Genomic DNA, 71,731 nt, shown 5'->3' on the forward strand with positions numbered 1-71,731 from the left:
CTACGTAAATGTTTACGTAGCCTATCACGGCCGATTTAAAAGAAAAAAAACACGCGTACGCAAATGGCGGCGCCCATGGGTGCCAACATTTGCGTTCCTTATTTTGACACATCTTAGTCTACGTAAACATTTAGACTCTACGCTATTTGTGTTCCCTTATTCTCGCCGTCTTAGTCTATGTAAATGTTTATGGGCGCTGCCATTTGCGTACGTGCATATTTTTCTTTTTCTTTTAAACATTTATGTAGCCCATCACAGTATTTTTTAAAAATCTTGCTGTGATAGGCTACGTAAATCTTTACGTAGACTATCACTTTTTTTGTTTTTGTTTTTTTTAATGGAAATGGCGGTGGCGGCATTTCCAAGGTAAGTCCCAACCCGGGGGGGCGGGGGGGCAGACTATTTCACCACTGATTTCGGGGCGCCAAATGCGCTGGCATTCGGCCTCCCCGAGATTCGTGGCGAAATATTCTGACATCCCTAGGGGGAACGCAAATAGCGTAGATGCTATGCTGTTTGCGTTCCCCTTATTTTTGCCGTCTTAGTCTACGTAAATGTTTACGTAGACTAAGACATGCCAAAATAAAGAACGCAAATGGCGGCGGCCATGGCCTCCGCCATTTGCGTACACGTGTTTTTGTTTTTGTTTTTAAATCAGCCGTCATAGGCTATGTAAACATTTACGTAGCCTATCATGGCTGACTGCAGGGACGCAAACGGCGGCGGCTATGGCCACCACCATTTGCATCCCTGTTAGCCAGCAGCCGGATGTCCAGCTGCTGGTGGAGCCAGCCGCCAGCTCCGCAGAATCGCTCCGGAGCACAGCCGGCCGGCCAGGATTCCGGGGGGGGGGAGGAACGGAGCGCCTCCCCCTCGGCCAGGATTCCGGGAGGAGGGATGGAACGCCTCCCCCCCCACTATCAACATAATCCGTGGAAAGGTAAGTCACTTCCGTACATCCCTAACGTATGGCTGTGAGAGCTTGACTATAAGGAATGCTGAGCGCTGAAGAATCGATAATTTCGAACTGTGGTGCTGGAGAAGACTCTTACAAGTCCCCTGGACTGCAAGGAGGTCCAATCAGTCAATCCTAAAGGAAATCAACCCTGAGTGCTCATTATGAGTGCTCTGTCCTTCCAGATACTGAAGCTGAAGCTCAAATATTTTGGCCACCTAATGCTCTGAGTAGGGATGGACGAAAGTCCCTTACCTGGTCCCGCAGCTTGCTTTGCGGTGGGAGGAGGCGCTTCAGTTCTCCCCCCGAAGTTCAGGCCGGGGCGGAGGCGTCCCGCCTCGCCTGGCCGAAATTCAGGCTGGGGGGGAGGCGCCCCGCCTCGCCCGGCCGAAATTCAGGCCGGGGAGAAGCGCCCCGTCTCCCTGGCTGCGAAATACAAAGGTAAAGTAAAAAAAAACCACACACACACATGATAGGCTACATAACGATTTACGTATTTTTTTTCGTTGCTGCCCGAAATGTTTCCCGCCTTCTGTGCGCTCCCCCACTGTCTTGTTTTCTCGGACAGGGACAGGGACTGTGATTTCATTAATTTCTGTGTATTTGTGCTTGATGATCCTCGCATTTACTGGTCTGGTTAACCTAACCGCCTCACAATAAAAAAACGGGGCTGCAGCTCCGCTTCCGCAAAATCTGTCGTCAACTTCCTGCTAACTTTCTGAATGTCGTCTGCATTTGCGCTTTCGTCTGCGTCGGGATTTGTGGGTGGAGTTCTGTTGTGTGGTGGTGGTGGTGTGTTAGTGGTGGTGCTTAGTGGATTTCCTGTTGTTTGTTCATTGTTGTGGTTTTGTCTGGTCTGTGTGTGTGTGTAGTTGTGCATTGTGGTGTCTTTGTCCAGTTTGGTCTGTGTGTGTGTAGTTATGTGGTGGTTGTGCGTGGCTTTCTTGGTGCGTGTGTGTTTGTGTGCAGTAGTGGTGTGGCTGCTCCTAAATGGCTGCACCAGTGCGTGGCTTGAGGTGGGACCATGAGGAGACCAAGGCCCTTCTCATCAACATTAAGAGCAGCGAGGCAGTGGCAGTTCTGTTTGGCAGCTCCTCCTGCCACAATGAACTTTATTCGGCCCAGATAAAGAGGAGGATGGAGCGAGCGGGCCACCATCGCACAGTTGGGCAATTGAGGTCAAAATGGAAGGCACTCAGGCAGTCCTTCATCAGAGAGGGGATTGCTGCTGCCGAGCAGAGGGCACCACTGTCCACCCCCCCCGCCTACTACTGGCGCATCCACAGAGTGTGGGTCAAAGCAGGCCGGCCCCCATTTTTGCAGAGGTATATGCCTGGTAAGTTATTAGTTATCCCATCCCATCATCAAGCTCAACTAACTATGAAGACAAGGATGTGTACCGAAAATGAAGCGATCTCTTTGTGGTCTCATGCGGAAACAAACAAATCCTGTCATTTAGCCTGCAATCCTATGCTTGCTGAACTTGGACAGAAAAAGGTCCCAGCATCTTCCGGCCACTTTGGCTGGTTGAAGAAGGGGTGCTGGGAACTGCCTTGCTTTTTCCTGTACAACCACATGCATAGGATTATGTGGGCCTGGCTACAACTCATATTACACACTGACATGCTGTCCATTTCCAGGGAAATGCTGCTGCTGCCGGTCTCTGCAGCGCACACAGGGGGACTGGCACCAGCCCAGCAGCCAGCAACAGGACCAGCCTCTCGGTGTCATCTTCCTTCTTCATGTAGTGATTGCTGAATTTTTGCACCCCACCCACCCCACCTTTCTACCAAGACATTGGCACTCAAGTCAGCTCATGAGCAAGTGTTCATCGGAGAGCTTGGAGATCTGGGTATAGTCCACTCAGCCATGGAAGCTCGCTGGGTGACTTTGGCCCAGTCAGAAAACCCCAGCCTACTTAAGTGTTGCTGTTGTGAGTGTTAAATGGAGAGGAAGAGGCTAATGTGAGCCGCTTTGGGTTCCTTGTGCTAGGAAAAAAGGTGGCATTTATGCAATGCATCAATAGAATAAACAGATACCATGGCATTGCAAATGTAAAAATGGGGTGACTAGAAGTGCAATCCTGTGCAAGTTTACAGAAGTCCAACAGTCCCCATCACACCAAAACTGTCAGTACTGTATAATCTGCCTCCCTAAATATCCCCTCATCATTAGACCTTGTGGTGGGAGGACAGAATCAGTGGTTCTTATGGTAGTGGGGATGGTGATAGACAGATCAATCAATGACTGTGGTTTTGTTCACTCACCACACATATAAATGCATTCATTCTGTTCCTGTGACATCCCACAGCTGCGCATCATGCCTTCCTGGCGGAGGAGGCACTGAGGGCCGTGGAGAGGGAGAGGACAGAGGAGGAGGAGGAAGAGGAAGAGGAGGAAGAGGAAGAGGAGGAGGAGGAAGAGCCAGCAGCAAGAGGAGCAGCATCTGTGGAGGAAGGCCACCCTTCTTCCACAGATGAAGCCCCTCCTCTTGTGATCCTGATGCGTCTGATAAGAGATGTCTGGATGCTCAGGAGGACCTGTAAGCAGTACTACAGAATGGCACCTGACCTGAGCTAACAACTCTGCCTGCAAGATGCATATTACCATTGTGCTTTATTCTTCTCTTTCTACACACAGGTGACGACCTTCAAAGAAGGGTGGAGGCCATCGAGCGGGAACGGCATCCTCCTACTACGAACTGAGGCCTGCAGCCAGCCAGTGCCCAGCCCAACGTTGCAATTGTTTCTGTGTTTTGTTTTGATCTGTTCTGTTTGTATATAAAGTTCTTTCTAAAAAAAAGGTAACAATTCCTTGGTTCAAGTCCACAGATATAATTTTTTAAATCTAGATCATTGTACACAATGATCTCTGTGTTTGCTTACTGTTAACCACAACAAGAATGCTTTCCCAGCCAAACAAGCCCAGTTGCTGTAAGCTTCCCTCATGGGGAGATGGTCAGTCACCATCCCTGATGTTATCAATGAATGCAATAGGGATGTCAGAGAATTTTGCCACGAATCTCAGGGAGGCCGAATGCCAGCGCATACATGTAAACTGGACACATACCAGAGGGATCTTTTCACATAGAACTCTCGGTGCTTAGGAAAACCCAAAAGCTGAGGGAGTCCAGGGAGAGACCACAACAAGGTTTTTGAAAGCAATTCCATGATTTATGAAAGAAGTTTAAATGAATTAAAAGCACACATCAATATCAAGAGAATTAGAACTATACATACATTTGGGGAATCAGAATCATACTAACATTCAGAGGGGTAAAGATACACATATACAGTCGATAGCGAAGTACACTGGGATGCATAGAGAACTGTGTGTGTGTGTGTGTGTGTGTGTGTGTGTGTAGTAGGGATGTACGCTGTTGCATAGTCTGCCACACACAGTTGGGCAGCGCAACTGGACTCTGCATGTGAGGTATTATAAAGCTCCGCCACATATCGCCAGTGCTTTGGGCTCTGCCCAGGCCAGACAGGGACTGCTTGTTTGGACAAAGTTCTGAGGGACACCTCAGTGTGACCACTCACAAATTCTATCATTCTGCCTCATTGTCCCTCAGAACTCTGGCTCACATTAGCAGCAGTATCATCATCCCAGGGCTCCTCCTCGTCACTTGTTGACTGCTCCACTCTGCTGACAGCTGGTGGGGGGGGGAGGTGCTCCTTGGGAATCCATCCCCTGTTGGAGCGTATGAAGGCGAGGGTGGAGACATGCTGTGGCGTGAGTCTGCTTCGGTGGGCAGTGACAATGTTGCCAGTGGTGGAGAGAAGCCTTTCAGAGGCCACACTCGAGGGAGGGCAAGATATATGCCAAATGGCGACTTTGGTCAGATGTGGCCAAACGCCACGTTTTGTATCCCAGTATAGGAGAGGATCACTCTCTGGGCTGCTCTGTGTTCCCAAGAAACTCTCTCTGGAATAAGCTTCCAGTTCATGGATAGCCACATCATAGGCTGATCCTTTCATGGCTGCTTTGGCACATTCCCCCTGCCTGCTCCCACTAACACCGAGCTCCACTGCCATTGAGGAGTACAAGTTGAATTTTTGACAAGATGCCCCTGTGTCTGATTCTGCTTGTTGTGTTGGTGGTGCAGCTGCTGTGGCGTCATCATCGTCGCCCCTCCTGCTGGTGATGGTGCTACTGCTGCAGATATTATCTTCAGGGGAGGTAGTAGTCCTACTAGCCTCATTCTTTCCCAGCTCCTTCTCATCCAGCACATTTCTCTGGCTGCGGCAGCACTCCATGACTTTCTCAGTCAAATATGTTTTTATACTTTGGAAGTCAGGGTTCTGGTTTGGCAGCACCGCCCTTGTTGTGCTATCCTGGAACTGTGGTTCAAGGAATGCAGCAGCAACGTATTTCATGTCCCCCCTCATTGAAGTGATGTGTTTGTTGGTGCCCAGCTCCTGCAGAAGGAATTCAGCAAGCCTAACTGCAGGACTGGGGACTTGACTGCCTACACCACTGGTGCGCTCGCAAAGCTCAGCATGGCGTTTTCTCAGCACCCCCTCTATGATCTTCAGCACAGGTAGTACTTGGCCCAGTGTGGCATAGTCTGCACTCAGTAGCGTTGTGCATTCATCGAAAATGTTAAAAATGTCCACCAGGTCTTGCATCCAGAGCCACTGATGTGGTGTGACAAAAAAATTGGAGTGGTGTTGTTTCTCAGTGATGTAGTCGTTTATAGCTGATCTCTGCTCACAGAGTCTCTGAAGCATATGCAATGTGCTGTTCCAGTGTATGCACACATCCAAAATGAATTTGTGTTCTGGAAGGCCACGGCTACATTGGATGGTGCCAATTGCCTCCATTGCTGAGCAGAACTGCCTGAAGTGGGTGCAAATGGATCGGGCCACCTTAAGTAGCTTGCCTATTTTAGGGGATGCATTGCTCAATCCAGAACGCACCACAAGGTTCAAACAGTGCGCAACACACTGAACGTGGTTTAGCTGTGCGATGCGGGCTGCTTTTAGGTAGTTGGAGGCATTGTCTGTTGCTACACAGCCCACTGTAAGATTTAAGGGGGCCAACCAGGACTGAACAACACCACTGCTGCTGCTGCTGACGTTTTCCGCTGTGTGTGACCCTGAGAGCATTGTGAGGGACAATGTCGCTGTTCTACGACTCAGTCGGCTGCTCGCACTGATGGATACCCATTGCGCAGTGACACACAGATAAGACTTTGTTTGGTTACTTGTCCATGTGTCACTTGTTAAATGTACACTTCCTCCAACTGCACATTTCAAATCCTGTTGGATCACCCATCTGATTGCAGAAGCCAGGGCTGGAATGGCTACGCCACTAATGTAGTGACGAGAGGGGACATTCTCCCACCGAGGGCACATTCTCTTAATGAAGCGCACAAAGTCTTCATCTTCCACCAGGGAGAAGGGAAGCATACGTGTTGCAATGACCACTGTCAGGTCCTGGATCAACCTTCGTGCCTGGATGCTGTCAGAGGGGAATTTCTGTGTCAGCGTGAGGCATTTCTCCATTGACGCCTGCCTCTTAGCGAAGCTGCCTTCTGTGCCCTTCCCACCCAGACCACTTTGCGTGAGGTCTTTGGAAGATGAGGCAAAGGCGGTACTGTTCTTTTTGGATGGTTGTGGCTTCCCGTTGCTATCTTTGGGCACAAGAAGCGGATGATGCACCTCCATGTGTCCCCCCATGGCAGACGTGCCCACTAGTGCACAGCCCCCTTCTTTTCCTAGCTGCACATGGCTTCTACAAATATCGCAAATCACGACATAGCGGTCGTTCTCTGCATATTTGGAGAAGCGCCACACATTGGAGCTCACCCTGCCACCACCATTTCTTCTTTGGGGAATGGGGGGTATCGGTTCCAGATGAGGTGGCATCTGGAGCTGCACGTTTCTGCTCATCTGTGGATGGTGTTGTTGGTGGTGTTCTTGATGGTGCTGACCAGTGCTTAGCAGGGGACGTTTGTTCCTGAGGTTTGGGATTGCTCCCACAGAACCCAGAAGGCTGGAAGTGGAGAACAGAGTCAGACCCAGTCTCAGCAGGGACATCAGTGATATAGAAGAGCTCCTCATCATCTTCGCTGTCCGGATCACTGATGATGCTAAGTCCTCCGGCCTTTTTTTCAAAATCACATGAGCCGCTGCCCACGAGGTGATCATCAGCAGGCAGCTGTGGACCTGGTTCACCTGTCCCACTTCCGCTGTCTGATGCAGGGAGGACGGTTGTGGGCATCTCTGTAAAGATTCAAAATAGATAGAAGCAGAGTTTCATGAGAAATGCAACTTTTACACATGAGTAATAGCCAAGAGAATAAAACTGTGTAGTTGTAGAAATCTATGAAACATAGCTTGGAATTGCGATCAATCAACATGACACAAGGTGCAGTTGTAAGCTACTCCTGCACTAGCTAGCACTGCGAAAACACATTAGGTGCAAAAACAATGTACTATACAGACTTGGAAACTCCACGAGAGTTATCTAAACGTGTCCTCACTGGTGAGATTCTGAAAAGCATGGGGGAGGAGATATCTGGCTCCCTTGCAAGGCCCACTCCTTTCATCAGCTCTATTATACCATTGTGTGGGACTCATCACCTACAGGGCTGGCCCGAAGCATTTTGCTTCCTGAGGCAAAGGGTAAAATGGCACCCCTCCATCCTAAATAGGGCGGTAGCTGAATCTTACTTGAACAGTGACAATGGGAGAGCCTCTTCCACCACACCAGAGGACAACAAGCTGGCTGAGGAGGTACAAGGCAGTCTGAGGAGCACCCACAGTTCTGTGCCCCAACACCTCGCTGCTACCTAATGATAGGGCTGGTCCTGAGCACATACTTGGCAAATCTCACCGCCTTTTTCAGGGGTGCATTTGTGGTCCCCCGCGAGCAGTGCTTGATTAGTCAGGCCCTGTTTTAAAAACCGTCCTCAGAAATGTAATTGCTTAATCCATTCACATTGCAGCTCTAGTTAAAAGAGATCAAGGCCAAACAAGACAGCAAACCATGATGAATGGCTTTGGAAACAAAGCAAGCACAAAACACTGAAGTGTTTTCCCACCAAAATGGTGTATCGTTTGAGAAATTATTGCAGTTCTTTTAAAGAGTTGGGGTTTTCTTTAGTACTGGAGTACCATGTAAAATTTAAATAATATGAAATATGTTCACAGCAATGAATATGAATGAATGTAAAACAGTCGTGTATGTTTTGGCGTGTTGAAGAAGATCCCTTCCCCAAATGGTCCCCTCCAAAGGTTTTGGACTTCAACTCCCATCAGGCCCAGCCGGCATGTCCAATGGTCAATAATGCTGTGAGTTGTAGCCCAAAACATCTGGAAGGCTGCAGGTTGCAGAAGGCTAATGTAGGGACTATTCAAATATTCAAAGATATTTATTTGTATCCAGATATTCACAAGCACCTGTGATGACAGAGTCTTACCAGATTCATCCTTTGGAATGAGGTAGATATCTTGACTTTCATCCCGCCACTGCAGAGTCTCCTTGGGAACATTTTCATCCGCTTTGGGTTTGGAGACACTGCCCTTCCGCTCACCATCAAAGAACTTTCTTCCTCTTCCTCTGGAGTTGTGGCCGGTTGTGCCTGTGTCACTTTCTGTAGCGGAAATTGGTGGTGTGCGCTGCTTACGGGTGCGGGGTGGACTGGGGCTGGGGCCACTGTCGCTGCTGGTCACACCTTGGGCTTCCTCCACTTCCATCTCATTCTTAAAATACCGCTGAAATGCAACCTCAGCGGTGTATGTTCTCGCCAGGCGTCCACGCCTCTTTTGAGTGCTGGATTGACCACGGGTTCCTCTTTTCTCCATGTTCAGGTCTCTGGGCAGAAGGAGACATAAATGCATGTGACAAAGCTGAAATCATGTGAACAGCCTACAATCACAGATATAGTGCAGTGTAGAAGTAGTTACCCACCAATCCAGCCATTCAATGCTAACTAAATAGGGGCATATTGTACAGCAGATTAGGCTGAAATGCCCAGGATGGAGGATGTGGTCCATCCATGTGGCCTGAAAAACACAGGCCTGCAGTACACACAGCATGCTGGAGGATGGAGTCCTTCCCGGGCCAAGGAGACTAACAATGGCCGCTCATGCATTTCCCCCCCCACCCAGTTCCCCCCCTCCCCCCACCCCACTCCACTCAGAAATACATAGGCAGGCCCATGGGTTAATCCTGGAAAGCCCAGGAGGATGGGGGATGGAATCCTTGCCTTGCAGACTAGCAATGGCTGCTGCCTGAAGCATGGTTTCCCCCCCACCCAGGCCAGTCCAGTTCCCTCCCTCCCCCCTCCCCAGAGAGAAATACATAGGCAGGCACATGTGTTAATCCTGGAAAGCCCAGGAGGATGGGGGATGGAATCCTTGCCTTGCAGACTAGCAATGGCTGCTGCCTGGAGCATGGCTTCCCCCAACCCAGGCCAGGGTTAATCCTGGAAAGCCCAGGAGGATGGGGGATGGAATCCTTGCCTTGCAGACTAGCAGTGGCTGCTGGCTGGAGCATGTCTTCCCCCCCACCCAGGCCAGTCCAGTTCCACCCCTCCCCCTGCCCCAGAAAGAAATACATAGGCAGGCACATGGGTTAATCCTGGAAAGCCAAGGAGGATGGGGGATGGAATCCTTGCCTTGCAGACTAGCAATGGCTGCTGGCTGGAGCATGTCTTCCCCCCCACCCAGGCCAGTCCAGTTCCCCCCCTCCCCCCGCCCCAGAAAGAAATACATAGACAGGCACATAGGTTAATCCTGGAAAGCCCAGGAGGATGGGGGATGGAATCCTTGCCTTGCAGACTAGCAGTGGCTGCTGCCTGAAGCATGGTTTCCCCCCCACCCAGGCCAGTCCAGTTCCCCCCCTCCCCCCTCCCCAGAGAGAAATACATAGGCAGGCACATGGATTAATCCTGGAAAGCCCAGGAGGATGGGGGATGGAGTCCTTGCAGGATGCCTTCCCACCCAGTTCCCCCTTCTCCTCCATCTCACCCCAAAATCACTAAGCATAGGGGCACAGTCAGGTAAAGTAAACATACCTTCACTGTAATAAAGGTTGAAATGCAGTGCCGTAGAGCGGGGGGATGCAGAGAAACACACTCCTTGCAGCAGCTGGGATGGACACTCTGCAGCAGTGGCGCCTCTGTTCTAGTCTGGACTCTGGAGTCTGGCCTGGAGCAACTGAGGCTGCTGGACATACACGACCGCCGTCCTATGTGAACTGAAGGCAGGAATCCGTGGGATAAATGGTCGAGGATGAGTTCCCTCCCCTCAATGACCTTATCTTCCTGGTGAGGTGGGGGGGTGGCCTGGAGGGATCTCGCTCACCTGACCTCACCTGACCTGAACCTGACCTCACACAGACAATAAAACAAAAGATGAGGCTACGTGCAGGTCGTGACTCAGCCTCAGGCAGGCTATGTGCACTTCGTGACCCCGTCCCTCCCAGAAAAAGAAAGCCGCGTTGTAGCAGGAAACTGCATATTTATTAAATAGTTTCATAAAATCCCTTTCGCCATCTTTCGTCCAAATTTGCGAAGTTTCCTTCTTAAATAACTTCATAAAATTTTCAGCGAAGAAAAAAAAAAGTACCACGTGAGCTCCGGTTCGGGTAGACGAGGGTGCCCCATCTCGGGGGAGGGTTCGGGGGCCGAATGTGTTTGAGTTCGGGCCCATTTGACTTTTGAGCGGATTTCTCTGACATCCCTAGCTAAGAGAAACCTCCCTGGAAAAGACCCTGATACTGGGCAAGATTGAAGGCAAAAGGAGAAGAGGACAGCAGAGGATGAGATGTCTAGATAGTATCACCGATGAAACGAATATGAACTTGAGGACACTCGGGGAGAGACTGGAGGTCAGGAAGGCCTGGCATGCTATGGTCCATGGGGTCACAAAGAGTCGGAAACGACTTAACGACTGAACAACAATAACTTCCATCTCAAAAACCCAAGGTGTTTGAAACCAGTCAGTCTATTCAAGAAAAGGGATTAAACTCTTGTTCACATTTTGGAGGACAAAGAAGTGAAATAAGATCATAAGAACAAAAGAAGAGCCATGTTGGATCAGACCAAGGGTTCATCTAGTCCAGCATTCTGTTCACATAGCGGCCATCCAGCTGTTGACCAGGAACACACAAACAGGACAGGAGTGCAACAGCACCCTCCTGCCCATGTACCCATCCACTGGTGTACATAGGCTCACTGCCTCTCGTTCCGGAGGTAGCACATAGCCCTCCAGACTGGTAGCCATTGATAGCCTTCCCTCCAGGAATTTCTCTAACCCCCTTTTAAAGCCATCCAACATGGCGGCCATCACTACATCCTGTGGTAGCGAATTCCATAGCTGAACTATGTGCTGTCTGAAGTAGGCCTTCCTTCTATCTATCCCGAGTCTCCCACCAATCATCTTCACAGGATGACCCCGGGTTTTAGTGTTTTGAGAGCGGGAGAGAAATATCTCGCTATCCACATGCTCTAGACCATGGGTCATTTTGTACACCTCTATCATGTCTCCCCTTACTCCCCTTTCTTTCAAAGCTACACAGTCCCAAATGTCGTAAGTTTCCTCATAAGTTCCATTCTTTATGGAAAGGCCTCGAGACACGCAAGATGCTCTGGGGGGGCACTGTGCATCCGGATCAGCGGAGGGCTTGTCACAGACACACTGTTCTCCACCTGCCCCTAATTGGTCCACCATCCAGATATTAGAGGAAGTGGTTTCACCCGCTGGCAGGATAGGGTGTGCTCTTCAGATGGACGGCTCCTGTCACTATCCGTCCAAAGGCCTTGTGCAGCTACTTGGTTCTTTCCTCCAGAATGGGTGTTTGTGGAGGGAAAAACAAGACATACACAGTGCTGGGAAACACAAGAGAGTGACAAGTGGAAGCTGGTGATGTCAAAAACCCTTCTCAAACCCTGTGAATGAGGCCTGGCAATTGCGTACTGAAAGCCTCCTTTGGTGGCAGTTTGGAGACCCTGATTCTCAGTTTGGAGACCTTGCCTCCTCTATCAGTAGAGGAGGCAAGTGCCCCATTTGAACCCATACAATGGATCTTACTTTTTAAATATATATTCTCTTGGGGGGGCAGTATGTTAATTGCTACCTGTAGCTGCCTAGTGTTAAGACCTACTGACAAGGGGTTCTACCCGATCCTGAGTGACTAAATCCACTTCAGCCTTCATTAATGCTGCGCTACGTGGATAGCAGTTGTTTCAGGAGAAAAAGATTCATTTAAATTTAAATACCTAAAGACCTGCCGGTCTTCAGGGCTTTGCTTTGGTAACAACCAAGCAGAGGGCTGAGGGGTGTTTTGGAGCATAACCAGTTGACATCTTCAAATTAACTAGCTCCTTGGAGGACTGAAAGGTCTCCTGGTCTTGAATGTCAACTGAATGGCTTGGAGACATGGAGAGTGCCTAGCAGAAGGCAGAAATTGACAAACAACTCATGTTCGAAGCTTATTCTCCAGTGGTGAAAAAGAACTCACAATCTTACTCTGTTTGGAGGTGGGCAAGAGATCATGATCTCCAGGATGACTGATTCATTTAGCTTTTCTCATTTAAAAATAAGACAAGTTATCTGTCAAGCTAGAATTGTAAAGTGATACAACTAGCTGGAAAACAATGTTTCTAGAATGTCAAGTCAATTATCAATATCAATAATGAGTAAAAATTGAAAACAAAAGAAAAACTAAAATTCAGTATCTAAAAGATCAGAATAAAATTATTTTTCCCAGCCCGCCTCAAACACCACTAGGAGATTCCTTTCCCACAACGATAAAAATTGAGAGTCCAATATCCAATGTAAAGATTTTAATCCCCTCTCATGGAGCCCGAGTCAGGCTTAGTTAGTCACATTCTCTGCATTTTTTTCTCTCTTTGCAAAAATAAAAATCGCATGCAGTGATGTGTTGATACTATGACAATGTCAGAAGACTTAATCAGTAACGTCATCCATTCATTCATATGCGGTTCGTTCTCTTCTCTTCTCAGTGCTGTTGTGAGGAAACACAAGAGCACTTTTCTTTTCAAAATGGTTGAGCGATCATCCAAGCAGCAGTGCTGGATCCAACCTGTAAGCAGGGTGGGGGACCTCTAAATAAAGCCCAAGTGTAACTTTTCCAATAAAAACCCCATAATTTGTGAGTCAAGTGAGGTGATGAAACTTGGGATGTACAAAAATCACCTACATTTTGTGGATGTGATTCTCAGTGGGGGGGAGGTGCTCCGTCCCTCCCCCCAGAATCCTGGCCGGGGGTGAGGCAATCTGGTCCTTCTGCCCTGGAATCCATTTGCATCCCATCAGGCTGCCGTTATAGGCTACATAATAATTTACTTATCCGATCACAGCAGGAAAAAAAAAACAGCGTACGCAAATGGCGGCGGAGTACTGCAAGTCTCTGTTGTACCTACAATGCATGATATGTAACACTAATTCCTGACAGAATGATGGCGTAATTTTTTTAAAAAATTCTATGGTTGAAAGATATCTAGGAGCAATATAATGCCATACAGACAACCACTTCGAGTAGAGTGAGAAAGAGCAAAAGCCCAGTGAGGAAAGGATCCCGTAGCTTAAGGAATAACTCAGCACTTTCAACAATGTTATTGGCCTTCTTACTAGGGATGGCAGAGAATTTCTCCCTGAATCTTCGGGAGGCCGAGCGCCGACGCATTTGGCCCCCCGAAGTTGGTTGGGAAATTCTCCACTGGCCCCCTGCCCCCCCCGGGACGGGACTTACCTTCGGCGAATGTCCCTCTCAGCGGCGGGTCCCGGCAGCAGGTCGGCGGCGGTTCGTCATGGGCGGGGGCGGCAGCCGGTCTCCCAACCGGCGGCCACCACCGCCATTGCAAAAAAAAAAAACTAAAGTAAAAAAAAACAACAACACCCGTGATAGGCTACGTAACGATTTACGTAGCCTATCACTGCTAGATTTCCAAAGTCAGCCGTCATAGGCTATGTAAATCATCACATAGCCTATCACGGGTGACTTTGGGGGAAAAAAAAGGGCGTACGCAAATGGAGGCGCCCATGGGGCGCCGCCATTTGCGTTCCTTATTTTGGCACGTCTAGTCTACATAAAGATTTACATAGACTACGGTGAAAATAAGGGCAAAGTATTTACGTTGCCCTTATTTTCGCTGTAGTCTACGTAAATCTTTACGTAGACTAGACGTGCCATATGTGCTTTTTTTTTTTCAAAGTCACCTTTGACAACTTACAACTTACAAGTGACAACTTACGTAGCCTATCACGGCTGACTTTGGAAATCTAGCCGTGATAGGCTACGTAAATCGTCACGTAGTCTATCACGGGGTCTGTTCTGTTTTGTTTTTTACTTTTTGTTTCACGGCCGGGGAGACGGGGCGCTTCTCCCCGGCCTGAATTTAGGCCGGGCGAGGCAGGAAGCCTCCCCCCCCGGCCTGAATTTTGGCCGGGCAAGGCAGGATGCCTCCCCCCCTTGCCTGAAATTCGAGGGGAGAAGCGAAGCGCCTCCCCCCCACCGCGAAGCCAAGCTGCGAAAAGGTAAGTGACTTTCATACATCCCTACTTCTTACACATGTACTTGACAGGAAACTAGAGTAGCAGGGCATGTTTCAGAGTGATAGACACCCTAAGTCCTTCTCATGATTACATGATCTTTACAGTTGAGACTGGGCCTCAACACTATAATGTAGCATTTGGGGAGGAAGATGCAAGCCAGGAGACCAGCCCCAGAGGCCAAGATGGAGAAGACCTCCACAGCCACCATGGACTTCCCCTTGGTGCTCAGGTAGGTGGGCACAAAGGAGACCCAAACACTACAAAATACTAGCATGCTGAAGGTGATGAACTTGGCTTCGTTGAAGGTGTCAGGCAGTTTTCTGGCTAGGAAAGCCACCATGAAGCTGACGACAGCCAAAAAACCCATGTAACCCAGGACAGAGTAAAACATAGTGACTGAGCCTTCATTACATTCAATGATGATTTCTTCAGCCAGGGAATGGAAGTCCAAGACTGGGAATGGGGGAGAGGTCACCAGCCAGAAAGCACAGATAATTGCTTGGAAGAGGGCACAGGCCAGGACAATGGAGTTTGGTAGTTGTCTCCCCAAGAGTTTTCTGGCTATGTTTCCTGGCTTGGTGGCCATGAAGGCCAGAACCACTGTGACCGTTTTTGCAAGCACAGAAGAAATGGCAATGGAGAAAATGATGCCAAAAGCAGTTTGACGTAGAAGACATGTGACCTTTGTGGGGCGACCGATGAACAGAAAGCAGCTGAAGAAACAGAGCAGGAGAGAAAGAAGGAGGACATAGGTGAGGTCTCGGTTGTTGGCTTTGACGATGGGCGTGTCACGGTGTAGAATGAAGGTGGCCAACACTACAGATGTAATCAGAGAGAGGAAAAGAGCCAGAGAAGCTAAAATGAACCCCAGTGTCTCCTGATAGGAAAGGAAGTGGGTCTTCTTGGGGAAACAGTGGTCTTGGTTGCTGTTTGGATGTTGATCTTCCGGGCATGGGTCACAGTGATCTGCATCTGGAATGAGGAAAAGTATCTCAAACATGGCATAGATGTTCTTTTTGTACAGACAGTGCAGGCCACAAAGAAGGAGATGGAAATGTCAGTTCCCTAGCTTACTGTCCATATAAATGTGCAGCCTCCCTTTTCGTATTTTCTCTTTCCGTTTCAACAACATATTGCATAAGAGCAGAGTCAGGAAGGGTACAAAACACTCCTTTTCACCTGTGTAGGATAGCCCATGCTAGCAGACCCATGTTCCATATTCTGCAAGAAAAAAAACCTGAAGTGTGTAACTAGAAATTGAAAACTGTTAAGGGTAAGAACATCACCACAGACTGTCACGTGCAGTGCCTTCTGAATGGGCAAATAAATAAATAAATGTATATGGCATTTGCTTCAGATGATGCACTTTCTTCAGAGGAGATGTTTTGGTGCAGAGGCTGGAAAATAGCTGACAGGAATCAATATATATTAAACAGCAGTTTCCTTGACATTGGGGTATCATGCTCCAATTGCTCGAACCACTAATCACCTCTCAGCTTCATGTCTAATGCCCAAACAACCGAGATTGGAAACAAGGTGTTGAAAACACTATGCATGGAAAGGTGAGCCAAGGCAAGTATTTCAGGATATTATTATTCTTTATTATTTAAATAGAAGGTGTCTTCAGGAAATTGTGAATAGTTTGCAAAACAGTTAACCACCGAGTTATGCAATCCCCAATAGTTTTTTTGGAGAAACTGTTCATAGGTTAAATGGCCATGTCTTCTCCTTGAGCATGATCTTTCCATGCTAACCCCAGTATGCTCTGCAACTGAACAAGGCTCTCAATGCTTGAGCTACCTGTCTGGTTAGAAATTGTCCCTTCGGGGCAGCGGTCACATCTGTAGCAGCAAACTGGCTTCCCCTCTGGAACTTTTCTCTGGTGCCCTGGAGAGCATCGTTCCACACACCTCGCAGAGGGAGGCACCTAAAAGGGGAGACAGAAATAGTTGGGGTTTTACATGCAAGGGACGTTGCACCGAAATAGGACAGAGTTACTCAACAGAGTTTCCCAATACACAATGGATAGGATCACCAGTTTAGAAAGTCTGAATCTTTTCTGGATTTCTCCAGGTTACTTAGAAAAATCATAATGGAAGCTGATGGAGATATACATGCTCAAACAGATACAAAAACATGAAGCTGCCTCCTATTGCATCAGACCCTTTTTCTGCCTCTCTAGGGATGCTGGAGAAATCTTCCACAGACCCCAGTGAGGGGTCCGCTACACCGCTTGCGTCCCTGCTATTTGACGTGATAGGCGATGTACATCTTATGGTGTGAAAAAACAGACACAAACGGCGTATTTGCGTCCCAGCTCCAACTTCCCCGCTGTTGCTTTGGAGCTGGCCAGCAGCTCCCCAGAATCGACGCAGAGTGAGGCAGCCGGCGAGGATTCTGGCGGGGGAGGAATGGATCGATTACCCCCAGTGCCCCCCCCATAGACAGCAAGGTAAGGGATTCGTACATCCCTATACCTCGCCCACTATTGTCTGCACTGAGTGGAAGTCGCTCTCCAAACTTTAAGACCGGGGCCTTTTTGCTGCCATACCTGGAGATGCCAAGGACTCAAACTGGGAATTTACATGCAAAGATGGTTCTTTCTCACTGGACAAGGACCCCTTTCTGCACTCAATAGGCCTTTGGTCTCATCTAGAAAGTAGGGATGGCAGAGAATTCCGCCATGGATCATGGTGAGGCCGAATGCCAGTGCATTCGGCCCCCCGAACTCCATGGCGGAACAGCCTGCCACCCCTCTGCCCACCCGTGGATCCCCCCTGGGACAAGACTCACCTGGGGCAGATCTTACGGGCAGCGGCAGCTGCGGTGGCGGCTTCGGGGGTGGCAGCTGCTGCGGCTGGTCTTCCAACTAGGGATGTATGAAAATTCCGCCACTGATCTCGGGGAGGCCGAATGCCAGCACATTCGGCCCCCCGAAATCGGTGGCAGAATGGCCCGCCACCCCCCTGGCCCCCTGGGATGAGACGAACCTTGGCCGGATGTTCCTGGTGGCGGCGGTTCCGGCAGCAATTCGGCGGTGGTGGCGGTGGCGGCGGGTCTTCCGACTGGCTGCCACCTCCACAATTTCCAGTTTAAAAAAAAATATATCATAGGCTACGTAAAGATTTACATAGCCTATCCTGGCTAGGTTTTTTTAAAAAATTTGATAGGATACATAAATGTTTACGTAGCCTATCACGGCTGACTTAAAAAAACAACAATGCACGTATGCAAATAGTGGCGGCCACGGCGTTCCTTATTTTGGCACGTCTTAGTTTACGTAAACATTTACGTAGACTATGACGGTGAAAATAAGGGGAACTCAAATAGTGTAGACGCTACGCTATTTGCGTTCCCCTTATTTTCGCCATCTTAGTCTACGTAAATGTTTACATAGACTAAGACGTGCCAAAATAAGGAATGCAAATGGCGGCGCCCGTAGCTGCCACCATTTGCATACGCGCGTTTTGTTTTGTTTTTTAAGTCAGCCGTGATAGGCTATGTAAACATTTACGTAGCCTATCATGGCTGACTGCAGGGACGCAAATGGCAGCAGCTACTGCCACTGCCATTTGCGTCGCTGCGAGCCAGCGGCCGGATGTCCGGCTGCTGGCAGAGCTGGCCGGCGGCTCCGCAGAATCGCTGCAGAGCACAGCCGGCCGGCCAGGATTCTGGTGGGGGGAGGAACGGAGCACCTCCCCCCCCCAGCGAGGATTCCAGGGGCAGGGACAGAACGCCTCCCCCCCAACCATAAACATAATTCACGAAAGGTAAGTACCTTTCGTACATCCCTACTTCCGACAGGCTGCCGCTGCCGCCATTTCCACTCAGGGGGGAAAAAAAAGAAAGAAAGAAAGAAAGAAAGAAAGAGAAAAACGTGATAGCTACCTAAAGATTTATGTAGCCTATCATGACTAGGTTTAAAAGAAAAAAAACATGACGTGATAGGCTATGTAAATCTTTATGTAGCCTATCATGGCTGGGTGGGTTAAAACAAAAACAAAAACCGCGTACTCAAATGTAAATATTTATGTCGGCTAAAATGGGGAATCAAAAAGGGACGCAAATAGCGCACGCTACGTTATTTGCGTTCCCCTTTATTTTTGCCCTCATAGTCTACATAAATATTTACGTAGATTAAGAGGGCAAAAATAAGGAACGCAAATGGCGGCGGCCATAGCCGCCGCCATTTGCATACGCGGTTTTGTTTTGTTTTTTTACTGAGAGCCCTGCGTGGCGAGAAATCCGGCTGCGGACGGCTCTGGCCTGGCCAGGCCTGGCTGGCTGCTCTGCGGAGCTGCCGCAGAGCACAACCGGCCACAGAGGATTCCAGGGGGGAGGAACAGAGCACCTCCCCTGCCACCACCAACATAATCCACGAACAGGTAAGTGACTTTCGTACATCCTTACAAAAGACACCTTCCGTTCTCAAGCCATAGAACTGCAACATTCTTTATGGCCCCCATGACATTCACTTCAAACCCACCTCTGTAGCCCACACGATTGCATCAGCATGAATGGTGAAGTCCTGGTCAGGCAGAGCTTCCGGATCCACCTGTCCAACTTTGGTGTGAGCTAAAGATTCATTTGGGAAGAAAATCACATTCACAATATCGTATCTCTTTCCCTTTTGAAAGAAAGAGACTTCATCTCCAGCACTGTTGTTAAACTGGACATTCCTCAAAGGGGCAAGAATCTGAAATGGAAGAGAGAATTATAAACAAGGTAATGGTGAGTGAGTTCTGGTGTCTTCTGACATTCTGTGACTGCCATCAAGTTAGGAGCCTTCTTCTTTTCTTTACTCCATTGTTTTGATGAACACTGAAGGTGCATTCAGATGGCTTCATTGGGCAATTGCTCAAATATGCTTGCCCAGTGGTTTGCCCATTTTTCTTTGGTGTCTACTTGCTACAAGCCGTGTTCCTATCTTTGTGTGTGTACCAGAAGTAGTAGGGTGGTGCCATCAAGGCACACAACACCTGAGGTGTTCTCATGCTGCCTGGCAAGAATGAACATGGGGTAAGGAGGGGGGAGCAGCTGCCTTTTTTTTGCTCCTGGAGATGAGGGGTGGGGAGAAGAATGCTATGTATTTGGGGTTACAGCTTGCTTGATTCTTCCTCTCAGTAGCCGCAGTTTTAAATACATGATAATCACAGAAGCACCATTGCTCTCCACTGCCTTTTACTCACTTCCTAGTGCTCTTTAAGGGAGCTGATGGGCATGGAAGAATATCTTTGTGGAATGTCTCTATTGGGATCTTTAGACTGGACCAACAGCCCTACTCCTAGGTTCACCCTTTGCTTCCAGGATCAGACCACCGAGAAACCACCAAGGAACCTTTGATAAGATTGCCAACTCTCGCCGAGGACATTACCTGCCATGGCTGAAGATTCAGCAGCCTCTTGCGGCCCCCTCTCAATGCATGTTTGGATCCAGAGGAGGACACAGCATGTAACGTGTGTGCAATGGAATAGACAGCATTGTAGATACTGTAGCTGTAACTGGACATGGGCATTGCAAGGATACGGCTCTGCAGGTCCGGTACTTTCTCCTCCCCAGTGCAGTTCCTCCATCCCCACGGAGAGATTTCTCCTGATTTCAGAAAGTCACAGTTAAATGTGAGTCCCCACCATTTTTGAAGAAAGACATCTCCTTGTGGTCGGTGTGGATTTAAGGCCCAGAGAAAATGTGGGAATAATGGCACATCCTTCCTGTGGACTCTGAAGTGCAAAGCACCATGGAAGTCTTTGCCCTTGTATAAATTTTGTCCTTCCGCAGAAGTTTCCCAATGGGCTGTCAGGATCCAAACCTTCCTAAATGGGATCTTGGTCTTTTCTTCATGAATAGCCAAGAATGCTCTTAATATGAGTACAACGTTGGTGTCCCCATAGACAATAATCACTTGGGGTTCAAACCAAGCACTAGGAATAGATCCAAGATATGCTTGTTGTACAAGGAGAGGGTTTGTTGGGTCGAACATGTCAGTGAAGGCCACACAGATGTCCTTCTGCTTGAGCATTGGTGTCAGTGTCTGGATGAAATTTTCACCTCTCTCCTGAGTCAAGGCAACCAGCCCAATCCAATTCCAATGGAAATGCAGAAGCAGCCGGACAAGGCCCACATATTGAGCAACTTCATTAGTATCAATCCGGAAGTAGGAAGGAAATTCTGTTTTTTCTTCCTGAACAGGGTCAGCCAAACCATAACCAAGCTGAAAGACGATATTCTTGTTAGTCTACTGCAGTGAATTTTGTGCTCCTTTGAAGGCTGACATGTTTTTAATGGCATAATCTTCCATGGACTGCTACAGCCAGCTTCAGATGCATGAAGTGCTATCCAGAAGGAAGACATCCACTTGAAACATAGACATCTAATATGAAATGAAGCTCTCTTTAAGGCCCCCCCCCCCCACTGTGGATATCAACCCAAAAGTCAGGGCTGCCCTGGAGGTAACCTTGGCACAGTTTCTTGCCATTGTTCTGAAGAGGCCCATGTCACTATACTGTACAATAGGACTCTTTGTAAGTGTGTTGGGGATTTAGGGTCCCCCCCCCCAATAGGATAGTTTGGTCAAACAGTTCCATTGTGTGTCAAAATCCATTAGGACACACAAAAGGGAAAATGAGACATAATGGTAGTGGGTCTTAATCAGAAACCTCGTATGTTCCTCTACTCGGAACACTTTTCGTTTTCATCCCAAGATGTGTGGCGGAAACGGAAGCTCTTTTATATGGAAATGTGTCCCAATACATAAAGCACTGACAAATTTAATATTGTTGTGGGTTCAGGTTCCCACAATCACTGGAGGAATTAATGAAATGCATTAAGTGACTGCAGCAAAATCAAGAAGGAGTCTTGTGTCACCTTGTTCAAGAACACACGTACAGAAGAAGAGCCATGCTGCATCACACCAAGGGTCCATCAAGCCCACCATTCCTTTCCCACAGTGGCCAACTAGCTGTCAACTGGGAAGCCTCCAGGAGGATAGAAGTGCAACAGCATCGTCCCATCCATGTTTCCCAGCAACAGGTCTACTTAGGCATACTGCCTCTGGTTCTGGACGTAGCACATAGCCATCAGGACTATGAGCCATTGAGAGCCTTTTCCTCCAGGAATTCATCTAACCCCCTTTTAAAGCCATCCAAGTTGGTGGCCATCACTACATGTTGTGGTAGCGAATTCCATAGTTTCACTAATCGCTCTGCGAAAAGGTCTTCCTTTTCTCTGTCCTGAGTCTCCAACCAATCAGCTTCATGGAATGACCCCAGTTTCTAATATTTTGAGAGAGGCAGAAAAATAGCTCCCTATCCACGTTCTCCACACCATGCATAATTTTGTACACCTCTATCATGTCTCCCCTTACCCTCCTTTTTTTCCAAGCTAAACAATCCCAGCTGTTGTATCCTTCCCTCATGGGGGATAGGGGGAGATGCTCCAGCCCCTTAATCATCTTAGTTGCCCTTTTCTGCACCTTTCCCAGCTCTACAATATCCTTTATTGGCAGTTTTATTCTCAATTCCTTGTCCAAATATGGCAAACATGGAGTTTGCCTTTTTTACAGCAGCCACACACTGGGTTGACATTTTCATTAAGCTGTCCACCACAACCCCAAAACCGTTTCCATGTTCAGTCACCACCAGCTCAGATCCCATCAGGTTATATTTGAAGTTGGGATTTTTTATCCCTGTGTGCATCACTTTGCATTTGCCTACATTGAACCTCATTTGCCATTTGGATGCCCATTCTCCCAGTTTGGAGAGATCCTTTTCGAGCTCCTCGCAATCCCACTTTGTTTTAACTACCCTAAATAATTTGCTGCCATTGGCAAGGATGGACACTGCACTGCACACTACTCATTCCAGACCATTTATGAACATGTCGAAGAGCTTTGATCCCAGTACAGAACCTTGTGGGACCCCACTATTTACATCCCTCCATTGGCAGAATTTACCATTTATTCCTATTCTCTGCTTCCTGTTATTAAACCAGTTACTCATCCATAAGAAGAGCCGTCTTCTTCCATGACCGCTAAGTTTGCTCAGGAGTCTTTGATGAGGGACTTCATCAAAATCTTTTTGGAAGTACATGCAGATGATGTCTAATGGGTCACTCTTGTCTACACATCTATTGAAACTCTCAAAGAACTCTAAAATGTTACTGAGACAGGACTTACCTTTGCAGCAGCCATGCTGATTCTTTTCCAGCAGGGCTTGTCCTATTAGAGTCTCGCTAATTTTATCTTTCATAATGCTTTCAACCAATTTACCCAGAATAAACCTTAAGCTAGCTGGCCTGAGATTTCCTGGATTTCCCCTGGATCCCATTTTAAAAATTGGTGTTACATTGGCCATCATCCATTCCTCTGGTACAAAGGCTGATCTTAGGGACATGTTGCATTCTTTGGCTAGAAAAAGAACCATTTCATATTTCAATGCTTTGAGAACTCTAGGATGGATACCATCTGGGCCCAGTGAATTTATTTGCTTTCAATTTATCAATAAGGTTGAGAACTTCATCTCTGGTCAACACTATTTGTGTCAGTTCCTCAGACTTCATTCTTGAAAACATCCGTTCAGGCACAGGTGTCTGTCCTATATCTTCTGCAGTGAAGACAGATGAAAAGAATTCATGCAGCTTCTCTGCAATCTCCTTATCCTTCTTTAGCAGGAGGTTTGTTTGTGAATCTTTAAGGTCTTGCAAGACTCAATTTTTTTCTCCCCATCCAAAGCATTTGCTGAAGTAACAGACCCAGTGCTGATTGGGACTAGTCAAACAATATCCACCTGAGACTCCTGGCTACAACCGAGGTTATGACGGGGCAGGTTAGCCAAGGTCAGAAGGCCTCCTGCTCTTACCATCCACAATCAAGGCAACACACCCACTGCATGGGGGGAAAGGGCTTCAGAGATTGGCCTCTCCAGCTCAGAGTTCCTGAGGTCTACAGATCCCCCGCATCTCTCCCCAGATGAATCCCCTTACCTGTGGGATCTTGAAGATGCCCATTACAGAAGCAATCTCCCTCGAGGATTTGGAATCGAGACCCCCAATAATGGAGAGCAGTTGATCATGTCTGTGACATTTATAATTAGGAAATATTTGCCCCCATGTGGAGAGCATAGACAGACTGTTCAAGTGGATCCATCTTGCGATGTTGCTGTGGTCATAGATGCGAAAGCCAAGGGTGTGGTTGGGGAGGAGAATTGTGTCCTTGTGGATCTCCTTCATGGCGAACGCCAAGGCCAGGACTTGCTGGTAGTGCTTGAATATCCTGCAGTGATGGGAGTTATGACGGGAGGCGAGTGAAGATACAATATAGTTGGAGGTGGGAGGGAGACATTTGTTGCTGCTATGATTACCCAACTGTGAGTCTGAAATGTTTGCTCATCTACTTCAGCTCACCCAGAAATCAGCCTTCCCCACCCCTGTCTTACATGACGTCTGCGGGGGGTGGAAGGGTGGGCATTTCTAGGTCATTATGAAACTCTTAACATGAAGCCCAACCATTGTTTGCTCTGCCTTCCCTCCTTGCACCAAGCAGCCTCTAGGGGCAGGTCACCTGTTCTCCTGTTTGCAAGGAAGCAGAGATATGATGGCCAACCCTCCCCAGGTCACCCCCACCCTCAGCTCGATTCAGAAGAGAAGGAGACTGCAAAGCCAGCTTCTGGCTCAAGGCCATGAAAATTATTTATTCCTAACTCAGTTACAAGGAGGACACAATCCAGTGACTTCAGTGTTGGTGGAACAAAGTATGAGGTGTCCTCCCAACCTATTGGTTGAATGCACAAATCCCAGTTTCCAAGTTCCCCTTCTCCGCGTTATACACACACACACACACACACACACACACCTTTGATATTTCGCCTTGCAGCAGTAGATGCAACAGCAGAGCTTGGCTCCCCCATTCTCTGGACATTATAGTTCCCAGGGTTTCTGTGTCACTACCATAGCCAGAGAAGGAAAGAGGAATCGTGCTCCGGCTTAGAATGGGAACATACATAGCTCAGAGCCACAGAGCACAGGCTTTGCATCCTTTGCATGCAGGAGGTCTCAGGTTCAATGCCCGGGTTCTCCAGAAAAGGCAGGAAAGCTTCCTGACTGAAACCCTGGAGAGCTGCTGCTGCCAGCCAGTGCTGACAACTCCGGGCTGGATGGACCGAGGGTCTGACTCGGTATACTACAGCTTCCTGGGTTGCCATGCAGCCGGAGAAGAACCCCCAGGTCTCTGCTTCTCATTACAGGTTGATGCCAAATTAGGATCAGCCTGGAAGGAGGCCTCTAACCTGCAAGCAAAGAAGGCAAACATCTGTCCCAGATCCCTCTTGTGGACACTTACAAAGCAGAAGTGCTGATTTTTGGTGGTGCTAAACCACTGAAGTCCTGAGTCTCTTTATAATAATTCATGCCAACCGGCAAATTCCCTCCGACAATGAGGTCTCCGGGGCTGTGATAGGCTTGCAGTTCCTTAGGCCTTGTCAAGAGGCAGGTGGTTCTCAGCATCCTCTGGGTGGCCTGAGGCACCATCCAGAGCAGCAGCAGTGAAATTATCAGCGGCACAGAGACACCTTCACTCCTAGGTCAGCGACCAGACAGAACCTGAAGAAGAGCTGAATATACAGGCCCTGGAAGGGAATTCGAGCGTAGCCAGAAATGATCAGCCCTCAAGTCATCAGACACTGCCCCGCCCCACATGGAAGGGCCCAGGACATATTTATATGAAGCACGTTTTCTCCTGGATGTCTTTGTTCTTGGTTGGGTGGGCAGAAATCCATGGGGGTTCATCAGAAATTACTGTAATTTCCACAATTCCAGAGTGGCAAAATAGCCACAGCCCCAGAGCACTGAGCTCCCTTTGCACAGTGGAGGGAGGAGGGAAAAGTTTCAACTGCTTCTCTGTAGGGCAGACGGGCTCCAAGATTGGACTTGAGTTGTCAAGTTCTGGCCTTGGGCCTGTGTGGAGCTGAGGACCTAAATCCAAGATGGAGTCCGAGCTTGTGCCAAAGTTCATTAGCCCAGATAGGTGACTGGGGAAAGGGAGGAGCTGGGTGTGGCAGAGTCATGCTCAGTGATGCTTGGAGCAACCATAATATGTGAGCTGTGTGTCTAAGCTTAAATGCATGTTTGTTCCTCTTCCAGGCCGGACGGAAGTTTCTGGGTTAGCTGAACAGTCCATCTGCTAGTTTCTTTGACAGTTTATATATGATCGTTCAGATAACATATTGCTCTCTCGGGATTGATCTTTTCCCTCCTTGTTAAAAGATTGTCAGGTTCATTACTAACGTTTTCTTGTGCCTACTTCAGCTGCCTGTTCAAGTTACTGGCCCTCAAGAAACAGCATGCAGCCAATTTGGAGCTCCATTTTCCATTTAAATTCTTGTAGCTATGGGGAAGATAGCCAGTAAAGAGCCATCAAGGGAGTTTGTCAAGCAAAGCATTCAGATATAGAGTACATTAGCGACAGACTCTGAGATGGGCCCCTCAGGGCCAGGGGGAAGAAGAGACCGGAGGGGAGAGCCAGTCTCCTGTCTGAGGAGAAACCGTTTTGAGAGAGAATCTGAAGGAAGATTACGGAAGGCCACTGAAGCGCGCTAATTCACCTGTAGAAGAGGCCTCAGCGCTGAGATACCGAAGGTCTAGTGCTAATCTTCTGCCTCTCCTTAATGGATCTCCCTCAGAGGGAGCAGTGGGAAAATACTGGGGGGTTTCAAGATAAAGACAACGATGTCTGGACTCCCTGTAAAAATTCAGGGACTGAGGCAGGATGAGGACATAAGGGAAGCCTCATCTGGAAGCCCACTTCTCTGTTTTGCTTGGATTTTTTAAAAAGGGAACAGGCCAACCTCACGTTCTTCTGCCCCAAAGTTGAAGAACTGAGATTTTAAAATGGAGAGACGGGGAGCTCTTGGTGGTGCAATGTGCGCAGAATGACCGGTTACAGGTGAAGGCACAGAGCTGTCGGCTCTCTTCACACCCGGCAGTTCGTCCCACTACAAACCACTCCTTTGGATCGCGGACCCTTTCCGGGATTTGGACTGGCCCTGTATACAGGCATCTCTCCTAGCACGTCCCTCTGCTCTGCCCCTCTTCACGGCTGCATGGAAAAATCAGGACAGAAGGCTGATTGGTGGATCCTTTGGATTCCGCAGCAGGAGGGAAGTCGGAAGCCCTTCTCGTGGCCTTGACGGTGGAGGGAGCTCCCCTTCCGGATGCATCTGCTTGGGTCCTCATGGTGCTACCACAGGAGGCTTCCCAGCTGCTGGTTTTCTCCCCCCCACACACTTCCCCTTTATTCTGGCTTCCCAATGACCCTGCAAGGTGGGCCAGGAGAAGAGATAGTGGCTGACTGGCTTCCCCATCCTATGGATGTTTTCACAGGCATGAGTGCAAGTCCACTCAAAGGCTGGGTGCACGTACACGCCAACCCTGCACAGGTGTCTGCCTCACCTTCTTCCCTGCCCTCCGAGATGGTGGCCACTCAGAAGACATGGTTTGACTCCGAGGAGCTCCTTCCCTCCCTGGCACGTGTGCAAAGGAGCAGGGGCAGGGGCATCTTTTTTCCTTGCTTAACTAGTGCCATACTGTTTCCTCGCAGGCCCCAAGAAAGCTATGACTTACTTCTGAGTAGACATAAGAGCAGGCTGTAGGTCTGCAATGCTCAGCACACTTATTTGGAAGTAAGCCCCACTGAAATTAATGGGGTGCTCTGAATCAACAGGGGACCTTGATTCTGAGCTCAGTGGGGCACGGGATCAGATCTGTCTCCCTTCATTGCAGGATGGAATTTGACCCTCTTCTCCCTCCCATCGAGAAATGTGCTCAAGCATTTTCATGGCAGACACATGGTTTGAATCCAGGGAAGCCCGCAACTGTCTGTGAGGGAGCCATCTCAGTAGCAGGATAAAAGCTCTGTGTGAAGAAGCCCGTCTGCTCTCCCTGCCACCCTGTAACATGTGTTCACCTCCTGTGATGTGATATGGGCACAGGAGAACATTTGCTCTCCACGCAGACCCACACGCTGGCAGCAGCACTAACCAACGCTGTCGTATGCCTTCCCCACACTGGCAGCCTCTACTTGTGTTGGACTACAGCTCCCATCAGCCCCTGCACAGTCCGCATTGTCTCTCTGGATGGTTTTACATGTGTGTTGTTAACTTCTCTTCAGGCCAACCCAAGACTGGCAACCCCCCTGCCGGTGCTGGTGAAGGGAGTGGAGCAAAAGACAACGAGCTGGCTCAGAAGCCATCTTCTTCCCAGGCAGAGCATCGAATTCCCATGACACTTTTTGACACGGACTGGCAATGTTTCCCCGGGGTAGGGAAGCGGCTTTTTCCCAGCCCTGCCTGGAGATTGGGGACTGAACTGTGAGGCCTTCTGTGCAACGCGGGGCCTCTCCCATGGAGCTACAGCCCATCTCGGTCAGTGGTTAATTGAGCAGTGCCTGGATGTTGCTTCCATGCTTAAAAATCAGGAAAACAGTATCGGCTTGTGCTCTGTATTCCCATGAGGGAGAGGAAGGCCTTCACCAACCAAATGTCCCTGAGCATTCTCCCTCCCCCTGGGCAGAGGGGCTCTCGTCTCAGCTGTGCACTGGGAAAGAGGAGGGGAGGAATCCAGATGCTATTAAGAGCAGGGCAGCATCTCATTGAACACCTTCCCAACTTTGGTTGAAGGCTCAGGAGGCTGGCAGGGGTTGGAGGTTCTAGTCTCAGCTGCATAAGGGCCTGTTTCCATGAATGATTTCTTCTGAACTGGCTGCGTCTGGAGATCATTAGGGATACATGATGTTGTGGCTGCCATCCCGGAGCTGATCAGGGAAGAAACAGATTTCCGAAAACTGCTTAGGGGTTCATCACACAGAGCTTTTATCTCGCTATTGAGATGGCTCTGTCACGGAAGTTTGCAGGCCCTTTAGATGACGCCATTACCCTCCAGGGTGTATCCCACCATTTCCACCAGCCTATCCCATGTTTTCCCAACATGCAAGAAATGCAGTATGTTTCCAGCCCATGGAACAGGAGCATCATGACCTCCACGTGAAATTCTCCCATAGTGGAAGAAATCACTCTGTCTGCTTTCTGTGGGCATTTGTTTTCGATTGTTGGGGGCACCATCAGGATGACCGAGGCACTGAGGATGGCAGCGGAGTTGCAGGGAAGGAGACCCGAACAGATGTGACAGGTGGGAGGGCAAGAATCGCCTTCCGATTGCGTCTCCTGCCTCTGCATTTCTCAGTCGGAGGGAGAAGAGGGTAAAATGCCTCCCTGCAATGAAGGGAGACACATCTGAATTTTGATGGTCAGCTGGCTGCTGGACACTGTCATGAGACTGGGAGAGGGGATAACTTTTCCTCTTCTTTATGTGAGTTCCCCAGGAAAAGAATATCTGACAGGCTGCCACCAGTCAAGAAAAACTTCCTCACACACCCTAGTCTTTCCATCTGCTTCGGAGCCCTATTGCCAAGGACCCTTTCTTCAGCCCAGACCTGGGAAAGAAGAAAGAAAGGTACTTTGGTCTTTCCTTTCCAAAGCACAGAAACAGTGAACGTTCCATAACCCATCTAAAACTTTTGAAAGACAAATGGTAACTTCGTAACCTTGTGGGGAAGAGCTCCATGAGAAATCCCTTTTAAAACAACACAGCCACATGTCCGAATATAAAAAGCAGTTATTTAGGGGGGAGGGCAGGGAGAGAAAGAATGGAGAGAGAAACAACAGGGAAGGCAACAATCACACAAATACTCAGAATTCCCAATAAAATGAGAAGTCTACCTTATGTAGTAATATTCCCTATTTGAGTACAGCCTCGAGTCTTAGGGCATGTGCTGAGTTTATTGCAGAGAGGATGCCCTGTGAGAGAGCATCTGGCTTCCTGTTAGATGGTATATAGGAAAGCTCTAGAAGCACTGAGGGGGTCTTCTTTATGGGGGATCTCCATTCAGTAAAAGCCAGCCCCTTAGAAGAGACTGATGGCTGGTGTGTGTGTGAGAGGCTCCATTTCTGTTGTTAGTGGCCTCGCCAGCAAATCATGAAATGACCTAGTGTCTGGTAATTCCCTGGACCCATGTTTTAAAAGACGGTAACTTCCATCTCAAAAGCCCAAGATGTTTGAAACCAGTCAGTCTATTCAAGAAAAGGGATTAAAGAGTTGTTCAAATTTGGAGGACAGAGAAGTGAGATAAGACTAGGGATGGTGGAGAATTCCTCCACGGATCTCAGTGAAGATGAATGCCAGTGCATTCGGCCCCCTGAAATCCGTGGCGGAATGAAGCCCCCCGCCCCACCACCTCGCAAAATGGGCCCAGAATGGAGCCCCCAACCCACTACAGGTGCGTGAAATGAAGCACTTACCTACTGCCATCTGTGCCGACTAGCGAATGGTTCACATTTTGGAGGACAAAGACTGAGATAAGATCATAAGAACATAAGAAGAGCCATGCTGGATCAGACCAAGGGTTCATCTAGTCTAGAATTCTGTTCAAATAGTGGCCATCCAGCTGTCGACCAGGAAGCCATCCAACTTAGTGCCATCACTACATCCTGTGCTAGCAAATTCCATAGCTGAACTATGTGCTGTGTGAAGAAGGCCTTCCTTCTATCTGTCCTGAATCTCCCAATAATCAGCTTCCAGGATGACCCCGGGTTCTAGAATTTTGAGAGACAGAGAAAAATGTCTCACCATCCATACTCTCCACACCATGCATAATTTGATAGACCTCCATCATGTCTCTCCTTACCCTTCTTTTTCCCAAGCTAAACAATCCCAGCTACTGGAACCTTCTCTCACAGGGGTGATGCTCCAGCCCCTTGATCATGTTAGCTGCCCTTTTCTGCACTTTTTCCAGCACTACCATATCTTTCTTTAGGTGTGGTGACCAGAACTGTAAACAGTATTCCAAGTGTGGTTTAGCCAAGGCTAGATAAAACTATTCAGGTTGCCTGGCAGGGTGCCAACTGACCAGATGCTCTAGGAGCACTGTGCATCTTTATCAGCGGAGGGTTTGTCACAGGCACACTATTCTTCACCTGCCCCTCATTGCTCCACCATCCACATATTAGACAAAGTGGTTTCAGGGATTCTGCGGAGACGCCAGCCGGCTCCACCAGCGGCCGGACATCTGGCTGCTGGCTAGCAGGGACACAAATGGCAGCGGCTGTAGCTGCCACCGTTTGCGTCCCTGCAGTCAGCTGTGATAGGCTACATAAATGTTTATGTAGCCTATCACTTTTTTGTTTTTTGTTTTTTTTAACTGGAAATGGCAGAAGACCGGCCACTGCCACAGCTGCTGCTGAACCGCCGCCGGAGCCACCGCCAGAGCTACCACCGCCAGAAAGATCCGCCCAAGGTAAGTCCCAGCCCGGGGGGGCAGGGGGGCAGACTGTTCCACCACCGATTTTGGGGGGCCGAATGCACTGGCATTCGGCCTCCCCGAGATCCGTGGCAGAATTCTCTGACATCCCTTGTCCAAAGGCCTTGTGCAGCTACTTGGTTCTTTCCCCCAGAACGGGTGTTCGTGGAGGGAAAAACAAGACAGACGTAGCACTGGGAAACACAAGAGAGTGACAAGTGGAAGATGGCGATGTCTGAAAACCTTCTCAAGACTCAAACCCTGTGAATGAGGCCTGGCAATTGCGTACTGAAAGCCTTCTTGGGTGGCACTTTGGAGACCCTGATTCAATAGAATTGGTTCTCTTCATGGACCTTTCAATATATAGAGATAAGTCCTGTTATTGATCTGTTCATCTGATAATATAAGATGGAGATGTATTTTCAAATCTCCTCAAACCATTTTGATAAAGAACGGACAGGCTGGGTCAGATATGTCAGAACATGATCTGCAGACAACATGGCATTTATCTGACTCGTACTTATCTTGGTACCGTCTACCAAGCGGTGCAATGCAATAGCGGTGCATTATAAGCGGTGGAATGCAATAGCAGGTGGTCTGATGCCAAGGGAAACCAATAATGGTAAAAGGGAACAATCCTGTCTTCTCATTGGTTCTTTGTTCATTAAAATATCTGGTGCTGAATATACAGTTTTAACAAATTGGGATGCAGTTCCCATAACATGAAATAAACCAACAAAGAAACAAAGAAACAAGAAAACATTCCACTCAGTCAAATGCCTTAAATTGTCTTTTAACAATTTGTATATTTAAAAAAAAATTCTAGCAAGTGGTTAATCCATGTAATAAATTGGGCTGCAGCATTTTTATGTGCAGCCACCCCAACTCTGAACAGTGAGACGTTTCAGGGGTTCCAGCACTTAGGCATGGTTCATTTTCCGTAGAAGGAGACCTCTGTGATTGACATGTTATTTCTGCCTAAATTAGGGGTGCACAAAAGCCACTTACCTGGTCTCGCAGCTTGTTTGCGGTGGGGGGGAGGTGCTTTGTTGCTCCCCCCGAAGTTCAGACCGGGGGGGGAGGCTTCCCGCCTCGCCCAGCCGAAATTCAGGCCGGGGGGAAGGCTTCCCGCCTCGCCCGGCCGAAATTCAGGCCGGGGAGGAGGCGCCTCGCCTCACCTGGCCACAAAATAAAAAGTAAAAAAAAAAAAACGACCCCGTGATAGGCTACGTGACGATTAACGTAGCCTATGATGGCTAGGTCTGCAAAGTCAGCCGTGATAGGCTACGTTAATCGTCACGTAGCCTATCACTGGGGCATTTGTTTGTTTGTTTTTACTTTTATTGGAATGGTGGTGGCAGCAGCCGGTCGAAAGACCGGCTGCCGCCTCTGCCCCTGTCGAAGACCTGACGAGCCGCCGCCGGGACCCGCTGCCGGGAGGGACATTGGGGAAAGGTAAGTCCCATCCCGGGGGGGGGGGGTGCAGGGGGCGGGGGGGGTGCAGAGAATTTCTCCCTGAAACTACTTCGGGGGGCCAAACACTTTCCCCAAAGAAATTCTTCCCCATCCCTAGCCTAAATACAGGGTGAGTATAAGGTGATGATCCACAACATTAGCACTCCAACAGGGCCCTGTTCCCCTTCCAATGTCCGGGGGAACCCCTGAGTCCAACAGGATTTACTGCAGAGAGCAAAGTCAACCCTCTACCTCCTTTTCGGATCTACTTACAGCACAGACTGTCCAAGACACACATGAGCTTGGCTGGTTGCTATTCTCACACCAAAGGCAATCAGGATATTCCTCAGGGAGAGAGAAAGAGAACAGTCACCCTCCTCCAGAAGAGTCCAGTGAGGGGAAAGAAAAGATGAGCCACGCCACCTCTGCCCACCAACAATGTCTTGGCCCATCCCATCTCCCATTGAAACACACCAACAGAAGGCTGCAGACTATCATCTGTCCCTTGTCGTGTCATTAAGAGCGCTTGCCTCCAGACATCTACTCTGCCTAAGGAAATCTTAGAACCAAGACTTACACAGTTGGGAGGGAGCTTCTTTTTGCGCTCAGAGTCTTTGGGCAAAAAAGTATCCCCAAAGGTCATTCAGACCAACCCCAACCCCAAAAATAATATTAAACCCTTCCAGAACTTTAAGCTAACAAACAAAACACCATTCCTTCCAGTCAGTATAAAAATATACAGCAATACAGAAGTGAACTAGAAGGTTTTATTTTAAAATAAAAAAAATTGGGATCACAATAAATCCTGTGGGAACAAATAGGAAGCTGAATTGTGAGTGATTGACTGGAAAATGAATTAGCAGGGAGTTTTTTTAAAAAAATATGTATTGTAATCACAGGTTCCTCTCCTTAAAACAAACATGTCTTTCTGGCACCTGCAAATTTCAGGAAGGATGGTGAAATCTTTTAGATTTTATAAAGCTTAGAACAACCCAGCTGCCTGATTTCCATTCCACATTACGGGACCCTGTTTTGTCCCTGACACCTTATCTAACAGGAGCCACAACCGGGCCTGCTATAACAAAGTGGTGCATTGTTATTTTTCCAATGTTCAATAAAAGAGCCCTGATTTTGAAGGAATCTGTTTCTGTTGTCTCCTCTCTCACCCTAACTTTCCATTTTTCCACAACAGCATATTCATACATTTTACATTCCAGCTCTGCAAATATGGGTGTCACTGACATTGACCATAATGTGTTCTTGCTGCTAGTATCACTCCCTCTAAAAGTGAGGTCAGGGGGCAAGTGCCAACAACAACCAAGCCACAATGGGGCTCCTGAGAAACAAAGAAGTATGAGCATTCTGGAAGGAAACAGGTTTGGAGAAGTACTGAAACATGAACACAATTTATTTTATTCATTTTCATTTAGTATCACATTTATATCCCACCATGTTTCCTCTTTGAAGGAACTCAAGTTTCAAATGTCTCAACAGTGGCCAATAAAATGAAATGAAACCTATCCTCCCCAAGACCAATCCAGTGAGCAGAACGGAGAATGGCATGGAGGAGAGAAGAATGTTCTCCTTATAGTGGAAGTGAGATCCGTACAATTTAGAGTATCTCGGAAGTGAGCCTAACCCTCAATCATACTGCAACTCTCTGTTGTACCTATAATTCATGATATGTAACACTAATTCCTGATAATGTGATGGCATGATTTTTTTAAAAAAAATATATGGTTGAAAGATATCTAGGAGCAATATAATGCCATACAACCTTTAAGTCCACTTCCAGTTGAGTGGGAAAGAGCAAAAGCCCAGTGTGGAAAGGATCCTGTAGCTTAAGGAATAACTCAGCACTTTCAACAATGTTATTGGCCTTCTTACACGTGTACTTGACAGGAAACTATAGTAGCAGGGCATGTTTCAAAGTGATAGACACCCTAAATCCTTCTCCTGATTAGATGATCTTTACAGTTGAGACTGGGCCTCAACACTATAATGTAGCATTTGGGGAGGAAGATGCAAGCCAGGAGACCAGCCCCAGAGGCCAAGATGGAGAAGACCTCCACAGCCACCATGGACTTCCCCTTGGTGCTCAGGTAGGTGGGCACAAAGGAGACCCAAACACTGCAAAACACCAGCATGCTGAAGGTGATAAACTTGGCTTCATTGAAGGTGTCAGGCAGTTTTCTGGCTAGGAAAGCCACCATGAAGCTGACAACAGCCAGAAAACCCATGTAACCCAGGACAGTGTAAAACATAGTGACTGAGCCTTCATTACATTCGACGATGATTTCTCCAGCCAGGGAATGGAAGTCCAAGACTGGGAATGGGGGAGAGGTCACCAGCCAGAAAGCACAGATAATTGCTTGGATAAGGGGACAGGCCAGGACAATGCAGTTTGGTAGTTGTCTCCCCAAGAGTTTTCTAGCCATGTTTCCTGGCTTGGTGGCCTTGAAGGCCAGAACCACTGTGACAGTTTTTGCAAGCACAGAAGAAATGGCAATGGAGAAAATGATGCCAAAAGCAGTTTGACGTAGAAGACATGTGACCTTCATGGGGCGACCGATGAACAGAAAGCAGCAGAAGAAACAGAGCAGGAGAGAAAGAAGGAGGACATAGGTGAGGTCTCGGTTGTTGGCTTTGACAATGGGTGTGTCACGGTGTAGAATGAAGGTGGCCAACACTACAGATGTAGTCAGAGAGAGGAAAAGAGCCAGAGAAGCTAAAATGAACCCCAGTGCCTCCTGATAGGAAAGGAAGTGGGTCTTCTTGGGGAAACAATGGTTTTGGTTGCTGTTTGGATGTTGATCTTCTGGGCATGGGACACAGTGATCTGCATCTGGAATGAGCAAAAGTATCTCAACTTGGCATACTTGTTCTTTTTGTACAGACAGTGCAGGCCACAAAGAAGGGGACGGAAATGTCAGTTCCCTAGCTTACTGTCCATATAAGCGTGCAGCCTCCAGTTTCATATTTTCTCTTTACGTTTCAACAACATATTGCATAAGAGCAGAGTCAGGATGGGTACAAAACACTCGTTTTCACCTGTGTAGGATAGCCCATGCTAGCAGACCCATGTTCCATATTCTGCAAGAAGAAAAACCTGAAGTGTGTAACTAGAAATTGAAAACTGTTAAGGGTAAGAACATCACCATAGCCTGTCACATGCAGCGCCTTCCGAATGGGCAAATAAATTCATAAATAAATAAATAAGGCATTTGCTTCAGATGACGCACTTTCTTCAGAGGAGATGTGTTGGTGCAGAGGCTTGGAAATAGCTGACAGGAATCAATATAGATTAAACAGCAGTTTCCTTGACATTGGAGTATCATGCTCCCATTGCTACAACAACTAATCACCGTTCAGCTTCATGTTTAATGCCCAAACAACCGAGATTGGAAACATGGTGTTTAAAACACTATGCATGGAGAGGTGAGCCAAGGCAAGTATTTAAGGATATTATTATTCTTTATTATTTTAACAAAAGGTTTCTTCAGAAAATTGTGAATGGTTTGCAAAACAGTAAACCACCGAGTTATGAATCCCCAATGGTTTTCATGGAGAAACTGTTCATAGGTTAAATGGCTGTGTCTTCTCCTTGCACATGATCTTCCCATGCTAACCCCAGTATGCTCTGCAATTGAACAAGGCTCTGAATGCTTGAGCTACCTGTCCGGTTGGAAATCGTCCCTTCTGGGCAACAATCACATCTGTAGCAGCAAACCGGCTTCCCCTCTGGAACTTTTCTCTGGTGCCCTGGAGAGCACCGTTCCACACACCTCGCAGAGGGAGGCACCTAAAAGGGGAGACAGAATTAATTGAGGTTTTACATGCAAGGGATGTTGCACTGAAATAGGACAGAGTTACTCAACAGAGTTTCCCAATACACAATGGATAGGATCACGAGTTTAGAAAGTCTGAATCTTTTCTGGATTTCTGCAGGTTACTTAGAATCATCGTAATGGAAGCTGATGGAGATATACATGCTCATACAGATGCAAAAACATGAAGCTGCCTCCTACTATATCAGACCCTATCTCTGCCTCTCTAGGGATGCTGGAGAAATCCTCCACAGACCCCAGTGAGGGGTCCTCTACACCACTTGTGTCCCTGCTATTTGACATGATAGGCTATGTTAATCTTACGTAGCCTATTGTGTGAAAAAACAGGGACACAAACGGTGTATTTGCATCCCAGCTCCAAAGTCACTGCTGTGGTTTTGGAGCTGGCCTGCGGCTCCCCAGAATCAATGCAGAGTGGGGCAGCTGACAAGAATTCCGGTGGGGGAGGAACGGATCGCTTCCCCCCACGGCGCTAGGGATGGGGGAGAATTTCTCCCCGAAACTTCAGGGGGCCGAGTGCCAACGTATTAGGCCCCCCGAAGTAGTTTCAGGGAGAAATTCTCCACACACCCCCACCCCCCGCACACCCCCCCCAGGATGGGACTTACCTTTCCCGAATGTCCGTCCCGGCGGCGGGTCCCGGCAGCGGGTCGGCAGGTCTTCAACAGGGGCAGAGGCGGCTGCCGGTCTTTCGACCGGCTGCCGCCGCCGCCATTCCAATAAAAGTAAAAAAAAAAAAAAAACGCCCCCGTGATAGGCTACGTGACGATTAACGTAGCCTATCACGGCTAGATTTGCAAAGTCAGCTTAAAAAAAAAACTTTTTTTAAAAAAGTGACTTAAAAAAAAAAAAGCGCGTACGGCTAATGGCAACCCCCGTAGGGAGCCGCCATTCGCGTTCCTTATTTGGTCGCTGGCTGTAGTCTACGTAAAGATTTACGTAGACTACAGCGACCAAATAAGGAACGCGAATGGCGGCTCCCTATGGGGGCCGCCATTTGCGTACGTGCTTTTTTCTTTTTTTTTTTAAGTCACCTGTGATAGGCTACGTGACGATTAACGTAGCCTATCATGGCTGAATTTGCAGATCTAGCCGTGATAGGCTACGTTAATCATCACGTAGCCTATCACGGGGGCATTTTTTGTTTTTTGTTTTAACTTTTTATTTCGCAGCTGGGTGAGGCGAGGCACCTCCTCCCCGGCCTGAATTTCGGCCGGGCGAGGCGGGAAGCCTCCCCCCCGGCCTGAATTTCGGCCGGGCGAGGAGGGAAGCCTCCCCCCCCAGCCTGAACTTTGGGGGGAGCAGCAAAGCGCCTCCCCCCCACCGCGAAGCAAGCTGCGAGACCACATAAGTGGCTTTCGTGCACCCCTACACGGCGCCCCCCCCCCCGGACAGCAAGGTAAGGGATTTTTACATCCCTATATCTCGCCCACTATTGTCTGCACTGAGTGGAAGTCGCTCTCCAAGCTTTAAGACTGGGGCCTTTTTCCAGCCATACCTGGAGATGCCAAGGACTCAAACTGGGAATTTGCATACAAAGATGGTTCTTTCTCACTGGACAAGGGCCCCTCCCTGGGCTCAATAGGCCTTTGGTCTCATCTAGGAAGACACCTTCCTTTCTCAAGATATATAACTGCAGCATTCTGTATTGCCCCCATGAGTTTCACTTCAAACCCACCTCTGTAGCCCACATGATTGCATCAGCATGAATGGTGAAGTCCTGGTCAGGTGGAGCTTCCGGATCCACCTGTCCAACTTTGGTGTGAGCTAAAGATTCATTTGGGAAGAAAATCACATTCACAATGTCGTATCTCTCCCCCTTTTTAAAGAAAGAGACTTCATCTCCAGCACTGTTGTTAAACCGGACATTCCTCAAAGAGGCAAGAATCTGAAATGGAAGAGAGAATTATAAACAGGGTAATGGTGAGTGAGTTCTGGTGTCTTCTGACATTCTGTGACTGCCATCAAGTTAGAGACTTCTTCTTTTCTTTACTCTATTGTTTTGATGAACACTGAAGGTGCATTCAGATGGCTTCATTGGGCAATTTCTCAAATATGCTTGCCCAGTGGTTTGCCCATTTTTCTTTGGGTCTACTTGCTACAAGCCATGTTCCTATCTTTGTGTGTGTACCAGAAGCAGTAGGGTGGTGCCATCAAGTTGAACAACACCTGAGGTGTCCTCATGCTGCCTGGCAAGAATGAACATGGGGCGGGGGGGTGGAGAAGCTGCCTGTTTTTTGCTCCTGGAGATGAGGGGTGGGATAAGAATAGTATGTATTTGGGATGACAGCTTGCTTGATTCATCCTCCTCAGTAGCCACAGTTTTAAATACATGATTATCACAGAAGCATCATTGGTCTCCACTGCTTTTTATTCACTTCCTAGTGCTCTTTAAGGGAAACGATGGGCATGGAAGAATATCTTTGTGGAATGTCTCTATTGGGACCTTTAGATTGGACAAAAAACCCTTCTCCTAGAATCAACCTTGGCTTCCAGGATCAGACCACCGAGAAACCACCAAGGAACCTATTATAAGATTGTCAACTCTCAACGAGGACGTTACCTGCCATGGCTGAAGATTCAGCAGCCTCTTGCCTCCCCCTCTCAATGCATGTTTGGATACAGAGGAGGACACAGCATGTAACGTGTGTGCAATGGAATAGACAGCATTGTAGATACTGTAGCTGTAACTGGACATGGTCACTGCAAGGATATGGCTCTGCAGGTTCTGTACCTTCTCCTCCCCAGTGCAGTTCCTCCATCCCCAAGGAGAGTTTTCTCCTGATTTCAGAAAGTCACAGTTAAATGTGACTCCACACCATTGTTGGAGAAATACATCTCCTTGTGGTCGGTGTGGATTTAAGGCCCAGAGAAAATGTGTGAATTCTGGCACATCCCTGCTTTGGACTCTGAAGTGCAAAGCACCATGGAAGTCTTTGGCCTTGTATAAATTTTTTCTTTCCGCAGAAGTTTCCCGATGGGCTGTCATGATCCAAACCTTCCTAAATGGGATCCTGGTCTTTTCTTCATGAATAGCCAAGAACACTCTTAATATGAGTACAACGTTGGTGTCCCCAAAGACAATAATCACTTGGGGTTCAAACCAAGCACTAGGAATAGATCCAAGATATGCTTGTTGTAAAAGGAGAGGGCTTGTTGGTTCGAACATGTCAGTGAAGGCCACACAGATGTCCTTCTGCTTGAGCATTGGTGTCAGTGTCTGGATGAAATTTTCACCTCTCTCCTCATTTAAGGCAACCAGACCAATCCAGTTCCAATGGAAATGCAGGAGCAGCTGGACAAGGCCCACATACTGAGCAAGTTCGTTAGTATCAATCCGGTAGAAGGAAGGAAACTCTGTTTTTTCTCCCTGAACAGGGTCAGCCAAACCATAACCGAGCTGAAAGAAGGATTTTCTTGTGAGTATAGTGCAGTGAATTTTGTGCTCCTTTCAAGACTGACACATTTTTAATGGCATAATCTTCCATGGACTGCTACAGCCAGCTTCAGATCCATGAAGTGCTATCCAGAAGGAAGACATCCATTTGAAACATGGACATCTAATATGAAATGAAGCTCTCTTTAAGGTCCCCCCCCCCACTGTGGATATCAACCCAAAAGTCAGGGCTGCCCTGGAGGTAACCTTGGCACAGTTTCTTGCCATTGTCCTGAAGGGGCCCATGTCACTATACTGAAGCAATAGGACTCTTTGTCAGTGTGGTGGGGATTTAGGGTCCCCCCCCCAATAGGATAGTTTGGTCAAACAGTTCCATTGTGTGTCAAAATCCATTAGGACACACAAAATGGAAAACATGACATAATGATAGTGGGTCTTAATCAGAAAGCCCATAAGTTCCTCTACTCGAACACTTTCCGTTTCCATCCCAAGATGTGTGGCTGAAACAGAAGCTCTTTTATATGGAAATGTGTCCCAATACATACAACACTGACAAATGTTATATTATGGTGGGTTCAGGTTCCCACAATCACTGGAGGAATTAATTAAATTCATCAACCGACTGCAGCAAAATCAAGAAGGAGTCTTGTGTCACCTTGTTCAAGAACACACGTACAGAAGAAGCGCCATGCTGCATCACACCAAGGGTCCATCAAGCCCACCATTCCTTTCCCACAGTGGCCAACTAGCTGTCAACCGGGAAGCCTCCAGGAGGACAGAAGTGCAACAGCATCGTCCCGTCCATGTTTCCCAGCAACAGGTCTACTTAGGCATACTGCCTCTGGTTCTGGACGTAGCACATAGCCATCAGGACTATGAGCCATTGAGAGCCTTTTCCTCCAGAAATTCATCTAACCCCCTTTTAAAGCCATCCAAGTTGGTGGCCATCACTACATGTTGTGGTAGCGAATTCCATAGTTTCACTAAACGCTCTGTGAAAAGGTCTTCCTTTTCTCTGTCCTGAGTCTCCAACCAACCAGCTTCATGGGTTGACCCCAGGTTCTAATATTTTGAGAGAGGCTGAAAAATAGCTCCCTATCCACATTCTCCACACCATGCATAATTTTGTACACCCCTATCATGTCTCCCCTTACCCTCCTTTTTTCCAAGCTAAACAATCCCAGCTGTTGTATCCTTCCCTCATGGGCGACAGGGAGAGATGCTCCAGCCCCTTGATCATCTTAATTGCCCTTTTCTGCACTTTTCCCAGCTCTACAATATCCTTTATTGGCAGTTTTATTCTCAGTTCCTTGTCCAAATATGCCAAACATGGAGTTTGCCTTTTTTACAGCGGCCACACACTGGGCTGACACTTTCATCAAGCTGCCCACCACAAGCCCAAAACCGTTCCCATGTTCAGTCACCACTAGCTCACATCCCATCAGGTTATACTTGAAGTTGGGATTTTTTGTCCCAGTGTGCATCCCTTTGCATTTGCCTACATTGAACCTCATTTGCCATTTCAATGCCCATTCTCCCAGTTTGGAGAGATCCTTTTCGAGCTCCTCACAATCCCTCTATGTTTTATCCACCCCAAATAATTTGCTGCCATCAGCAGGGATGGACACTGCACTGCACACTACTAATTCCAGACCATTTATGAACATGTTGAAGAGCTTTGATCCCAGTACAGAACCTTGTGGGACCCCACTATTTACATCCCTCCATTGGCAGTTACGCATCCATAAGAAGAGCCGTCCTCTTCTTCCATGACCACTACATTTGCTCAGGAGACTTTGATGGGGGACTTTGTCAAAAGATTTTTGGAAGGACATGCAGACGATGTCTAATGGGTCACTCTTGTCTACACGTCAATTGAAACTCTCAAAGAACCCGAGAGCCAGTGTGGTGAAGTGGAAAGAGTGTTGGACTGGGAGCTGGGAGATCCGGGTTCTAGTCCCCACTCGGTCATGGAAGCTCACGGGGTGACTTTGGAGCAGTCACACACTCTCAGCCCAACCTACCTCACAGGGTTGTTGTTGTGAGGATAAAATGGAGAGGAGGAGGATAATGTAAGCCACCCTGGGTGCCTTGCAAGAGGAAAAAAGGCAGGATATAAATGCAATAATAAAATAAATAAAAGGTTACTGAGACAGGACTTACATTTGCAGACGCCGTGCTGATTCTTTTCCAGCAGGGCTTGTCCTACTAAAGGCTTGCTAATTTTATCTTGAATAATGCTTTCAACCAATTTACCCAGAATAAACCTTAAGCTAACTGGCCTGAGATTTCCCGGATTGCCCCTGGATCCCGTTTTAAAAATTGGTGTTACATTGGCCATCGTCCAGTCCTCTGGTACAAAGGCTGATCTTAAGGACATGTTGCATACTTTGGCTAGAAAATGAGCAATTTCATATTTCAATTCTTTGAGAACTCTAGCATGGATACCATCTGGGCCCGTTGAATTTATTTTCTTTCAATGTATCAATAAGGTTGAGAACTTCAACTCTGGTCACCACTATTTCTCTCAGTTCCTCAGACTCCATTCTTGAAAACATCTATTCAGGCACAGGTATCTGTCCTATATCTTCTGCAGTGAAGACAGATGAAAAGAATTCATACAGCTTCTCTGCAATCTCCTTGTCCTCCTTTAGCAGGAGGTTTGTTTGTGAATCTTTAAGTTGTTGCAAGACTCCATTTTGTTCTCCCAATCCAAAGCATTTTCTTATGTAACAGACCCAGTGCTGTTTGGGACTAGTCAAACAATAGGCATCTGACACTCCTGGCTACAACCAAGGTTATCACTGGGCAGATTAGCCGAGGTCAGAAGGCCTCCTGCTCTTACCATCCACAATCAAGGCAACACACCCACTGCATGGCGGGAAATGGCTTCAGAGATTGGCCTCTCCATCTTAGAGTTCCTGAGGTCTGCAGATCCCCCACATCTCTCCCCAAATGAATCCCTCACCTGTGGGATCTTGAAGGTGCCCATTAAGGAAGCAATCTCCCTTGAGGATTTGGAATCGAGACCCCCAATAACGGAGAGCAGCTCATCTTGCTTGTCACATTTATAATTAGGAGACATTTGCCCCCGTGTGGACAGCAGAGACAGGCTGTTCAAGTGGATCCATCTTGCGATGTTGCTGTGGTCATAGATGCGAAAGCCAAGCGTGTGGTTGGGGAGGAGAATTGTGTCCTTGTGGATCTCCTTCATGGCGAATGCCAAGGCCAGGACTTGCTGGTAGTGCTTGAATATCCTGCAGTGATGGGAGTTATGATGGGAGGCGAGTGAAGATATAATACAGTATAAGGTGGGAGGGAGACATTTGTTGCTGCTATGATTACCCAACTGTGAGTCTGAAATGTTTGCTCATCTACTTCAGCTCACCCAGAAATCAACCTTCCCCACCCCTGTCTTACATGAAGTCTGCGGGGGCTGGAATGGTGGGCATTTCTAGGTCATTATGAAACTCTTAACATGAACCACAACCATTGTTTCGCTCTGCCTTCCCTCATTGCACCAAGCAGTCTCTAGGGGCAGGTCACCTGTTCTCCCAGTTCACAAGGAAGGGGAGATATGATGGCCAACCTTCCCTAGGTCACCCCCACCCTCAGCTTGATTCAGAGGAGGAGACTGCAAAGCCAGCTTCTGGCTCAAGACCCTGAAAATTATTTATTCCTAACTCAGTTACAAGGAGGACACAATCCAGCGACTTCAGTATTGGTGGAACAAAGTATGAAGTGCCCTCCCAAACTATTGGTTGAATGCACAAATCCCAGCTTCCAAGTGCCCCTTCTCTGCCTTACACACACACACACACACACACACACACACACACACCTTTCCACATATTTCGCCGTGCAGCAGTAGATGCAACAGCAGAGCTTGGCTCCCACAGTCTCTGGAAATTATATTCCCCAGGGTTTCTGTGTCACTACCATCACACCATCCATCTTGCCAGAAAGGGAAAGAGGAATCGTGCTCCAGCTTAGAATGGGACCATACATAGCTCAGTGCGACACAGCACAAGCTTTGCATCCTTTGCATGCGGAAGGTCCCAGGTTCAATGCCCGGGTTCTCCAGAAAAGGCAGGAAAGCTTCCTGACTGAAACCCTGGAGAGCTGCTGCTGCCAGTCAGTGCTGACAATACTGGGCTAGATGGACCAAGGGTCTGACTCGGTATACTGCAGCTTCCTATGTTGCCATGCAGGCGGAGAAGAACCCCCAGGTCTCTGCTTCTCATTTCAGGTTGAAGCCAAATTAGGATCAGCCTGGAAGGAGCCCTCTAACCTGCAAGCTAAGCAGGAAAACATCTGTCCCAGATCCCTCTTGTGGAGACTTACAAAGCAGAAGCGCGGAGTTCTGGTGGTGCTAAACCACGAAAGTCCTGAGTCTCTTCATAATTATTCATGCCAACTGGTAAATTCCCTCCGACAATGAGGTCTCCAGGGCTGTGATAGGCTTGCAGTTCCTTAGGCCTGGTCAAGAGGCAGGTGGTCCTCAGCATCCTCTGGGTGGCCTGAGGCACCATCCAGAGCAGCAGCAGTGAAATCATCAGCGGCACAGAGATACCTTCCCTCCTAGGTCAGCGACCAGGCAGAACTGGAAGAAGAGCTGAATATACAGGCCCCAGCAGGGGAATTCGAGCGTAGCCAGAAATGATCAGCCCTGAAGTCATCAGACACCGCCCCGCCCCACATGGAAGGACATCTTTATATGAAGCATGTTTTCTCCTGGATGTCTTTGTTCTTGGTTGGGTGGGCGGAAATCCATGGGGGTTCATCAGAAATTACTGTCATTTCCACAATTCCAGACTGGCAAAATAGCCACAGCCCCACAGCACTGAGCTCCCTTTGCACAGTGGAGGGAGGAGGGAAAAGTTTCAATTGCTTCTCTGTGGGGCAGACAGGCTCTGAGATTGGACTTGAGTTGTCATGGTCCAGCCTTGGGCCTGTGTGGAGCTGAGGCCCTAAATCCAAGATGGAGTCCGAGCTTGTGCCAAAGTGCATTAGCCCAGATAGGTGACTGGGGAAAGGGAGGAGCTGGGTGTGGCAGAGTCATGCTCAGTGATGCTTGGCGCCACCATAGTATGTGAGCTGTGTGTCTAAGCTTAAATGCATGTTTGTTTCTCTTGCAGGCCGGATGGAAGTTTCCCTGTTAGCTGAACAGTCCATCTGCTAGTTTCTTTTGACAGTGTACATATGATCGTTCAGATAACATATCGATGTCTCGGGACTGATCTTTTCCCTCCCTGTTAAAAGATTGTCAAGTTCATTACTAAAGTTTTCTTTTCTCTACTTCAGCTGCCTGTTCAAATTACTGGCCCACAAGAAACAGCTCCAATTTGGAGCTCCATTTTCCATTTAACTCCATTCAGCTGTGGGGAAAATAGCCAGTAAAGAGCCATCAAGGGAGTTTGTCAAGCAAAGCATACAGATATAGAGTACATTAGCGACAGACTCTGAGGTGGGCCCCCTCAGGGCCAGGGGGAAGGAGAGACCGGAGGAGAGAGACTCTGAGGGAGGATTACTGAAGGCCACTGAAGCGCGCTAGTTCACATACAGAGGAGGCCTCAGTGCTGAGACACCGAAGGCCTAGTGCTACTCTTCCGCCTCTCCTTAATGGATCTCCCTCAGACGGAGCAGTGGGAAAATACTGGGGGGTTGCAAGATAAAGACAATGATGTCTGGCCCCCTTGTAAAAATTCAGGGACTGAGGCAGGATGACAGCACAAGGAAAGCCTAATCTCGGAGCCCCCCTTCTCTGTTTTGCTTGGATCTTTTAAAAAGGGGACCGGCCCCCCTCACGTTCTTCTGCCCCAAGGAGGAGGATTTTCCAGCTTAAAATGGGGAGACGGGGGAGCTCTTGGTGGCGCAATTAGTGCAGAAGGACCTGTCACAGGCAAAGGCACAGAGCTGTCAGCTCTCTTCACACCCGGCAGTTCATCCCACTACAAACCGGTCCTTTGGATCCCAGATCCTTTCCGGAAGTTGGACTGGCCCTGTATACGGGCATCTCTCCTAGCGCGTCCCTCTGCTCTGTCCCTTCTCATGGCTGCACGGAAAAATCAGGACAGAAGGCTGATCGGTGGATCCTTTGGATTCCGCAGCAGGAGGGTATAATAAAAATGTAACCTAAAAGCCATTGTATGTGTCGTAAGCAGCACATAGTACTGTAAGAGCTGCGCATGCCTGGAATGAGCAGACAGTAACCCTAAGATAAGGTTGCTAAGCAAACCGCTGGCAACCAATCAAAAGTAACACGCTGGCTGAGGAATGCAAGCTAAGTGATAAAACTGTACCGCGGAGGTTGCCCAGGGTCGACTCTGCTTTGAGCGTGAGCTCCTTTGTCGAACTGTTTGCAAACAATAAAATCGAGTTGGACCCAGCCTGAAGTTGACTCTCCTCTTTGGGGCAAATTGGACTAGCCTCCAGGGGGCGAAACTAGCATTTTGTGCAACAAACTGGCGAGCAGTCAGGAGTCCCTTGGACCACCCTGGGGTCAAATGACAGAACCGGCAAAGGTGCCTGTGGGGCGCGCCGGACCGCCTTTGAGGTCTGCCACGGCACCAGAGAACGGGGGTCGGGACACCCAGGAGGTTAAAGGCGTGGACTCCATTGATTGAGTCAACCAGGCTGAACGGGTCTGAAGAGACGGCACTAGGGTGCTGGGCAGAGTAAGTACTTGATTTCCCTTCTGTCTTTCTGTTTGAGTTGCCTTCAGAGCGTCTGAGGTTTGTCAGACTCTGTGTAAACGTCTGAGGTTTGTCAGACTCCGTGTCAGTGTCGGAGGTTTGTCAGGCTCCGTGTATGGTTTCAAACAGAGGTAGGCACAATGGGGGCGGGTAGCTCCCGTTCAGAAAGCTCTGCCACTCCCTTGGGATGCATGCTAAAAAACTTTAGCAAAGTCAAGCGTCTGAGGTTTGTCAGACTCCGTGTACTAAGATGTCGAAAGGCAAGCTGGTTACACTCTGTCAGTTGGAATGGCCAGCATTTGGAATTAGTTGGCCAGACATAGGATCCTTTGGTGTAAATCTTGTAAATGCTGTATATAAAAATGTGGTGAATAATGGGCAATGGGATCAATTCGCCTATATTGATAGTTGGTTAAATTGGTGTGGAAAGAATCCCCCTTAGTTACAGAAGTGTAAACGTGTAAATGTGTTACTGGCAAAGGACCACAGGGGCAAGAGACCCCGGGTGGTGTCTGAATCAAGTAGTAAGAGATAAATTTGCCTCAGGGAAGGTGAGGTTATCAGCATTTGGATGAGTGCCAACCAAAATCCACTGAAGGTGAGAAAAAGTTGAATATAAAGTTCAATATTGTAAAGTCATGATGGTATGCTCCGAGGTGAAGCCCAAAGCCCCTGATCTCCCCGATTCAAGCCCCACGGAAGGAGCTTGAAGACTGGGAGACCCTGCCCAAGGTGCCCTGAGCTCCCCCCCCCGTCTGATTCGGTCTGTTAGGTTGGGAGGAGAGGTTGTTGGGGGAGGGAGGGGGCCCTCCAGAGACAGTTTGTCTGCCACCGTATCCAAGTTTGTTAGAAGAAGCAAAAGCAGTTGAAAAATTTGCAACTTCTGAAGAAAGAGATTTGTTTGACGACTTAAAGACTGTGGCAAAATCAAGAAACAAAGACAGAGCAAATTCTTAAAATATCAGGGTGTGTGTGAGCTTATCTCTGTCAGCCTACTCAGAGCAGAGTCAAGGGGGACTTGCCTAACCCCCCTTCGCCGTGGCTGGTTTAGCCTTAGCAAGCAGAGAGGCTGGAAGGTGTCTGTGAGGACCTGACAAAAGAGTGAGATTTGCAAAAAAACAAACAAACAAGAAAAGCATCACAGCTGGAAAGCTGAGCAGCACTGCTCTGTTCTTATCTGTGGAGGAATCTAGAAGAGGTGTAAGGTTACACCTTCCCCATTCGAACTGATGAAGAGACACAGAGCTTTTGTTAAAAACATCCCTTCTTTATGGCCCAAAGCCTTCTTTGTTAGAGGCACTCTGCACATAGACTGGAACTTTGGCCAGTTAAAGACTTGCCATAAAAAGTACTGTGAGGCTTGTCATAGCCTTAAACTCCCGTTCTTGTAGATTGTGTGTTTCTTTGTGATCAGCTCAGTGTACAGTTTGATTTGTGATTTCAACACTCAGATAAAAAGCTGCATTTGACTGAAAGAACTGGATATATTTAGCCTTGAGAAGAGAAGACTGAGAGGAGTTCTGATAGCACTCTTCAAGTACTTAAAAGGTTGTCCCAGAGAGGAAGGCCAGGATCTCTTCTCAATAATCCCAGAGTGCAGGACACGGAATAATGGGCTCAAGTGACAGGAAGCTGGATTCCGGCTGAACATCAGGAGAAACGTCCTAACTGTTAGAGCAATACGACAATGGAACCAATTGCCTGGGGAGGTGGTGGGCTCTCCCACCCTGGAGGCATTCAAGACGAGGCTAGACAGCCATCTGTCAGGGATGCTCTGATTTAGATTCCTGCACTGGGCAAGGGGTTGGACTCGATGGCCTTGTAAGCCCCTTCCAACCCTACTATTCTATGATTCTATGATTTCCAAGGCTTTGATTTCATTTACCCTAATGAAGCATGCAGATACAAATTTCTAGAGATTCATAGACTACAAAGGAAACAGCCTTCAAAAAGTTCAAAGAGAAACTACGAAAGTTAGTTTCCCTTTAAAAAGGGGGCAGCAAATTCTCTTAAGAGGTGAGAGAGAGAGAGTCCCCCACTCTCCCGTGATACTTCTAAGCCCAGCTGTGTTTCTGAAGCCTAAGAAAGTTCCTGCCCCATGTGTTCCAGCTCTTTCTCAAAATCTGAACTGTTCTGACATTCCATTTGCTCAGAGGCAAGCCTGACACTCTGCCAAAACTCATGCAGTGTGGAGTTGCCGATGCAAAAATGGTGGCTTGGAATTCTTTCCACATATGAGAACGCCCTTCCCTTGATTTTGATGGGCCCTGACCATGCAGTCAGAGGAGCAGTATAATGGTTAGATCTGCTCCACCATGCCCTACTATACAAAACAAATGTTTTCCAGTCATGGTGTTAGATTTTAATGATATGAAAAAGGTATAAAAGAAGGCAGAAGAAAGTAGCAGACAAAAAGGCTTAAAAAAGAAAGAAAGCTTATCCCAAATGTGTGTCGTTGAAGATCTAAGCAAGCGAATCTCTGTCGAAGCAATGGCAAACAGCCTAACTTGCAGAGAAAACAAAGAGTTAAAACTGGTGCATGGCACAGAGAATTTGAAACATGATTTGCAGAACAGGCAAGCCAAAAGATAAGTGTGCCTGTTACAAGAGGGAGGCTATAGTAGCCATAAAATGGGGTGAAGCCCCTGTATGAAGCTTTAACAAAAATATTACCCACTAGAAGTGGACAATTAAAATAAAAAAGGCTTTTCTTAAATTGAAGCAAGCCTTAATATCACCGCCTGCTTTAGCCTTATCAGACCCCAGATCATGAAGTTTTTAGAGCTATGGTGCACATGAGAGCACATAAAAAAGTGCCATTCCTGGAAAAAGGAAAAGGCAATGCTGGCAGCCACCATGGGCGGAGATATAAACAGCAGCTTGAGAGCACAGAAGTGACCGGGGGGGGGGGCAGAAAAGGAAAGGGCCAACCGGGGCTCAATAAATGTGCGTATTGCCGAGAGAAGAGACATTGGAAGAAAGATTGTCCAGAGCTGAAAGAAAAGAGAAAAGAGACTCACCCTGAAGGCTGCCAAATGCTGGCAGGGTCCTCCAGTGGGGGGGAGTCTAGCTGAAGGGCCACCACCCTAAGAACAAACGCTCGGGAGAATCCCAAGGTAAAAGTAAGGGTTGGTGGCGAGGACTGTAAAGCCCTAGTAGATACTGAAGCCACATTTTCTATGATCCCTGTGAAGCCCCCCGGCAAGAGAAAGTGGAAAGCATGTAACTATAGAAGAAATTAAAGGAAAAAAAAACAAACTAAATTGCCCCTGTGTAAGCCCCTCCTCACGAAGACTGGAAATAACATACTGGAACATGCCTTTGTAGTTTCATCTGCATACCTGGTTGCCCTCTTGGAGTGGGACTTGTTAACAAAACTGCAAGCTAAAATCTTCTTCCATGATAATCAGATTGTAGTACAGCTGCCAGCAATGCAGGGCTCAAATTATCAAATGGCCCTTCAAGCAATCAAGATTGTGTCAGAGGCCAAAGGGACTGAGATTTTAGAGAATGTTAATCCATGTGTGTAGGCAGACAGAACCTCTGCCCGACCAAATGCATAATACAAATTAAAATCTTTCTTAAAAAGGGATAGCCCTGTGTGCGTGACGCAGTATCCTCTGAAAAAAGCCCCGATTTTGAGTGCACCCGAGGCAGATAGCACCTCCTTCAGGTTGGACCAAGACCTGAGAACAGTGGCTGACTGCCCTTTGTGCCTCAAAAATGATTCAAAAATGCTTGAGCCCCCAGCTCAAATGAGAAGTCACCCATGCGCTTACTATCCTTTTCAGAGATTTCAAATTGAGTTTTCAGAGTTGCCCCAGACTCATGGCTATCGGTACCTGCTAGTAATGATAAAAGCAATTGACTGCACCGCTCAGACAGTAGCCAAGATCCTGTTAAAAAGTAATCCCTAAGCTCTTGTTACCTAAAGAGAGTGAATCAAATCAGGGGCCCCATTTTGTTGGACAAGTGACGCAAGTAGTGGCCCAGGCATAACAAATTAACTAGAAGCTACACCCCCCTTGGAAACCTCAATCTACAAGTCAAGTTGAGAAGATGAACCGCACCTTAAAGACAATGCTCATTAAAATTTGTTTAAAGATTAGTTGAAAGGCCACAGGCCTTGCCAATCACCTTGACTCGAGTATGGTGCGCCCCCAAGGGAAGTATTAAATTGACACCTTTTAAACGTTCCACAAGTGCCCACCTCGGATATTACCTATGGCTGATAGCTTAAATGTGAATTTAAAAGTAAAAGTTTTAAGATTCAAGGTTATGTTACTGCTTTGCAGTCTGTTTTGTTTTCACAGGTTTGCGACACCGCACCAATCCTGGCCTTTAGATGCTCCAGTGCATAATCTCAATCCCAGCGATTGGGTGCTAATCCAGTCCTAGAAAGATGAACCACCTACCAAGAAGCAGAAGGGTCTGTTTCAGATCCTACTTACCACTCCCATTGCTATGAAAGTCGCCAAAGAAAAGAAGTGGATTCATCACACTGAATAAAGGCATCACCTGCACCAGAGAGGGTCACACCGGAAGCTGACCCACCTGAAGGTCACCGTTGGAATAATGAACCCCTGAAAGGACTCAAGTAGCTCTACAGAAAGGGGGTGCTCTCGTTTCAAGGGTTCCTGATGAACGGAACAAAACTGAGTTCCAAAAGTTCAAAAAAAAAGTGTTTTTGTTGTCAACATTCTAGTAGCTAGAACAAGGGCGTCCCAGGCCTCACTTGCTGTTTAGAGAAAACTGTCAATGCCACAGCGATAATAGTTTGCGCCTTTAAGTGCGTAGTCCACCGCTGGACCAAAGAGAGTATAAATTTGAGAAAAGCCTTTTGAGGGGGGAATTGTAATAAAAATGTAACCTAAAAGCCATTGTATGTGTCTTAAGCAGCACATAGTACTGTAAGAGCTGCGCATGCCTGGAATGAGCAGACAGTAACCCTAAGATAAGGTTGCCAAGCAAACCGCTGGCAACCAATCAAAAGTAACACGCTGGCTGAGGAATGCAAGCTAAGTGATAAAACTGTAGCGCGGAGGTTGCCCAGGGTCGACTCTGCTTTGAGCATGAGCTCCTTTGTCTAACTGTTTGCAAACAATAAAATCGAGTTGGACCCAGCCTGAAGTTGACTCTCCTCTTTGGGGCAAATTGGACTAGCCTCCAGGGGGCGAAACTAGCATTTTGTGCAACAAGGGAAGTCGGAAGCCCTTCTCGTGGCCTTGACGGTGGAGGGAGCCCCCCTTCCGGATGCATCTGCTTGGGTCCTCATGGTGCTGCCACAGGAGGCTTCCCATCTTCTGATCCCCCCCCCCACTTGCCCTTTATTCTGGCTTCCCAGTGACCCTGCAAGGTGGGCTAGGAGAAGAGATAGTGACTGGCTGGCTTCCCCATCATACAGATGTTAGGGATGTCAGAGAATTCCACGAAGGATCTCGGTGAGGCCGAATGCCAGTGCATTTGGCCCCCCAAAATCTGTCGCGGAACGAAGCCCATGCCCCCCAACCCACGAAGGGTGCGTGGGACGAAGTCCCCGCCGCCCCCACCCCACAAAAGGCATGCAAAACGGAGCACTTACCTGCTCCCATCCCTGCTGCTTTGCGAATGGCAGCCATCCTGCGGCCGCCATTCACTTCCTCCTCTTCAAGTCATGATAGGCTATGCAAATACTTACGTAGCCAATCACGGCGGGGGGGGGAACCCCAGCGTACACAAATGGCAGCAGCTACCACCATTTGCGTATGCTGGCGTTTTTTCCCCCTTCCATGATCGTCTACGTAAATATTTACGTAGCCTATCACAGCTCAATACAGGGACGCAAATGGCAGCAGCTACAACAGCCGCCATTTGCATCCCTGCAGGGCTGCCCAGCAGCCGGATGTCCAGCTGCGGGCGGCCAGAGCCGGCCGGCGGCTCTGCGGCTTGGCCGCGGAGCAGAGCCAGCCAAGCAGGATTCTGGGGGGAGGGACGGAGCTCCTCCCCCCCGTTGAGGATTCCGGGGGGAGGGATGGAGCACCTCCCCCCCCCCACGGATGCCCCTGCACAGAGCCAGGTAAGGGATTCGTACATCCCTAACGGATGTTTTCACAGGCATGAGTGCAAGTCCATTCAAAGGCTGTGTGCACGTACACGCCAACCCTGCGCAGGTGTCTGCCTCACCTTCTTCCCTGCCCTCCGAGATGGTGGCCACTCAGAAGACATGGTTTGAATCAGAGGAGCGCCTCCCCTCCCTGGCACGTGTGCAAAGGAGCAGGGGCAGGGCCATCTTGTTTTCCTTGCTTAACTTGTGCCATACTGTTTCCTTGCAGCACGCAGGAAAGCTATGACTTACTTCTGAGTAGACATAAGAGCTGGCTGTAAGTCTGCAACCCTTGGCACACTTACTTCGAAGTAAACCCCATTGAACTCAATGGGGCGCTCTGAATCAACAGGGGACCTTGATTCTGAGCTCAGTGGGGTGTGGGATCAGATCTGTCTTCCTCCGTCGCAGGGCAGAATTTGACCCTCTTCTCCCTCCGTCGAGAAATGTGCTCAAGCATTTACATGGCAGACACGTGGTTTGAATCCAGGGAAGTCCTTCCTCGGCAAGCCCAGACACAGCGGGTTTTTCCTAGGGATGGGGGAGAATTTCTCCCCGAAACTTCGGGGGGCCGAGTGCCAACGCATTCGGCCCCCCGAAATCGGTGGTGAAATTCTCCGCCACCCCCCGCCACCCCCCCGCCACCCCCACCCCCCCGGGATGGGACTTACCTTTCACGAATGTCCCTCCCGGTGGCGGGTCCCGGCAGCGGTTCGTAGGGTCTTCGTCAGGGGCGGGGGCGGCAGACGGTCTTTCGACCGGCTGCCTCCGCCGCCGCCATTACAAGGAAAGTTAAAAAAAAAAACACCCCCGTGATAGGCTACGTAACGATTAACGTGGCCTATCATGGCTAGATTTGCAAAGTCAGCCGTGATAGGCTACGTTAATCATCACATAGCATATCACGGCTGACTTAAAAAAAAAAAAAATGAGCGTACGCAAATGGCGGCGGCCATGGCCACCGCCATTTGCGTTCCTTATTTTGGCACGTCTTAGTCTACGTAAACATTTACGTAGACTAAGACAGCGAAAATAAGGGGAACGCAATTAGCGTAGATGTTGTTGGTGCCCAGCTCCTGCAGAAGGAATTCAGCAAGCCTAACTGCAGGATTGGGGACTTGACTGCCTGGTGCGGGCACTGATGCGCTCACAAAGCTCAGCATGGCGTTTTGTCAGAACCCCCTCTATAATCTTCAGCACAGGTAGAACTTGGCCCAGTGTGGCATAGTCTGCACTCAGTAGCATTGTGCATTCATCGAATATGTTTAAAATGTCCACCAGGACTTGCATCCAGAGCCACTGATGTGGTGTGACAAAAAATTTGGAGTGGTGCTGTTTCTCAGTAATGTAGTTGTTTAAAGCTGATCTCTGCTCACAGAGTCTCTGAAGCATATGCAATGTGCTGTTCCAGCATGTGCACACATCCAAAATGAATTTGTGTTCTGGAAGGCCACAGCTACGTTGGATGGCGCCGATTGCCTCCATTGTTAAGCAGGACTGCCTGAAGTGGGTGCCAATGGAGCGGGCCACCTTAAGTAGCTTGACAATTTTTGGGGAGGCGTTGCTCAATCCGGAACGCACCACAAGGTTCAAACAGTGCACAACGCACTGAACGTGGTTTAGCCGTGCGATGCGGGCTGCTTTTAGGTAGTTGGAGGCATTGTCTGTTGCTACACAGCCCACTGTTAGATTTAAGGGGGCCAGCCAGGACTGAACAACACCACTGATGCTACTGCTGATGTTTTCTGCTGTGTGTGTCCCTGAGAGCATTGTGAGGGCCAATGTCGCGGTTCTCCGAGTCAGACAGCTGCTCGCACTGACAGATACCCATTGTGCGGTGACACACAGATAAGACTTTGTTTGATTACTTGTCCTTGTGTCACTCGTTAAATGTACACTTCCTCAAATCCTGTTGGAGTCCCCTTCTGATTTCAGAAGCCAGGGCTGGAATGGCAACGCCGCTAATGTAGTGATGAGAGGGGACATCCCACCGAGGGCACAACCTCTTCATGAAGTACAGGAAGACCTCGTCTTCCACCAGGGAGAAGTGAAGCATACATTGAGAACTGAGCGCTGTCAGGTCGCGATTCAATCTTCGTTCCATGGACGTTGTCAGAGGGGAATGTCTGTGTCAGCGTGAGGCATTTTTCCAGTGACGCCTGCCTCTTAGCTAAGTTGCCTTCTGTGCCCTTCTCACCCGGACCACTTTGCGTGAGGTCTTTGGAAGATGAGGCAAAGAAGGCTGTAATGTTCTTTTTGGATGGTTGTGGCAGCGACTTCCCGTTGCTATCTTTGGGCACAAGAAGTGCATGATGCACCTCCGTGTGTCGCCTCATGGCAGACGTGCCCACTCGTCCACAGCCCCCTTCTTTTCCTAGCCGCACACGGCTTCGACAAATATCGCAAAGCACGACATAGCGGTCGTTCTCCGCATATTTGAAGAAGCGCCACACATAGGAACTCACCCTGCCACCACCATTTCTTCTTTGGGGAATGGGGGTATCAGTTCCAGATGAGGTGGCATTGGGAGCTGCACGTCTCCGCTCATCTGTGGATGGTGTTGTTGGCGTTGTTGATGGTGCTGACCAGCGCTTAGCAGGGGAGGTTTGTTCCTGAGTTTGGGATTGCTCCCAAAGAACCCAGCAGTCTAGAAGTGGAACACAGAGTCGGACTCAGTCTCAGCAGGGACATTGATACAGAAGGGCTCCTCAGCATCTTTGCTGTCCTGATCACTGATGAATCTAAGTCCTCCGGACTTTTTCTGCAACTCACATGAGCCACTGCCCACAAGGTGATTATAAGCAGGCAGCTGTGGACCTGGTTCACCTGTCCCACTTCCGCTGTCTGATGCAGGGAGGACGGTTGTGGGCATCTCTGTAAAGATTCAAAATAGATAGAAGCGGAGTTTCATGAGAAATGCACCTTTTACACATGAGTAATAGCCAAGAGAATAAAACTCTGTACTTGTAGAAATCTATGAAACATAGCTTGGAATTGCAATCAATCAACATTGCACTAGCTAGCACTGAGAAAACAACACATGAGACAAGGTGCAAAAAAAAAGTACTGTACAGACTTAAAAACTCCACGAGAGTTATCTAAACGTGTCCTCACTGGTAAAAGTCTGAAAAGCATGGGCGAGGAGATATCTGGCTCCCTTGCAAGGACCACTCCTTTGCATCAGCTCTATTATACCACTGTGTGAGACTCAGCACCTACAGGGCTGGCCCAAAGCATTTTGCTTCCTGAGGCAAAGGATAAAATGGCACCCCTCCAACCTACATACAGCGATAGCTGAATCTTACTTGAACAGTGACAATGGGGGAGCTTCTTCCACCACACCAGAGGACAACAAGCTGGCTGAGGAGGTACAAGGCAGTCTGAGGAGCACCCACAGTCATGTGCCCCAACATTTTGCTGCTACCTAATGATAGGGCTGGTCCTGAGCACATACTTGGCAAATCCCACTGCCTTTTTCCGGGGTGCATTTGTGGTCCCCTGGGAGCTGTGCCTGATTAGTCAGGCCCTGTTTTAAAAACCATCCTCCAAAATGTTATTGCTTAATCCATTCACATTGCAGCTCTAGTTAAAAGAGATCAAGGCCAAACAAGACAGCAAACTATGATGAATGGCTTTGTTTCCAAAGCCAGAACAAAACACTGAAGTGTTTTCCCACTGAAAATGTGTTTCGTTTGAGAAATTATTGCAATTCTTTTAAAGAGTTGGGGTTTTCTTTAGTACTGGAGTACCAAATAACATTTTAATAATATGAAATATGTTCACAGCAATGAATATGAATTAATGTAAAACAGTCGTGTATGTTTTGTGGTGTTGAAGAAGAAGATCCCTTCCCCAAATGGTTCCCTCCAAAGGTTTTGGACTTCAACTCCCATCAGCCCCAGTTGGCATGACCAATGGTCAAAAATGCTGGGAGTGGTAGCCCAAAACATCTGGAAGTCTGCAGGTTGCAGAAGGCTAATGTAGGGACTATTCAAATATTCGGAGATATTTATTTGTATCCAGATATTTACAAGCACCTGCAATGACAGAGGCTTACCAGATTCATCCTTTGGAATGAGGTAGACGTCTTGACTTTCATTCTGCTGCTGTAGAGTCTCCTTGGGAACATTTTCATCCACTTTGGAGACACTGCCCTTCCACTCACCATCCATGAACTTTCTTCCTCTTCCTCTGGAGTTGTGGCTGGCTGTGCCTGTGCCACTTTCTGTGGCTGTAATTGGTGGTGTGTGCTGCTTACGGTTGTGGGGTGGACTACTGCTGGGGCTGCTGTCGCTGCTGGTCACACCTTGGGCTTCCTCCTCTTCCATCTCATTCTTAAAATACCGTTGAAATGCAACTTCAGCAGTGTATGTTCTCACCAGGCATCCACGACTCATTTGAGTGCTGGATTGACTACGGATTCCTCTTTTCTCCATGTTCATTTCTCTGGGCAGAAGGAGACATAAATGCATGTGGCAAAGCTGAAATCATGTGAACAGCCTACAATTCTCAGATATAGTGCAGTGTAAAAGTAGTTCCCCACCCATCCAGCCATCGAATGCTAACTAAATAGGGGCATATTGCATATTACAGCAGATTAGCCTGAAAAGCCCAGGATTGAGGATGTAGTCCATCCATGCGGACTGAAAAACACAAGCCTACAGTACACACAGGATGCTGGGGGATGGAGTCCTTCTCAGCAGGCCTAAACACAGGCTGCTGGCCTGGCCTGGCCTGGCTGCACAGGCAGCCCCTCCCCAGAAGCACTCAGAAACACTAAGTACATAGGGGCATATCACTCTTGGAGTTGAAAAGCACATTGATTGATCCTGGAAAGCCCAGGAGGATGGAAGATGGAATCCTTCTCAGCAGGCCTAAACACAGGCTGCTGGCCTGGCTTGGCTGCCCAGGCAGGCCCTCCCCAGAATCACTCAGAAACACTAAGTACATAGGGGCGCTAAGTACATAGGGGCACGGGCCTACTAGCTCCTATCTCTAATCCAGCTCATGGTTAGACTTATAGCTGAATGATCTGATACCCTTTTTTGATAGATCTCTCTGCTTACAATGGAAGAAGCATGAGTTGAAGAAATGAATAGATGGTCTATTCTAGGGTTGGCGGAGAATTTCTCCCCGAAATTTCGGGGGGCTGAGCGCCAACGTGTTCGGCCCCCCGAACAAGTTTCGGGGAGAAATCCTCCGAACCCACACCCCCCCCTGGGACAGGACTTACCTTCACCGAATGTCCCTCCCGGTGGCGGGTCCGGCCGGCGGTTCGGCGGGTATTCGAGCGGGGCGGGAACAGCAGCCGGTCTTTCGACCGGCTGCTGCCGCCGCCATTGCAATCAAAGACAAAAAAAAAAGCCCCCTGATAGGCTACGTGATGATTCACATAGCCTATCACGGCTAGATTTGCAAAGTCAGCCATGATAGGCTACGTCAATCGTCATGTAGCCTATCATGGGTGACTTAAAAAAAAAAAAAAAAAGCGCGTACGGATAATGGCGGCCCCCATAGGGAGCCGCCATTCCCGTTCCTTATTTGGTCTTTTTTAATCATCACGTAGCCTATCAGGGGGCGTTGTTTTGTTTTTTTAAAAAACTTTCGCGTTCGCGACCGGGCGAGGCGGGAAGCCTCCTCCCCGGCCTGAAATTCGGCCGGGCCGAGGCGGGAAGCCTCCCCCCCCGGCCTGAACTTCACGGGGGGAGCAGCGAAGTGCCTCCCCCCCACCGCGAACGTCCTTCGAGGACAGGTAAGGGACTTTCGTCCACCCCTAGTCTATTCTAGTGTATGTTTGATAGCGAGGGGCAAAGTATGCATATCTCAGGATCCTATATTTAAAATGGCCAAGAATCTATTAATCTAAATTTAGCCAAAAGGTCACTAAATGATGAGGTAGTGGTGGTCCTGAACTTATCCCCAAAGTAAGTTCTGTCCGGAGTTGGAGCACTTCCTATGTGGAAATCCCCCCTAAAATTGTTACACCTTGTCGAAATAACTAATTTTTGCAAAGTGTCATGTAAAAAACTATGTTGTTTTGAATCTGGGGAGTACAAAGTCGCAAATGTATACTATGAACCTCCTATGGCACTTCTAATAAATAGGTCTCTGCCATTGGGGTCTGCCATAGTACTTTCAATGGACAGAAGAAGGGAGGTTTCAAAAGGAAGTGCCCTCACCCCACGCCCGGCTTGCCTGGCTGTGGGGAGGGGCTGTTGCAGGTGGCAGGGGGAGGATGGGACAAGGGCGAAGGCCACTGGACTTTGCCCCTGGCGTCACCAAGGGGTGGGTCAAGCCGGCCACTATTTAGGCCACGCTGCCCCGCCGCCTCCTCATTCCGGCTATTCCAGCTGGAATTTTCGCACCCTTTTCAAGTGGCAGCACATCAGCAGTGTCCTCCGTCTGTCCTTGATCTCGGCAGCAGTGGCACAGCGGTGGCGGCAACCCCAGGGACGAGGCGGCGGCGCGGCGGCGGCACCCCCGGGATGAGGCGGCGGATTGGCAGCACAGCGGCAGATTGGCAGCAGCGGCAGCGGCGGCATTCCCGGGACAAGGCAGCCACTGAGCTGCGTGGTTTGCGCCCCTTCCCCGGCACAAGCGAGAGGCTTTTCACCCTTCCCTCCCCCTTTCTTCAGTGGTGCCCGCTCTGGTTTCCTCCGCATTTCTGCCCCCCCCCCAGCTGATTTCAGGAGGGGAAAGTCTCCTGTTTCGCCCCTTTCGCGCTCCATAACACCTTCACAGTTTGTGGGTGTGTGTGGGCGTGGGGGGGGGGTTCCGTTTGGCTTCCTTGAGCTTCCAGGTAGCCGTTATTAAGGTGAGGGAAGGGAAAGGGTTCTGGTGCCTGGGCTTACCTCCTCCTTTTCACCTCCATAGGCCGTTTATCTGCGGCTGCCTTCAGCGCACTATCGGCAGCGTCTTTCCTTTCGTCCCCGGAGTACAGAGATTTTCCCGGGCTTTCGTTAGCACTCTGCCGCCCCCTAGTGGCCTGTTGTGCCTTCAACCCCCTTTGCTTCATAAAGAAAGAAAGGGGGAGGGAGGGGGGGAAATAAATTAATTTAAAAAAATAAGGGAGCAGTTGTTTAAGGGGAGCACAAGTAAGGCACGAGGCTTTGCCTGGAAAGTATAGGGTGCGATTTAATATAAATAATAATAGTAATTAAAGACAAAGCAAACAAACAAATAAACAAATTAATTTACACACAAATTAATACATACAATAATATTACCAATAAATAAATAAATAAGAATTACAGAAATAGAAATTGGAAACATACCAAATATATCCATAGGTAAGCGCATTTCATTCAGGGTTCCATTTAAAGACAGTTGGCAGATCTCCCAACACACAGCGATGCCACCCAAGAAGGTTTGGCAGGGAAAAAAGGCAAGGGCAAAGCCGCTTGCCCCCCAGCTAAAGCCCCCTGCCCCCCAGCTAAGCGCCACTTCCGTAGGGCCGACTCTTCCTCATCCGACGATGAGGATCAAGACATGGCCCTCATTCTGGCCAGACTGGAGGGTGCTGAGCGGGACTTAGGGATCCCTGCATTAATCACCCCTGCCAGGCGGGCTCCCTGGACTTCAAGGGTTACTAGAGGGCAAGCTTGCAAGGATCTATTAATATCTATTTCAGAGAGGCTGGCAGCAATCGAGGCTTCCAAGGAAGTCGTCACCGTCACTGGGCAAACAGCATCTGCACCAGCCCCAGCACTCGCATGCTCATCTTCGGAGCAGCCTCCTCCGGTGCAAGGGTTGCCGGCACCCGTCTCACTGGCTCCTGCAGTTTTGGAGCGCAGCCAGTTCCCTGACATGGCAAAGAACCTTGGTTCAGGTGAGGTTCCGGAACCTGGGGGGTCCGTGCCACTGACTGGCTGTAACCAGTTCCCGCCATATGGGTGGTTCCCCTTTTCAGTGGGGATAAGTTGGCCTTTTCACACCCCAGTAGGGGGCATCCCAGGGTTCCCTCATCCAGGTGTACTGCCCCACTGCTTCGGCCCAGGTTACACACTCCCGGCACTAAGCCATGCCACACCGGGTGGGGCCACCATTACGATGGGCATCCCTGCATCTGCCCAACCCCAGGGGGCCCCCATCCCTGCTCCAAACCTCGCAGGTGGGGTTGATGGGGGGGAGCACCCACGGCCCCTCCGGCTGCTGAGCCTCCTTCGGCCAGTGACAGAGTGGCTCCTCAGCATGCCCCATCCACCATGGCTGCCTGCCCATCTGTGTGGCAAGGCCCCATAGGCGAGAGCTCCAAGGAGCTTGGGGCGGGCAGCAATGACCCTTATGCCCAGGTAGAGAATAGGGCAATCCCGACCGGGGGTACATCCACTCCCCTGGGATATCACCTATTGCCGGCAACAAAAGAGGAAATACTCCGGGGAGAATTCGTTGACATCTTCTCCCTGTTATTCCGTGAGTCTGAAACAAAGGAAGGGGAGAAATCTAGGGATGTACGAAAGTCACTTACCTTTTTGAAGGGTGACATTCGCGGTGGGGGGGAGGCGCTCCATCCCTCCTCCTGAAATTCTGGCCGGGGGGGAGGCGCTCCATCCCTCTCCCCCCGAACCCTGGCCGGCCGGTTCCACAAATGGCAGCGGCCGTAGCCACCGCTGTTTGCGTCCCTGCAGTCAGCCATGATAGGCTACGTAAATGTTTACATAGCCTATCACGGCTGATTTAAAAGAAAAAAAAAACACTCGTACGCAAATGGTGGCGCCCATGGGCGCCGCCATTTGCATTCCTTATTTTCGCACATCTTAGTCTATGTAACCATTTACGTAGACTAAGACGGCGAAAATAAGGGGAACGCAAATAGCGTAGACGCCATTTGCGTACACACGTGTGTGTTTTTCTTTAAAATCAGCCGTGATAGGCTAAGTAAACATTTACGTAGCCTATCACTTTGTTTGTTTGTTTGTTTTTTTAACTGGAAATGGCGACAGGGGCAGCTGGTCGGAAGACCAGCTGCCACAGCTGTCACAGCCACCACAGCCGCCGCTGCCGCAGCGCCGCCGCAGCGCCGCCACACCGCTGCCGGAGCCGCCGCCGCCAGGAAGATTCGCCGAAGATAAGTCCCGTCCTCGGGGGGGTGGCACACCGTTCTGCCACCGATTTCAGGGGGCTGAATGCACTGGCATTCGGCCTCCCCGAGATTCGTGGCGAAATTCTCTGACATCCCTAGAGAAATCTGGCGATAGGGATCAGGAGAGGGTCAGGCGTAAGAAGGTGTCACGCACTTGGGCAAATTGGCTGCCCAGCTTCTTAATATATATGGGTGTCATTCAGCAAAAGCACCCAGAGCGTGGTTGGGTCCTCATTAAGTATTTGGATATTATGTATAGGGCCTACACCGAATACGAGGGTGGAGCCTGGCTGGCCTATGACGAATCCTTCTGTATGCGGGCGGCATTTGACCCCACGTTGCACTGGGACGCCAAAGATCAGGATCTTTGGCTACAGTTTATGACCCCTGCCAGGCCGGGTTTTGGCGAGCAATCTGATAGTGGGCACATATTAGCTAAGCCTACGCCCGCCTCAGCCCCTAAGGCTGGGGCAGGACAGCTGATTCAACACCGCGCTCCCTGTTGGGAGTTTGGCTCCAAGGGCGTCTGCTTTAAAAACCCATGCAGATTTCTCCATGCATGCTCCATTTGCGGGGGACAACACGCCTTCATTGGCTGCCCAAAGGCCAAAGGTCAGCGGGGCCCAAATCGGGAATGGCAGGGTGGTAGGAAGCCCGGGGGCAGCACACAACCTCTGCCAAAAGGGGCCCAGTCCAATTAAGTTGCAGCCCGTATGGCGCCTTTTGAAGAGCTACCTGCTTCGGGAAGATGCCCGCTACTTGGAAGAAGGATTTTCCCTGGGTTTTAGGATTCCGTTTCAGGGCCAATGCCAGGCCCAAATTTGCCGGAATCAGAAATCTATTGCAGGTTTCAAACACCTAGTCTTGGATAAGATCAATAAGGAAGTGGTCACAGGGCGGGTCATTGGTCCATTCGATTCCCCTCCTTTCCCCAACCTCAGGGTCTCCCCTTTGGGCATTGTGCCTAAAAAGGCCACAGGTGAATACCGGTTGATCCACAACGTGTTCTTCCCCAGGGAGAAGTCTGTGAACGATGCCATTCCTGAGCACCTGTGCTCTGTTCACTACACGCTGTTTGACCCGGCAGTATCTATGGTGAAGGCACTGGGCCCTGGGGCCTTCATGGGAAAATGCGACATTAAATCTGCATTCCGCCTCTTGCCAATTTTCCCCAACAATTTCAACCTTTTAGGATTCAGTTTTTCTGGTCAGTTCTATGTCGAGACAGGGCCCTACCCATGGGATGTTCCGTGTCCTGTGCTATGTTTGAGAAGTTCAGTTCCTTTTTGGAATGGGCTCTGATTGATAAAACCAGGTCCCATAGCACTACCTTGACGATTTCCTATTTGCAGGTCCATCCGGCACCCCCCAGTGCGCACGGCTAATGCAGGAATTTTCCGCCCTTGCAAATGAGCTGGGTGTACCTTTGGCGGGGGGAAAAACCGAGGGCCCTTCCCCCACTATTAAATTTTTGGGCATAGAACTGGACTCCGTGAATCAGTTATGTAGGCTCCTGGCCGACAAATTACAGGTCCTAAAGGAAAGGATACAGCACATGCTTCATTCTAAGGAAGTCACGCTGTTGGCATTGCAGGAATTTGTTGGGCATCTTAATTTCGCCTGTCAGGTAGTTGCCCCCGGCAGGGCCTTCCTTAAACACCTTTGTAACACCATGTGGGGCCTGCACTTGCCACACCATAGCATTCGGTATCATCAGCCATGGAAGATTATCTTTCTGTGTGGCTGCATTTCCTTAATACATTCAGTGGCATTTCCTTCTGGAGGAAGGAGTTGCTATTTGAAGCAGAACTTCAGATACATTCTGATTCATCTGGGGCCCTAGGCTTTGGGGTTGTGTTTCGCGATCGATGGTGCCATGCATGTTGGCGGGCTAAGTGGTTAGCCCTAGGCATCGGGAGAGAACTTACCTTCTTAGAGCTCTTTCCGATATATGTTGCCGCGCACCTGTGGGCAGCTCGGCTAGGGATGGCAGAGAATTCCGCCACGGATCTCAGGGAGGCCGAATGCCAGTGCATTCGGCCCCCTGAAATCTGTGGCGGAACGGCCTGCCACCCCCCCGCCACCCCCGCAGATCCCCCCGGGATGAGACTTACCTGGGGCGGATCTTCCGAGCGGCGGCGGCTCCGGCGGCAGCGGCGGCAGCTGCGGAGGCTGGTCTTCCAACCGGCTGCCGCCGCCGCCATTTGCAGGTTGTTGTTTTGGGGTTTTTTTTACACCAACATGATAGGCTACAAAAGTTTTTACGTAGCCTAAAACGTCTGGGTAAAAAAAAAAGGCGTAAGCAAATGGCGGCAGCTATGGCCACCGCCATTTGCGTTCCTTATTTTGGGCCATCTTAGTCTACATAAATAATTACGTAGACTAAGACAGCGAAAATAAGGGGAACGCAAAAAGCGTCCACTACGCTATTTCAGTTCCCCTTATTTTCGCCATCTTATTCTACGTAAATATTTACGTAGATTAAGAGGGCAAAAATAAGGAACGCAAATGGCGGCAGCCGTAGCCACCGCCATTTGCGTATGCGGGTTTGTTTGTCTTCCCAGAGCCCTCCATGGCCGGAAATCCAACTGCGAACAGCTCTGGCCTGGCTGCTCCGCAGAGCCGCAGCGGGGCACAGCTGGCCAAGGAGGATTCCGGGAGGGGAGGAACAGAGCTCCTTCACCCCGTCCAGGATTCCGGGGGGAGGGACAGAGCGCCTCCCCCCCACCATCAGCATATTCCGCAAACAGGTAAGTTATTTTCATACATCCCTACCTGGGGCGGATCTTCCGGGTGGCCGCGGCTCTGGCAGCGGCTGCAGCAGCGGCGGCGGCAGCTGGTCTTCCGACTGGCTGCCGCAGTCACCATTTCCAGTCTTGGTAAAAAAAAAAAAGATGTGATAGACTACGTAAAGATTTACGTAGCCTATCATGGCTGGGTGGGTTTAAAAAAAAAAAAAGACGTGATAAGCTACGTAACCATGGCTGGCTGGGTTTTAAAAAAACAAAAACCCGCATACGCAAATGGTGGCGGCTATGGCCGCCGCCATTTGCGTTCCTTCTTTTTCGCCATCTGAATCTCCGTAAATATTTACGTAGACTATGACGGTGAAAATAAAGGGGAACGCAAATAGTGTAGTAGGCGCTATTTGCGTCCCCTTTTGATTCGCCATTTTAGCCTTCGTAAAGATTTATGTAGGCTAAAACGGGGAATCAAAAAGGGACACAAATGGCCCGGCAAATGGCGCCCGCTACGCAGTCCTTAGCCCCCAGCACGAGAGCGGCTTACGCCATGTCATGTAGGGAGTTCTTTTCATTCCAGGTGGCTGCACATCTTCCACAGTGCTGGCTAATACCGGTCGATCACCTACTGCAGTTTTGCGTGCATGCCCACAGGTGGGGCCTAGTGGCCCAGACCATCGGGGGTAGGCTTGCTGCACTTGCCTTCTGGTCTAAAATGAAGGGTGTAGCAGATAACACCATGGACTTCCAGGTCCAGCGGATGCTTCTGGGCTGGCCCAGGGGGTCCCCGGTGCCTCCTGACCCTAGACGCCCTCTGTCACCAGACATATTGCTGGGCTTGCAGGATCTGTGGCCTTCCTTGTGCAAATCCCCTCAAGAAGCCTCGTTGTTTCATGCTGCAGCTCTTACAGCATTCTTTGGGGCATTCAGGATATTGGAGTTGGTGGTGTCCGCTAAGGGTGACCTGTCGGGACGAGCCTTGCAGTTTAATTACTTACAGTTTTCTCAACAGGGGGCCCGTATTCAGCTTAGGAGGTCCAAGACTGACCAGGGGGGAAGGGGCATCAGCATGTCTCTGTTTCCAGCCTCCGTGCCAGACCTCTGCCCGGTCATGGCATTGAGGGACTTTCTGAAGGTTCGGGGAAACCTGCCCAGCCCCCTTTTTTGCCATACAGACTCTTCTCCTTTAACCAAATATCAATTTTGGGCAGTCACACAGCGAGCATTAAAGGCACTGGGTTTGGGTGCTCTTCGTTTCGGCACACATTCCTTCCGGATTGGGGCTGCCTCCACCGCTGCGTCTCTGGGGTTCACATCAGACAAGGTGCAGTCGGTCGGTAGGTGGCGCTCCAAGGCGTATCGGGCATACATGAGGCCACTGCTGGGCCCTTAGCGTGTGTGGACATTTCCATTCATTACTTTTCTTGTTCTTCTAGATCACTGGAGTGCAAGTGATCCAATGAAGGTGCTCATCTGCAGGCACAGTATGTTTTTTGGGGGCAGGTCGGAGGGCCTCCTCCAGCTGTGGATCCCAGCTAGGGCTCAGCCGCTATGCCACCATTCAGTGGTTGGGCAGACGCAGGATGCGTTGGAAGCGCCTCCTGCCCACGTTATTCCAGCAAGGGCTGGTGAAGATTCCCCCACAGATTCTAGTGTTGCACTTAGGGGGGAACAATTTAGGCCTGCTGAAAGGCAAGGCCCTGATTCTTCAAGCTTGGGAAGACTTGCAGCTGATTTGGCGTCGCTGGCCGGGAATCACCATTATCTGGTCCAACTTGTTGCCTAGAGTGGCCTGGAGGGATGGCTTGGATCCTCGTGCCATGGATAAGGCCCGGAAAAAGGTCAACAGAGAGACTGGGAACTTCCTGATCAAACAGGGTGACCGGACCATCATCCACTCCGACATTTCCCCTGTTCGGGGGATACTCTACAGGGCGGACGGTGTTGATCTCACCGAACTAGGCAATGATGTCTTTTTGGCCGATCTGCGAAGGGGCATTTGGGAGTGTTTACTGTGCAGGTGGGGGGACAGCGAATAAGCAGAGGCTTGTTGCCCTCCTGTGGCGGCTCCGGGTGGGCTCTCCGCTGGGGGAGTGGACAGGTGAGCATTCGTAGGCACCGTTTCAGGTGACTGGTAAGGCCCGAGGCTTCCAGCTCAGGGTTTTGTGGCCCCTGTTGGGAGATACGGCTTACCTTTGAGGCCAACCCTCCTCACCTACTCGGGTTCTGTGGCTTGAGGGGGGGTGACAGGGGAAGGTCTCCCAGCCCAGAACTGGGTATGTCCGATTGGTGGGCGAGGGTAGACGCCTCGCCACAGACAACGAATGCCTCACTCTACACCTGTCATGTTGGTCTTGTTGGTGGTGTGCCCGCCAGTGCTTTCTTCGCAGATTATAATCTATCAATAAATGTGGCCCTGTTTATCCCAAATTGATTGGTGTCGTCTCGTCATTTCTCCCCCTGTCCACTCGCAATAGCCACACCATGGGCTTCTGAAGAGCTTGAGGCAATAAATTGTTGTCCATAATATGGGTGTTTTAATAATGCCTGGTGTCTCTTAGTTAGATGTGCTCTTGCAAAATTACAATGTCTGGAGAGTGCTTTTTAATTTCTGTTGTAACCCTTTTCCTTTTAGCAACTGTGCCACTTGACCACGTTCACACACACACAGAGGTCCCAGAAATGCACCACTAAACTTCTGCTGCTGCTTGGGCCTCTCCTCCACACGGCAGTGATTCCCCTCCTCACCACACCTGCACATTCCGAGGTCCACATGATGAGACACCCACAGACTTGCATTATGCATATAAAAAATATTTTTAAAAGGGAAGGAAATGGCATTTTAAAAATCAATTCCATCAACAACAGTGGAAAGGAATAGGAAAACATCAGACTCTAAAATAAGGAGCCTATACTTTTGTTCACAAATGACGGGCACCAAAGGGAGCCAACACAGGTTTTGAGGAACACTCTTGCATGACCAAGTTTTTTCTTCTTTTGTCTGTTAACTGCCCTTCCTCCTTCAATATTTCACCAATCTCCTTGACATTTTCAGGTGATGTAAAACAAACATGTCTTCCTGGCACCTGCATTTTTCAGGAGGGATGGTGAAATCTTTTCGATTTTATAAAGCTTAGAACAACCCACCTGCCTGATTTCCATTCATCCTTACGGGACCCTGATTTTCCTGACACCTTATCTAAAAGGAGCTACAACTGTGCCTCCTATAACAGAGATGTGCATTGTTATTTTTCTAATGTTCAATAAAAGGTCCCTAATGTTGGAGGAATCTGTTATACTGTTGTCTCTTCTCTCAACCCAATTTTCTTTTTTTTCCACAGCAGCGTATCCATATGTTTTACATTCCAACTCTGCAAATTTGGGTGTCGCTGACATTCTTCATGACTGAACATAATGCATTCTTGCTGCTAGTATCACCCCTCTAATAGTGAGCTCAGGGGGCAAGTGCCAACAACAACCAAGCCACAATTGGGCTCCTGAGAAACAAGAGAGAAGGATGAGCATTCTGGAAGGAAACAGGTTGAGAGAAGCACTGAAACTTGAACACAATTTATTTTATCCTTTTTTATTTATTATCACATTTATATCCCGCCATGTTTCCTCTTGGAAGGAACTCAAGTTCCAGATGCCTCAACAGTGGCCAATAAAATAAAGTAAAACCTCCCCTCCCAAGACCAATCCAGTGAGAAGAACTGAGAATTACATGGAGGAGAGAAGAATGTTCTCCTTATAGGGGAAGTGAGATCCATGCAATTTAGATTATCTCAGAAGTGAACCTAACCTGAACCATACTGCAACTTTTTGTTGTACATCCAATGCATGCTATATAATGATTCCTGATACTGTGATGGCATGATTTTTTAAATAATTATATGATTGAAAGACGTCTAGGAGAAATATAAAGCCATACAGACAACCTTTTAAGTCCACTTCCAGTTGAATGGGGAAGAGCAAAAGCCCGATGTGGAAAGGACCCCGTAGTTTAAGGAATAACTCATCACATTTAACAATGTTATTGGCCTTTGTTTGGTGTACTTGACAGGAAACTAGAGAAACAGGGCATGTTTCGAAGTGATAGGCACCCTAAGTCCTTCTCCTTATTAGATGATCTTTACAGTTGAGACTGGGCCTCAGCACTATGATGTAGCATTTGGGGAGGAAGATGCAAGCCAGGAGACCAGCCCCAGAGGCCAAGATGGAGAAGACCTCCACAGCCACCATGGACTTCCCTTTGGTGCTCAGGTAGGTAGGCACAAAGGAGACCCAAACACTACAAAACACCAGCATGCTGAAGGTGATAAACTTGGCTTCATTGAAGGCGTCAGGCAGTTTTCTGGCTAGGAAAGCCACCATGAAGCTGACGACAGCCAGAAAACCCATGTAACCCAGGACAGTGTAAAACATAGTGACTGAGCCTTCATTACATTCGACGATGATTTCTCCAGCCAGGGAATGGAAGTCCAAGACTGGGAATGGGGGAGAGGTCACCAGCCAGAAAGCACAGATAATTGCTTGGATGAGGGCACAGGCCAGGACAATGGAGTTTGGTAGTTGTCTCCCCAAGAGTTTTCTGGCCATGTTTCCTGGCTTGGTGGCCATGAAGGCCAGAACCACGTTGACAGTTTTTGCCAACACAGAAGAAATGGCAACGGAGAAGATGATGCCAAAAGCAGTTTGACGTAGAAGACACATGACTTTCGTGGGGCGACCGATGAACAGAAAACAGCAGAAGAAACAGAGCAGGAGAGAAAGGAGAAGGAGATAGGTGAGGTCTCGATAGTTGGCTTTGACGATGGGCGTGTCACAGTGTAGAATGAAGGTGGCCAACACTACAGATGTAATCAGAGAGAGGAAGAGAGCCAGAGAAGCTAAAATGAACCCCAGTGTATCTTGGTAGGAAAGGAAGTGGGTCTTCTTGGGGAAACAGTGGTCTTGTTTGCTGTTTGGATGTTGATCTTCTGGGCATGGGTCACAGTGATCTGCATCTGGAATGAGCAGACGTATCTCAAACATGACATAGATGTTCTTTACGTGGGGACAGTGCAGCCCACAAAGAAGGAGATGGAGATATCAGTTCCCTAGCTTACTGTACATATAAGCATGCAATGTCCCTTTTAGTATTTTCTCTTTACATTTCAACAACATATTGCATAAGAGCAGAGTCAGGAAAGGTACAAGATTCTCCTTTTCACCTGTGTAGAATAGCCCATGCTAGCAGACCCACGTTCCATATTCTGCAAGAAGAAAAATCAGAAGTCTGTAACCAGAACTTAAAAACTGTTAAGTGTAAGAACATCACCACAGCTTGTCACCTGCAGTGCCTTCTGAATGGGAAAATAAATACTTAAATAACTCTCTGTCATTTGCTTCAGATGAGGCACTTTCTTCAGAGGAGATGTGTTGGTGCAGAGGCTGGGATATAGGTGACAGAAAACAATATAGATTAAACAGCAGTTTCTTTGACATTGGAGTATCATGCTCCAGTTGCTACAACAACTGATCACCGCTCAGCTTCATGTCTAATGCCCAAACAACGGAGATTGGAAACATGGTGTTTAAAACACTGTGCATGGAAAGGTGAGCCAATGCAGCTATCTAAGGATAATATTATCCTTTATTATTTAAATAGGTTCCTTCAGGAAATTGTGAATAGTCTGCAAAAGAGTAAACCACCGAGTTATGCAATCCCCAGTGGTTCTTATGGGGAAAATATGCATAGGTTAAATGGCTATGTCTTCTCCTTGCCCATGATCTTCCCATGCTAATCCCAGTATGCTCTACACTTTGACAAGGCTCTGAATGCTTGAGCTACCTGTCTGGTTGGAAATCGTCCCTTCTGGACAACGATCACATCTGTAGCAGCAAACCGCCTTCCCCTCTGGAACTTTTCTCTGGTGTCCTGGAGAGCAACGTTCCACACACCTTGCAGATGGAGAAACCTAAAAGGGAAGAGAGAAATGGTTGAGGGTTTACATGCAATGGATGTCGCACAAAAATACGACAGAGTTACTCAACAAGAGTTTCCCATTACACAATGCATAGGATCACCAATTTAGAAAATCTGAATCTTTTCTGCAGGTTACTTAGAATCATCCTAATGGAAGCTGATGTGACTATATATGCTCATAGAGAAACAAAAGCATGAAGCTGCCTCCTACTGCATCAGATCCTTGGTCTACCTAGCCCAGTATTGTCTGTACTGAATGGAAGTGCCTCTCCAAGGTTTAAGACAAGGACCATTTCCCAGCTATACCTGGAGATGCCAAGGACTCTACCTGGGATTTTGCATGCAAAGATGGATCTTTCTCACTGGACAAGGACCCCTCCCTGCACTCAGTAGGCTTTTGGTCTCATCTAGGAAGGCACCTTTCATGCTCAAGTGATAGAACTACAACAGTCTTTATTGCCCCCATGACATTCACTTCAAACCCACCTCTGTAGCCCACACTATTGCATCAGAGTGAACGGTGAAGTCCTGGTCAGGCGGAGCTTCTGGATCCACCTGTCCAACTTTGGTGTGAGCAAAAGATATATTTGAGAAGAAAACCCAGTTCACAATATCATATCTCTCTCCCTTTTTAAAGAAAGAGACTTCATCTCCAGCACTGTTGTTAAACCGGACATTCCTCAAAGAGGCAAGAATCTGAAATGGAAGAGAGAATTATAAACAGGGTAATTGTGAGTGAGTTCTGGTGTCTTCTGACATTCTGTGACTGCCATCAAGTTAGGAGACAACTTATTTTTCTTTACTTGATTGCTTAGTTCAACACTGAAGATGCGTTAAGATGGGTTCATTGGCCAATTGCTCAAATATACTCGCCAGGTGGTTTGGCCTTCCTTTCTGCAAAACACCCTCATATCCTTGCCTTTGTGCCAGAGGAAGAAGGGTGGTGCCATCGAGGCGAACAACACCTGAGGAGATCTCATGCTGCCTGGCAAGAATGAACATGGGGCAGGGAGGCGGGAGAAGTAGGGATGGCGGAGAATTCCGCCATGGATTTCAGTGAGGCCAAATGCACTGGCATTCGGCCCCCCAAAATCCATGGTGGAATGGCCTACCATCCCCCGCTACCCCCATGGATTCCACCCGGGACGAAGCTTACCTGGGGTGGATGTTCCGGATGGCAGCATCTCCGGCGGCAGCGGCTGGTCCTTCGACCGGCTGCCACAGCCGCCATTGTCGTCCTGGTCTTTGCCATGATAGTATTTACATAGCCTATCATGGCTGGGGGGGGGGGGAACGGCGTACGCAAATGGTGGCAGCTACGGTGGCTGCCATTTGCATTCCCTATTTTTCGCCGTTTTAGTCTACGTAAATATTTACATAGGCTATTACAGCAAAAAAAAGGGGAACGCAAATAGCGTAGTGGGTGCTATTTACATTCCTTTTTTTCTGCTGTTTTAGCCTCCGTAAATATTTATGTAGGCTAAAATGGGAAAAATAGAGAACACAAATGGGGGCCGCCATAGCCGCCGCCATTTGCGTATGCTGTTTCCCCCCCCCCCCAGGATCGCCTCGCCCCCATCGAGGATTACAGGGGGAGGGGTGGAGCGCCTCCCCCCCCCCACGAACACAATCCG

The 71,731-nt window shown here is 48.7% G+C and overlaps 1 protein-coding gene across 1 annotated transcript; it reads right to left on the reverse strand.

Annotated features, from left to right (window-relative positions):
* Window positions 1–35,742: 35,742 nt before the first annotated feature.
* On the reverse strand, window positions 35,743–45,706 carry LOC146340983 (vomeronasal type-2 receptor 1-like). The gene is made up of 4 exons (XM_084808244.1): window positions 43,874–45,706; window positions 42,498–42,786; window positions 37,811–38,020; window positions 35,743–36,086 (listed from the first exon to the last, which is right to left on the reverse strand). Exons 1-4 carry the CDS (start codon window positions 44,083–44,085, stop codon window positions 35,868–35,870), a joined length of 930 nt encoding a protein of 309 aa, XP_084664370.1. The 5' UTR covers window positions 44,086–45,706; the 3' UTR covers window positions 35,743–35,867.
* Window positions 45,707–71,731: the final 26,025 nt, after the last annotated feature.

The sequence above is a fragment of the Heloderma suspectum genome, chromosome 6 (genome assembly GCF_057233095.1).
Source record: "Heloderma suspectum isolate Gila_16-S chromosome 6, 16-S_ref, whole genome shotgun sequence".
Lineage (NCBI taxonomy): Eukaryota > Metazoa > Chordata > Lepidosauria > Squamata > Helodermatidae > Heloderma > Heloderma suspectum.

Coding starts and splice junctions, on each gene's coding strand:
- LOC146340983 (XM_084808244.1), bottom strand. CDS start 44,085: ATGATTTCACTGCTGCTGCTCTGGATGGTGCCTCAGGCCACCCAGAGG. Junction 38,021..42,497: donor GCACCTTCAAGATCCCACAG/GTGAGGGATTCA, acceptor CTTCCATTTCAG/ATTCTTGCCTCTTTGAGGAA. Junction 36,087..37,810: donor CAATCATGTGGGCTACAGAG/GTGGGTTTGAAG, acceptor CTCCCCTTTTAG/GTGCCTCCCTCTGCGAGGTG.